At 33.0% G+C, this 72,089-nt stretch overlaps 5 protein-coding genes across 13 annotated transcripts; 4 read left to right on the forward strand and 1 right to left on the reverse strand.

Moving 5' to 3' along the window:
• Positions 1-4,273: 4,273 nt before the first annotated feature.
• LOC110653228 (homeobox-leucine zipper protein ATHB-52) lies at positions 4,274-5,323 on the forward strand. The gene has a single exon (XM_021808798.2). The coding sequence runs from the start codon at positions 4,451-4,453 to the stop codon at positions 5,009-5,011; it is 561 nt and encodes a 186-aa protein (XP_021664490.2). The 5' UTR covers positions 4,274-4,450; the 3' UTR covers positions 5,012-5,323.
• Positions 5,324-12,498: 7,175 nt separating this feature from the next.
• Positions 12,499-21,909, forward strand: LOC110662791 (E3 SUMO-protein ligase MMS21). Its single transcript, XM_021821898.2, has 7 exons — positions 12,499-12,751; positions 13,941-14,012; positions 14,848-14,958; positions 15,066-15,176; positions 16,250-16,389; positions 21,391-21,476; positions 21,551-21,909. The coding sequence occupies exons 1-7, from the start codon at positions 12,656-12,658 to the stop codon at positions 21,697-21,699; spliced, it is 765 nt and encodes a 254-aa protein (XP_021677590.2). The 5' UTR covers positions 12,499-12,655; the 3' UTR covers positions 21,700-21,909.
• A 6,879-nt stretch (positions 21,910-28,788) lies between these two features.
• On the forward strand, positions 28,789-32,520 carry LOC110662790 (uncharacterized exonuclease domain-containing protein At3g15140). Its single transcript, XM_021821897.2, has 6 exons — positions 28,789-29,146; positions 29,655-29,857; positions 30,083-30,163; positions 31,118-31,243; positions 31,904-32,033; positions 32,236-32,520. Exons 1-6 carry the CDS (start codon positions 28,898-28,900, stop codon positions 32,434-32,436), a joined length of 990 nt encoding a protein of 329 aa, XP_021677589.2. The 5' UTR covers positions 28,789-28,897; the 3' UTR covers positions 32,437-32,520.
• Positions 32,521-37,937: 5,417 nt separating this feature from the next.
• On the forward strand, positions 37,938-40,076 carry LOC110662789 (uncharacterized). The gene has a single exon (XM_058146260.1). It carries the CDS (start codon positions 37,938-37,940, stop codon positions 40,074-40,076), a length of 2,139 nt encoding a protein of 712 aa, XP_058002243.1.
• A 1,754-nt stretch (positions 40,077-41,830) lies between these two features.
• LOC110662787 (uncharacterized) lies at positions 41,831-44,838 on the reverse strand. 9 transcript variants are annotated; one of them, XR_002496375.2, is made up of 5 exons: positions 44,378-44,837; positions 43,800-44,018; positions 43,492-43,517; positions 43,055-43,410; positions 41,831-42,318 (listed from the first exon to the last, which is right to left on the reverse strand). XR_002496375.2 is itself a non-coding variant. In XM_021821891.2 (5 exons), exons 1-4 carry the CDS (start codon positions 44,741-44,743, stop codon positions 43,170-43,172), a joined length of 852 nt encoding a protein of 283 aa, XP_021677583.2. In that variant the 5' UTR covers positions 44,744-44,837; the 3' UTR covers positions 41,831-42,318; positions 43,150-43,169. The 9 variants fall into 9 exon arrangements, 7 of the variants coding, with proteins under 7 accessions (XP_021677583.2, XP_021677581.2, XP_021677582.2 ...); XR_002496374.2 differs by having other exon boundaries at positions 41,831-42,347; XM_021821891.2 differs by having other exon boundaries at positions 43,150-43,410.
• Between the last annotated feature and the right edge of the window lie 27,251 nt (positions 44,839-72,089).

Raw genomic sequence — 72,089 nt, forward strand, 5'->3', positions numbered from 1 at the left:
AATTCTTCCATAATTTAACTACCCACAACATCCTCTCAAAGTTTAAGGAAGCAAGAATGGAAAATACACACTTACCACCTTTGAAGCTTGACCAAATCTTAACCAAACCTTTCTTTCTTGCTTTCCCATGGTGTGGAGAATAACTTTAGTGAAGGGAGTATTGAAGGATCATGGCTTGATCATGGGAAATGGAAGCTCAAATGTGGGACGGCAATGGAGTTTGGGAGAGAATTTGAAATTCGGCAATGAAGGATGAAGGAGATGAAGGTGATGAATGGCTGTCGACATTTGTCCACATATGCTTATATGTTCTCACTTAGTGTCCCACTAACTTATATTAAGTATTTAATATTTCAAAGTTTTCATAATTCAAATTACTCCCCCACATTTTTCCTAAATTTTATTACATATTTACTTTCCTTTTTCATGGGGTTCCCAAAGTTTAATACTACTTATTTTTCATGGACATTTAGGTCATAAGTCAACTCTAGGTATCAAATGACCATAATGCCCCTATTCAGGTTGTATTCCCGATATTTCGGTAATACCGAATTTTGTCATTTTCTTGATTTCTCGTTTTTCTTTGTATTGATTAATTAATTTTTCTTTGATATTTCTAATGACATTTATACTTCAATAGATGTTCATTTAAGTCTTAAAAATATTTTCCTGGGTTCTCCGCGGTCCAGGGCTAGTCAACAGTCCACGCCGCAACTTCCCGGTACAGTCACCCATCGCTAAGGTTCTCGACTCGTTTAACTTAGTTACATTTCATAGCTATTATTTTTCCTTTATTTTTCTTGTATTTTCTTTTCTTATATTTTATTATTTTATGTCTCCTCACTAACATTTAAATGTAGTTCTAGGTATTCTAGCTGTCCGGACCGACACTAGTCACCAGAACAGTAGAACGCACTACTGAACATAGGGGTGTTACATAAATAAATTTAAAATTAAGTTTTAAATAAATTTAAAATTAAGTTTTGAATTAAATAAGTTTATGTGTTTCTATACATATTTAATAAAATATTGTTTTTTAATAATAAAAAATTATTTTTCTTAATTTTATATATTACAACTTGTTTAATAGTTTTAATTAAAATAAAATTTAAAAAAATTGAAAAATATGGTCAAAAAAATTATTTAATATTAAAATCATTATTTTTAAATTTTAATTAAAAAATATAAAAATTTATTTTACTCAAATTTTAATTTTAAATTTGTTTGACTTTTATTTAATATATTTTTTTTATATAAAAATACTGACAAATCTTAGCGGCGTTATCAAGTTGACAGCTTATATAAGAATTCATGCACTTGGAATAGAAAAACAAAGATGAAGCCATCAAAGCTTTGAATGAGTCTTGTGGGATGTTTAACGTTTTAATTGCAACTTAAAAACAAAAATAATTAATTAAAATCATCACCTAAACCTCTCTTTATCCAATAAGATAGATTATCATATATATATATTCAAACCCTACTCTTTGCTCCAAATTAAAAGCCAAAAACATCACTATTGAGAGGTGCATCAATAGAGGAACCTCTAACCCCACCAATCACCATATATCATCAATGGCACAAGTGTGGGGAAGAGTGTATCCCTCCAAACAAGCATATTTTCATTTGATTTAACCTAAAATATGAAATAATAATTTTTTTCTCTTATTTATTTACGGTGAATCTAAAATATAAGAGGTACAATGAAATTTATTTATTAAATATATAAGTATTACATAATTGTATAATCTAAATTCATAATAAATTAAGTTTAAATAAGAATTTCTCTTTCGACTTAGCTTTGAAGACACAATTATTTTTTTGTTTCTATATATAGTTTCAGAGGCTTAAATTGTACCCTTTAATTAATTGTAGTCCAAACTCTAAATTCATGCATTTAGGTAACTTGATGGTTGATATGATCCTATCAATATCTCTTTGTCTATTAATATATGCCTTTTAATAAAAGAAAAACAAAAGGTTTAAAAAGATAATACTAGCTAGTCTGATTTGATTGATTTCAACTAGAAAAAGAGTGAAAACAACTTAAAAACAAAGGTTTAGTGAGCATCTTTGAATGGTTGTACTGGAGTAGAAAGCAACACTTTTGCATTTAGCTAATGGTTTCTTCATGCTACATATAAGCTTTCTCATTGTTTTCTTTTTTTCTTTTCTTTTTTTTTTTAATATAATTAGTTGCAATTAAGATTTAAATACAAAATTTTATAAATATGAAAATGATATCAGTATTATTGAGTTAAAGTTTATTGATTACATAAGTAAATCAAAAAAAAAAAAATCAGTAAATTATATAGATAAAGCCTATCATTCTTAACTAACCCTATTTCACCTAATAGTTTTATTAATATCCGTAAAAATCAAGAGACCAACCAAATTATATATGTGTAATTTAAAAACACTGTTTTACTAAATCAAGGTTAGCATATAAATTATTTAATTTTAATATAAACAGTAATTTCTTTTAATTTATAAGAAAAATATTTCATAATATATATATATATATATCGTAATAAATAAAACTTTATGAAATTTAACGTATTATGAATTGAAGTAAAAAAAAAAAAGTTTGCTATGAAAATCCAATCATGTTCCCTGTTTGTAGGTTCCATGACATTAAAAAATGATGTGCAGGGTATGAAAGACAGAGTCCCATCCTTGATGATGTATCATCTTAGGGCCTACACATCCTAATCTTGACCCACATTAATTGCAAGACAAATTAAAAACTATAAATTTTATTTATTGCTATTATATATATATATAATCGGCTTACAATTTTACATTAAAAAAGTCATTAAATTTAAAGAGTTTACGAGGATTAATAATTAACTGGCTAATTGATTAGTTCTAACATTTAGCAATAATTAGTGTAAGCCCGAGTAAGTCCAACTTTCATTCTCTCATTCTCTATGTAGTTGAGGACCACTCTTGCGCTTGATTGTTTGCAACTCTGAGACACGTTTCTGCACTAAGGTTGGAAAGTCGTCCTACAGGGCCAATGATAGTCAATCTATGGCAGCATCTTTGGTCGTGGTAGAGTTCACGTGCCCTGTTTATGGAGATAACTGGGTTCAATGTTATTGGGTGGAAGGCTGGGTGGTGATGGTTATTTTGACCTTTGTGTGGCTGGCGGTAGATTTGGCTTCGATTGTGGTGTAGCTCTTCCAAAGGAGGCGAGTCAGAGGCAGTCAGCAGCATGCTTTCTCTATTTTGATTTTCATCCCTATTACTAGGTTTCCATGTTGGGGAAAGATTTATAATGGTTTGGTTCGGCTGGGTGGATTTAGCTTGATTTGGGTTGGTTTGATTTGGGTTGATTGGACTCTTTTTAAACTTATTTCTTGTATTCCAGTGTGGACCTTAGTTTTCTCTTTGTTTTGCTAAGACCCATTTATATTTCTTACTGTTTTGGACTTTTAATGCAAGAATACATGTTAAAAAATAATCAGCAAATAGCAATTTGATCTCTCGATTGAATGAATGTCGTTATTATGGAACCACCTTCTATTTCATCGAGTTCAATGTGTTTCATCCTTTTGTGAAGCACAAGATTTTGAGAGATATGAAGAGCAATTTGATTATTATAAAAGACTGAGTTGGAATATAAATCTTCACCCAAAATCTTCAAGCAATCTCCAAGCCAGGGGTGAAGCTACCCTTTAGGGAAGGGGAGCAATTGCCTCCCTTATTTTTCCAAAGAAAAAAAAATGTCCTTCAAAAATATTAGATTTGAAAATTTTTCATTTTAAATTTAATATTTATCCTTTTAAATTTAATAAGAAAAAATATAAAAAAAATTATATAATTCGAGTTTTGACATACAAAGAATCGTGATTTAATTTTAATTAATTTAATATATTATATTTTTTCTTATTAATAAATGTAATTCAAACTTTTAATTATTTTATGAATATGTAACTCTAGTCGATAAATATTTAATAAATGAGTTAATATATTTTATATTTTAATTATAATAGACGGAATTTTATCAAGAAAAATAAATAAAAATCCATTAATTGTGATATCAAAAGGAAAAGAAAAAATATTAAACGTGGATGAAAAATCATGAAAATGGATTCTAATGAATTTAACTGAACTATACAAGGCAAATTTTGTATTTTCAAAACAAATTAATTAAAAAGGCCCATAATATGTTGTATCATCATGAGTAGCGTAGGACCATCTTCACGTGAAGACCACACCCATCCGCCAATACTTAAATAGCCGCCTCTCCCTCTCTTGAAATTGCCATGTAATCTTTTCCCTTTTGTGCATTTGGGATCCTCCTCATGTATCAAAGTCTTAAAAGGCTTTTTTGTACTATAAAGGAGCAAATGAACCCACCAATTTCTTAACCAATCTTCCCCTTAATTTTCCACTCAACAATTGCTTTTCTAAGTTCCTCTCTCATTTCTCAACCCCAAAAGGCATGGATTTCTTCCACACCCAAAGGCAAAGCCAACAAAAACGCCAACCAAAGCATAGCGACAAAAGGAGGCTAACAGAAGACCAAGTGAGGCTTCTAGAGAGAACATTCACCACCAACAAGAAGCTTGAGCCTGAGCTCAAGCTCCAACTAGCAAGCCAACTAGGTGTGCCTCCAAGACAAGTTGCCATTTGGTACCAAAACAAGAGAGCAAGATGGAAGACACAGAGCTTGGAGCTTGACTACAATACACTCCAAGTGAAGCTAGAAAACGCATTGGCTGACAAAAGGAGATTAGAGAAGGAAGTGATTCAGCTTAGAGACGAGCTAAGAAAGGCTCAAGAAATGGTGTTTGCTCTCAGCCAAGGGATGGTTCCTTCTCATCCTCATCATCTTCATCCTGCTCTTCCGCTTCCACCTCCTCTTATTGTTTCTTGCAACTCTTCTTGTGATGAAGGAGGTAGCTCTAGCTTGCATGAAGAAGTGAATGGTGAGGTTTTGCAACTTGATGAGCTCTATGCTTGTTTGATTGGCTCTGGTGGTGGTGGATCAGCGTGGGATTAGTGGGTTCTTGGCCAAATTAAAATATTATTCTTTTTTTTCCTAGAAAAACAAGTTCTTGGGGCCATGGTTGTGTACTGCTTGGAATTGAATTAAGAAGTCTCTTGAGATTTTGGCTGGATAATTGAGTAGGTGGTGTATTGATATTGAGTAGAATGAATTAATGTTAATGACCCTTGTGAATTAATGTTAATTTTCACAGGTACTTACTATTTACAACAGATTTTGGAGCCTGGGGGCTCAATTGTAACATCATTTCACTAGTCTACCCCTTACATGTTGAATATGTAATTAGACTGACAGTTAGTAGTTAAATGCTTTTTCTTTTATTGTACGGAAAGTTAAAATTTAAATCTTAATTTTTTTTTATGTCAGAAATTTTTAAATATAATAAAAAAGGAGTAGTTATAATTTAATGCTTTCTTTATCATGTCAGGCGTCAAGATTTAACTATTGAAAACACTTTTTATTTTTTTTAAAGATATATTGAGAAGAATATTTAAGCATGATAATTAAAAAAAAAAATAATTGGAAAATTTTATTTTTATAAAAATATACTATTAATTAATTAATTTATCCCTCATCTTATTTAATTTCTTCTTATATAAATATTTAATTCTCTTTAATTTTTTAAAAATAATAAATAATTTTGAACAAAATATAATAATAATTAATTAAATTACCATTTATCTTATTTAATTATTTTTATATAAATATTTAATTTTATTTATTTTTTAAAAATAATAAATAATTTTAAATAAAAAATTTAAATACGATAAATAAAAATGAATAATGAATGAAGATAATATTTTTTTTATTATTAATTTAAATTTTGTAAACTCTTTTCTCATAAAAAATTCCCATTTATGTTAAGAAAAAAAAGAAAGTTGTAGTCAACCGATTGGTGTAGTGCAATTAATTCAAGCTAAATGAATATAGTTATTTAAGTATGGCACATATAGTTTCAAGTGAAGAAAAGGAAAATTGGAAAGTAAAAGAGAGAAGGAAAATTTAGTATCTATTCACTCATGGAATATTGTAGTAATTTTTAGAAAAATTTTATACGAAAATTAAAAAATAAAGTTTCATATTTATCTGTGCAATAATTAAAAAAAATCAGTTTTTTTGTTTTCTAAATTTTAACTAAGATTGAAAAACAACTTTTCACTATTTTTCTAACTGTTTTCTAAATAATCAAAATTATGCTATAATTTTTTAATATATAAAATTAAATATTTATTTAGAAAAATGTTTATTTATAATGATTAAGAAAATCATATTATTATAAAATAAATGAGTAACACATATTAAAAAATTTAAAAATAAAATAAAAATTTTAAATATGTTATACAATAATTTATTTTTAATTATAAAATATGTGAAAATTTTTTTATTTTTTAAATTAAAAAATCATTTTCAATTATTTGTAGGTGAATACCCTTTTTATGCTCTTTCTTATTTTCCATGAAAAATAAAAATTATGGATTTTCTAGAAAATTAAAAAAAAAAACTATTTTTCATGAGTAAACAGACCCTAAAAGTTCAATATTAATTTTTCTATTTTTTCTCATTTATTTATTCAATATGGACATAATAGTAGAAATGTAATAATCTTCTCTTCTCATTTTTCATTTTTCTTTTTATTTGAACATAGAGAATAAAAAATAATTTTCTTTGCTTTTTTCCTTCCTGTAAAAAAAAATTATAAGAAAAATAATAATTTTCTTTTTCACAAAAATTTTTACCATTTTTTTTATAATTCTATCCATTTTTCTTTCCCTAGCTTTCCTTTCTATAAAATTGGTCCATAAAATCACCATATTCAAAGGCAATTAATAATTTTAACATTTAAACTAATCTTAAATTTAATTAAAAATTACTTTAAATTATTTGTATCTTTCTGAAATATAATTATTAATGCTCAAATAATTTCAATTAATCTTGTATATTTCAATTAAATTTATATATAATATATGTACACTTATTATTTATATTTCAAAATTTTAAAAATCCTATATCAATATTTAAATTCTATTTACTTAAAATACAATATTCAAAATTTATTAATATATATTAATAATTAATTATTTATTTATATAAATATATTTAAATAAAATAGATAAAACTCAAATTTCAACTTCAAACCTTTACAAATATTATTATTTATTATTATACTCAAATTTAATTACATATTATCCTATTAAAATAAAATTAAAAGAAATACTAAAAAAAAAAAATACTTCATTGGTTACTATCCCTATGACTATTGGCTTTGCTTTCCCAACTCATAATTACTTCTTACCCTTCAACGCATTAAGCAAGTGGACTCTCGTGTGTTTCTTTTCTGGTGGAGTTTGAGGAGGATTAATGGAATGAACTTGATTCTATAACTTCACATCAATGTGACCCATCCATCTACTTATACATATGTGGGTGGGGCTTACTTTGACCACATTGAAAATTAACTTTACAATTAATGATAATTTTATATTATCATTTTAATATGAAATATAGGTATGGAAGGAGATAAATTAGTTTCCTTTAAATTTACGCTATATTTCTAACTATTGAATTTTTAACTGATTTAGTAAAAGATAAATTTTTTATAATTTAAAATTATATAAAACACGTTATATATGAATTTTATTTAAAAATTCTATTAGATTTTAATTTGAGTAATTATTAATAAAAAAATAAAAATTAATGATTTTATTAAAATAAATTAAAATATAATAATCAAAATAAAACAATTAACAAAATAAAATAAAATAAAATGTATCCCCTTTTCTCAATTTCAAATTGCAACAAGACTATGAAATAATGTTCAAATCATCCTTTTAATTTTTAGCCTGGATTTAATTAGATCAATTTTAAACTTTTTCTTCTAATTAATTCAAAAATTTTCACTTCAACTTAATAAAAATACCCAAACGAGCTGCCAAACTTGGGCAGCTTGAATTCTGTCTCTATGGTCATTTGGCAATGTTTCCATATTTTATTGCTACTTGCAATGCCTTGATTTTAAGGGAATTGAAAAATCCCTTACATATATATAGGCTCTATTTATTTCACAAAAAATAATTTATATATAAAAAATATGTTTTATAAAATATTTTTTTATTTGTTTTATGAAAAATAATTTATATATAAAAAATATGTTTTATAAAATATTTTTTATGAAAATATTTTTTATTATTTAATTACAATATTAAATTAATAATATATATTTATTTTATATACGTATAAATATATTCACATTTTAATAAAATTATTAAATTTATAAAAATAAAAAATAACTATCTCTTTTAAAAAATAGAAATTATTGTTTTTTAAATAGCTTAATTTTTTTTGAAAAAAAAAAACTTTTTATTGACTAATTTTTTTAAATACTATAAAAACTAAAAAATTTAAAAAATATTTTTCATAAAATAAACATAACCTTAATTATTATTATTATTATTGCATTATTTTTTCTCGCACTTAAATAATTAGATTAGGAAAGCAACACGTGGTCTCTTATCTTCATCACTTAACTATAATACTTTTGCCATCAACTTTCATTTATCGGTTGCTTTTTAGATATTATTAATTTAAGAAATATTAATTATTTTTTAATTTTATCTTTATTTTTATTAAATATAATAAGTATTCTTATAATTTTTTAAAACCCATCTTATCACCTCTTTCTTACGAAATAAAAGACAATTTAATTAAGTAAAGAAATATTTTATTACAATTTTAGTGATTTAATTGATTCCTTAGTTCTCATCCATTCTTATCTATTGTTTAGATTTACAATTAAATCACCTAAATTCTAATAAAATACTCACTAATTTTTTTGAATTCTCTTTTATTTCATTTAATTACTCCCATTTTAATAATTCTCTCTCCATTAATCCACAAAATACTTCTTAAGAGTGATAAATGGGTTTTGTGAAATTATAAAAATAATTATTATGTTAAATAGAGATAAAGGTAAAATTAAAAAAAATTTATTGATATTTATTTTTTTAATAACAAATAATTTTTATAACATCCTAAATTTTTAAATAATTATTTTATATGTAAATATTAATATTTTATTTTATTGAATATTTTAGAAATTTATTTGAAATTTTTTGAATTTTTAAAATCGGATTTGATTTTCTAAAGACAGTAAATTTTATCGATTTTTAAAAATTAATTTAAATACCATATCGCAAAACCAGAAATATATTTGGAATCTAAAAATTTTTCTGAGTTTTCTGAAAAATTTTTAAATTTTTAAAATCGGGTTTGATTTTCTAAAGATAGTAAATTTCATCAATTTTTAAAAATTAATTTAAATACCACATGATAAAATCAAAAATTATTTAAAAATTTTATTAGATTTTAATTTGAGTAATTATTAATAAAAAAATAAAAATTAATGATTTTATTAAAATAAATTAAAATATCATAATCAAAATAAAACAATTAATAAAATTAAATAAAATAAAATTTATTCCCTTTTCTCGATTTCAAATTGCAACAAGACTATGAAATAATGTTCAAATCATCCTTTTAATTTTTAGCCTGGATTTAATTAGATCAATTTTAAACTTTTTTATTCTAGTTAATTCAAAAATTTTCACTTCAACTTAAATAAAAATACCCGAACGACTGCTAAACTTGGGCAGCTTGAATTCTGTCTCTATGGTCATTTAGCAATGATTCCAATAAAACTTGCAATGCCTTGATTTTAAGGGAATTGGAAAATCCCCTAGGCTCCGTTTGTTTCAAGAAAAATAATTTATATATAAAAAATATATTTTATAAAATATTTTTTATGAAATTATTTTTTATTATTTAGTTATAATATTAAATTAATAATATATATTTATTTTATATATATATATATAAATATATTTATATTTTAATAAAATTATTAAAGTTAAAGAAAATAAAAATAACTTTCTTTTTTAAAAAATAAGAATTATTTTTCTTAAAAATGATTTAATTTTCTCTTTGATAAAAAAATATTTTTTATTAATTAAATTTTTTGAGTACTAAAAAAATAAAAAATTTAAAAAATATTTTCTTAAAAATATTTTTCATAAAATAAATAAAACCTTAATTTTCATTATTATTATTGCATTATTTTTCTTCGCACTTAAATAATTAGATTAGGAACGCAACATGTGGTCTCTTATCTTCATGACTTAACTGTAATACTTTTTCCATCCCCTTTCATTTATTGGTTGCTTTTTAGATATTATTAATTTAAGAAATATTAATTATTTTTTTAATTTTATATTTATTTTTATTAAATATAATAAGTATTCTTATAATTTTTTAAAATCCATCTTACCACCTCTTTCTTATGAAATAAAGGACAATTTAATTAAGTAAATGAGTATTTTATTACAATCTTAGTGATTTAATTGATTTCTTAATTTCCATTTACTCTTATCTATTGTTTAGATTTACAATTAAATCACCTAAATTGTAATAAAATACTCACTGATTTTTCTGAATTCTCCTTTATTTCATTTAATTACTCCATTTTAATAATTCTCTCTCCATTAATCCACAAAATACTTCCTATTATTATGTTGAATAGAGATAAAGGTAAAATTAGAAAAAAATTCATTAATATTTTTTAGTTTTTTTTTTAAATAACAAATAATTTTCAATGATGGATAAAAGCTGACTGAGGGAATAGTTGTTTTTCAATATGATAATTATGTGAAAAAATTCTCAATCCAAAGAGTTTTCTCGAATTAATTTTTATATATTAAAATAAAAATTTCAAATAATTTTAAATACATATTTTATATCAATTTAATACATTTAAAATAAATAATTTTAAAATATTCACAATAAAATCAAATTAAGAAAAAAAAAATTCATCTTTAGCGATTGAACTAATTTTATTAAGTAGTTTAAGAGACATTTTAATGCTGTGAATCACATGATTTTACATTTTTTTATATTAAGAACACCGATCAGTAAAATGCACTGAAAAAAAAAAATGTTTATAAGTGTAAAAAATGGTAAAAATTGAACTTAATTCATAAACCGTAATTTGTTATTTGATAAATTTATAATTACAATTATCAAAATATTATCATATGAAAATGAAAATGAGTCTATATTATTAAATTTAATATTATTAAATAATAATCTAACTAAAATGTTTCACGTCTTAATATTTTTAATAAACTCAATATTTATATTTTAATAAATAATTAAATTTTCATTAAATATAAAAAATAAATTTATGTTAATATTCCATTGTTATTCCAACCATAGATAATATTTTAAAATAAAATAAAATATTTTAAAAATACTCTATGGCTATAAATAATACAATCTATCACCACAGAAACGAGTTGATAACAACTAAATATATTTTAAAATAAAATAAAATATTTTAAAAATACTCTATGGCTATAAATAATACAATAATAAAATATAATTAAATTACTATTTACTTCTTGAAATTAACTTATAATTATTTTTCCTCACCATTTTCTTCTTTTTTTTTTTTTTTTTTTTTTCCTTTTGATCTCTTCTTTGAGTGTCCATCAAGGAATATTTTCACTGAAATAACTCATTTCCTTTCTTTTCTATTAGTTTTTATTTTTTTTTCTTTATTATGGAAACGATTTTGAACATATTTTTACAAATTTATTTATCATCACTGATAATTTTGAGTGAATAAATCCTCAAATCTGTGTTTAACGATAGATTTTGAGTGAATAAATTCTCAGATATATCTTTATTGATATATCTTGAATTTTTATGATATTTTCTTAGAGTTATTTTATTTTTTCGTTATTTAGATAATTTTTTTTTTTGGAAAAGGAGATGCAAATTTGTCTTAAACCTAAATTTGAAGGTTATCTGGAAAAAATAATGAAGAGTGGAGTGCATAGTCTATTCATTAGTCAATTTATATGTTCCATTAATATTATTAAATTTTTTAAATTTTTTATATTATTTTTTATATGAGTAGTTAATTTTATTTAAATAAAATATAATATGTTAGTTTTGTACTTTCTCTTTTGTATTCTATTTATAATTAATGAAATATTTCTCAATTTTTATAAAAAAAACTTATAATTATCTGTCAATTTTATAATTTTTAATCCTGTTAATTGTTTATCCTCTTCATCTAAATTTATATAATTTCCTATTAGAATTTTGTCAAAAAGTGATAAAGACTTTATCAATTTTTAAGAAACAAAAAAAATACCTTCTTTTATTGATATAAGTAAAAAACATATATATATATATATATATATATAATTTTAAAAATATTTTTAATTTAAGTCGAAAGATTAATTTAATTAATAAATAAATTTAAGCCCATTTAATATAGAGTTTTAAAATAAAAAAAAAGACTTTAAAAAAAAATAGCAGTTAAGATGGCAAACAGCATTTTAAAATTATTTAATTATTTTAGAATTTTATGATTAAATTATATTAAATTTAATTTTAAATTAAATTTTAATGCTATCGGACGAACGGTAATGAAAAAGGGTGCCCAAGCATTTCTTCCTTTTACTTCACTCCTCAAAACTCCCTCCAAATTCCAAAGTACCCTGCATACAGATGACAGATCCCACCACCGTCCACCACTGAACCGGCCATCGAACCCCGGTTCCACCAAACCCACGGCAAATGGCATCGACCTCAGCTTCGCGTCACGGTGGCGCTGCCGGAAGAATAAAAAACGCAGCCACAACCCTCTCCGCTGAAAGCCAGTCCCTCGTTGCTGTAAGTCGAGAGTCGTGATTTCACTCCACCTTTCTGTTATGATATATCCATTTGTGAAATTACTTGCTTTTAGAAAACAATAGGTTGGTGGAATTCAATTCCGGCCTCCCGAAAGCAAAATTGAATTTTTCGTGCCAAACACTGATTGGTCATAGTAATTCGATTCAGTTCAAAAGTGACTGTGTAATGCTAAATTGTTGAATTTATAGTTAAATGCTGAATTGTTCTTTTATTTGAGTTTTCAGGATTTAAATTCAATGCAAAAATTTTGGGGGCAAATTAATGCTTCTTGAATGCTACACAAAATCTTCAAAACACTACACATTCTGTAATAAATTAGGCAAAGCTCAAATGCAGTATAGTATCCCTAAATTGCGCAAATTTGTTTGGAATGATTACACAGGCGTCCCTTCATTTTTTGCGATAGAATCACGAGTTTTCACTTCTAGAATAACGTAACAGGCAGTAATAGCTTCGTTTTTGCTTCTATTGCCTAGCAAAGAGCAATATAATATGGCATTATTAAGCAGATCCTGCTTATGCACTCATTTTTAAACCTTGAAATAGTATATTTCTTGCTTTTCACTTTTTGGGCAGAAATTAAATAATCGATCGTCCTTAACTAATATTTAAACCTTAATGTTCTGTTAAAAGTATTTAAAGTAATTGATAATTATGTAGCACCTAAATCTCACTTGCTCTAAGACAGTGGGAAGTACTTTTCATTGCTCTAAGGGAGAAACAAAGGGGGAAACAAAGCAAAAAATAAATGGGTCTTCAAACCTATGTTATGGGCTTTGCTAGCACAGGCACAGCCTCGGTAGGATTGTTTTTTCAGATTTTCCCTTCTGGGACCCTGCTTGTCACAATTAGATGATCCTCTTTATTTATTTTTTTTCTTTAATAGCTTTAGGTGATATTTTGGTTTATATATAAAGCAATAAGAACAAGATAATTGCTTCAGAAATGCTATTAAACTATGCCTCTTGATTTCAGGTATGATGCCTTCTGCCTTCTTGGTTGGCATTTAGATGCACCTGTCTTGCCTTCAAGAGCTAAAGTTTATGTCAATATTGTGCTTCTAACTGGCAAGATAGGCGCTTCTAAAATGCCAATCATTTAATGGGAGTTCAGTAATTTATGTTTCATCATGTATCTTACAAAGATCAACTTCGATTCATTGTTTCAGGAAATTCGGAAGGCTTTGCATATGATGACGGAAATCGCAGTTGAGTTCGAGAAAGATAATGAATCTGCAAAGGTGTCCTATAGCTTTTATTTAGAGACGTTTGTACATGGAAGATTTAGTTGTTTATTTTATACAACACCTAATTTGATTAAGAAATTCTAGTTCAGGTTATTTGGTACCTAACACAGTTAAAATTATTACGTTTTGTTTGCTGAGAAAATCTAATTCAATGAAATGAAGTTAAATTTTGAATTGTAATGTTTTTCCCAATTATCAACTCCTAACACAATAGCCTATTCCGCTATTGACAATTGTGATGTCTATTTGGAGAATTACACTCTTTGATCTTATCCTTTTTGTTCCAAACAACTTGAGATTATGATTCCCTGACTTGTTCCTTTCTTGCCTTTAAGTTTCATAACAACTAGGTATATTGAGGTCTTGGAGCATGTGTTTCAGCTAGTTTGTTAGCTATTTATTTTCACTTGTTGTTTGGGTAGTTCAGTCTTTTGCTGGTTGGATCAAGTACTTTGCTTTCCTTGGTAGTTTACCTGTTTAGCTACTTAGCTAGTATTTGTCTGTTGTCTCTTGTTTATGTGCCTAAGATTTGGTTTTATTATGTGCCTAACGTTTGGTTTTGTTTTTCTTCATTGTGTTGTCTCTTGTGCATATACCTACCATAGAGTTTTGTTTCTTGTCATTGGGCCTTGTTTTGTTTGTTCTTTTGTATTCATCCTAAAAATGATGATAAATTAAATGAAATCCAGCATCTTTTTTTTTTTTTGGGGCGGGGGAGGGGGGGGCGCGCGAGGGGCTCTTTTATGTGCAATAACTGACAAATGACAGATTGAAGATTGTGGATTTTTTTTTGGAAATCTTCAAATTATTCAACACTTAATAATTCCAGGTAAAAGACCTTGAAAATGCTGTTGCTGAGTTGGTGGAGGCTTATGAAAATTGTGCAAGTTATGCTGCAGCAGTTGAATCTGTTGGAAATATATACCAGCCTGGAGCAGAGGTGCTTGAATTATTTCTATGATGCTCATTTTATTTGTTATTGAATTTTATATTTCTGCTTTTATTCATGTTATAAGATATACTGTTGGTTTGATGTTTAATTCACAGTTAACTGATTTCAAGAAGTTGCTTGAGGATGAATTTGAGAAGCTTCGGTCTAGTTCATCTTCTTCTTCACAAAATCATCAACTGATACGTAAATTTAGAGGAGTTGTCTGGGTATGTTTTCCAGATATTTTAAGGCAAATTCTGGGATACTGTTTGAGTTGTACCTATTGGTAATATGATTTTCATTTCTTGTTCATTATCACTGCTATCCTTAATATGCTATTACACTGCAATTGTTTTCTATATTACTTAAATGAAAATAAAAAACCTGCCTCTTACAGCTTTACTATCGATACATCCTTTTCCTGTGATATTATTTGATGCCTAATAAGTCCTTTGCAAGTGAAAGTTAAAAATAAACTTGGTAAGTTGTCAAAATGGAGCATTTAGTTGCAAAACGGAGGAGAAAAAGAGGTTGTTGTGAAAATAATCCAGAAGTATCATTAAACTGAACAATTTGAATGTTTTTAGTGTCTTTTCTTGATTCTAATGGTTTCCTTGACATTACGAAAGTAGTTGTTAGGGTAAATTTTATTGGTGAATTATTGATTTTGAAGTTTATGCAATTGTGCTTGTTTCCCCTTAAGAACTCAAAGAGTAATCTAGTTCGGGAAAGGACAGATAATTCTAGCACTTCGTGCGCATAATCCAAAATAGTGCTAACTGGAGTTACTTTCCCATCATTGAGACAAACAAACAAGTCAAGATTCACCTGTTTCACTAGTAATGTGAAATATAGTTCATGATAAGAGTTGTAAAAGAATATTGCTGTCTGAAAGTGGGACTGTTTGAAGTATTCTTGCTATAAGAAGATGATATTGGTGGTTGAATCAGATAGCATGTTTTTGATAAAGACAAAGAAGGTAAATGTTATTAAACTTTTCCAAAGGTATTAAATTATAACTAGGGAATTCCTGATTGATCTTCTCATTGTTTATTGTCATAGGGGATGTATGGGTTTGATTGTTCTATATTTAATTTCCCCGGTTTCTACTGCATAAATATGGTGTTGCTGGCTGCTTGATTTTACATGTTATCATCTTGTTGGCTGCTTGATTACGGAATTGCCTCTCTCTCACACACATCTATACGAACACACTTTGTCAATGTTCTTTGCTTGGTTTATAATTTATTTTTGTTATTATGGGTAATCATTTGTGTTCTATGCTCTACTTCTTCTCTAGAATGTTCACCATTTAGGGCAGCCAATGCCAGGAGAAGAGCAAGAGGACATTGTAATGACAAGTACCCAATCTAGCCTTTTGAATATCATTTGCCCATTAAGTGGAAAGCCTGTTACTGAATTAGCAGAGCCGGTTCGCAGGTACTAAGTTCTTGCTTTGAATTTATGTATTTCTTTTCCGTTAATGGTGATTGTTTTGTTTTGTGGGTAGCTGCTAAACTATTGGTTGGAACTTGTGCCAAAGGACAAGGTTTTGGGTGGTATGAATGTACATGGAAAAGCCACATGCATGCCTATATATGGGCATGCTTTTTTTAATGCAATTGTTGATTGTGATCGGAAAAGTAGTTGGCCACTTACTCAGAATTTTAGGCTATTTTTTAGGGTGCCTATTTGTTATGAATAAGGAATAGACAGTTAGTTGATTAGTCCGCCAGTAAATGGAGAGATTCTATAGTATTAGTCAATTGTAATTACTTTCCAGTCAGTTGTAATTGTAGAGAACAGTTATAGGATTCAATGAAGTATAAATGGGAGCTTACTTATTGATGCTGCCTGTGGTTCTCGGGTTTGTGAATGGACTTCGGATGGCCTGCAAGCAAAGCAAGCAGAGGTGTGAGGTCTGTGGCCTAAATATGTCTAGTCAGATGCTCAAGTCAGCAAGTGCTTAAGAGCAATGAATAATGATTAATAGAAAAATGAGAAACTGGATTGCCTATCATGGTAGGCATTACGAGCCTATTTATAGGGTAAGGTGTGGAACATTCGGGTAATCCTCGAGATTTGGCTTATTTACGTCTAGTTGTACACTTCCGTATATCACGAAAATGCCACATATCATGTCAGCAATATTCTTGGTGGTAATCTCGCTTGTTTCAACTGCTTTTGTCTGATCTCATTATCTCCGAACTCAATTTACCTTTTCGAAGTCGATCCGAACTACATTCTCAAGATGTCATTTCCGACCTCCTTGTGTTCAGTCTTGTCTCTTTCTCCCTTGACAACGTGTCTTTGGACTAATGGGATGATGAGTCCAAACTTCTCATGATCGGATCGGACCTACGGGATCCGATCCTTTAAGGATTGATCCGGATTTTGGGGTGTACTATATCACTTGTAAAGAAGATACTATTTAAGATCATTAATAATCAAAGATCTCTCATCTCTATAATATTCTCTTTCTCTTCTCTTCCAACCTATTTCTCTTACCGACTACTCTTTCTCTTCTCTTTTCTCATCTACTTCTATTTCTTTTCTCATCTAGTCCATTTCTATCTCTCTCTTCCTATTCCTTTGTTTCAGTAAGTGTGCAAGTTTGATATGTAACAAAGTGATATCAGAGCCCTGATCTGAGTTGGATTTGCTTCTAATCCTTTCTGCTGGAGTCGCAACCATAAGCAGATTCATAGGAGTCTTCCAAAATTCCAGAATTACAGATTTTTCTATTTTCTTCTCTCATTCTCTCTTTTTTTTCTCTAATTATTCTTCCTTCTTTCTCTTCAATTTCTTCTTTGAAGATCCTGTTTCTTCTTCTTCTTTCTTTCTTGAAATTCTTGAATCAAATTTCTTTCTTTTTTGGCTACTTTTTGGGTCTTTCTTCTATTTTTCTTCTTTAGTTTTTCACTTCCCACATTTCAGGAAACCCATTTCTTGAAATTCTCCTTTCTTCTATTTCTCTTTCCTTTTCTCTGTTCATTTTTTTTCCTGTTCTTCTTCCTTTTTCTTTAATTTCTCTTTCTCGTATATTCATCCATTCTTGCTATTATATCTTCATAATCTTTTGCTGCAATTACTTTTAAATTCTTCCATTCTCAATTTTCCAATTCTTAGGCTTTATTAGGGTTTCTGTTCTCTATTCTTTTTTGAATTCTTGAAATCTTTATTTCTGCCTTAACTTTTCTTTCCCCGTCCTTATAATTTTTCTTCTCTAAGAAGCAAAATTTTCTGACATCCTTACCCAATCTTCTACAGGATGATTATGGAAGACCAACCTTGGGGACAAAAGTTACTTAATAGGATTATGAAAATTGTCGATAGAGGATTAAAAAGGCGGGATGAATTGCTTTTACAAAAAATGGTGAAATGTTAGAAGTCATTTCAAGAGAGAATGGACAAATTGGTTGAAGCAATTCAAGTGGCAAAGGAGAATGTTGCAGTCCTTGATAATGAGTATCCACTTCTTGAAAAGTCAAGTGAAGAACAAGATGCCCCTGATGAAACTTCCAATAAGAAAGACAAGTGCATTGACATGGAGCAGGGCCAGGATTTTTTTTTCTGAATTGTCCAGCGCAAGAGAGGAATATGAGAAGGAGAGGGATGAAGATGTTGATGATAGGAAACTAGAGTTTGCTATTGGGAATGCAGAATATAGACTTGAAATTCTTGCTGCAGAAATTCTTGGGGATGTTCTTGAAAACCAAAAAGATATAAGAGCTACAAAAAGTGTGGGTGCTTTTAGCAAGTGGCAGAATTTTAGGAGCCAAAATGGTGAGTTTAGCTGTTGTAATCCTACAAGTCTCATGGGAGATATCAAGAAGGGAAAGGAAGAAAGTTCAACCATCAAACAGTATTGTGATCTTGAAGAAACAAGCATGGGAAATTTGGAGACGTAAAAGGAAAAAAAAAATTTCACCTCAACATTTTGATTCTTTCATTTTGGTTATTTTCTGCTGCAATATATGGTTATTTTCTGGATATGGAGGCATATTTTTACAATCAATATAGCAAGGAAATTACTCATATATGGGCATTTGTTCATCTCCCAATTCAAGATTTTTGGTCTTTCCTTTCAATGTTATAGTGGCAGCTTTCCTTATTCATTCTTGAGGAGAATGATTTCAAGAAGTGGGGAATGTAATGAATACTACCAAGGAGAATAAAGGTTCTAATTGTATGGTGAAGAGAATAGAATAAGAAGATGTAGTTGAGATGAGCTGATAAGGATGATAAGGGCAGTAATTGTATGGTGAAGTGAGTAGAACAAGAAGATGTAGTTGAGATGAGCTAATAGCTGAAATACATGATGGAAGTTAACATTTGGTATCCCAAAATTTAGGGGATTAATTGGCCAACAGAAGATGCTATGTGGAATTCTTACATTCTTTCAGTTGATGAGCAGGAAGCACCTGAAATTTATTTCAATTTTCAGCATTTTCTTCATTCTTTAGGACAAGAATGATTTCAAGGAGTGGGGAATGTTATGAGTAAAGAATAGATAGTGGATTAGTCCAGCAGTAAATAGGTTGATTCTATAGTATTAGTCAATTGTAATTACTCTCCAGTCAGTTGTAACTGTAGAGAGCAGTTATAGGATCCAAAGAAGTATAAAGAGGAACTTATTTGTAAAGAATAGACTATCCAAGATCATTAATAATCAAAGGTATCTCTCATCTCTAAAATATTCTCTTTCTTCTCATCCAATCTTTTTCTCTTCTTATCTACTCTTTCTCTTCTCTTTTCTCATTTACTTCTATTTCTTTTCTCAATCAGTCTATTTCTATTTCTTTCGCTCCTTATTCCTGTATTTCAGTAAGTGTGCAGGTCTAATATGTAACACCATTCTCTTAGGTCTATCAACTTTTTCACTACATACCCATTTGAGAAGGTATGAACAAAGGGGAAAAGTACTAATAAGTCTGATTACACTCCAAAAGAATAGCAATTTCAAAATATCTCATTCACGTTCTAAACTTCCAGCAGTGTATTTGTGTATGAGTATCATCTTCGTCCTTTTAAAGATAAATGGTATTTGCCACTAAATTCTTAAAGTTTCCGTGAAATATTTAAATTTGCATTTCTTGAAAATTACACCCATCTTTAAGCAGTTTTTGTTGCCATTGATTCCCCTTTAATTGAACCTTGATTGTAACAACACCAATAAAATAATTCTCATTTTTCTTCTTTATCAAAATCAAACCAGTAAAGCAACCAGTTGGTTTTTGTGTTTGTATGTGTGTGCCTTGGTCTAGTGAGTTAATATCACACTGTTGAAGCATATGGATTTATTTAAATCTTTAGCTGGAACCTTGATAAGCACATATCTGGTTCCATTCAGTTGCAGGAAGGTTTATTTTTTGAGCAGCTGAATGTGTTAATGTCTCACACTTGGAACAAGCGGACAAAAATGATACAACACTGGAAGTTTGGGGATATGAGCATAAAATTTAAAATTCAAGGACTAATTTGGGAGTCTTATTGGAAAAAAAATGTGGCATTTAGTGTTATTAAAGGCAAGAAAAGGAGCTAGGCGAGGTGATTTGTTGTTTAATTTTTTTGTTATATGGGTATTGTGATATGCACTTTGTTAAATGAGTATTGTGAGTTTGTGATATGATTATGTTTAGGCTAATATCATGACAATTTTATTTTAATTCCCTGTAATTGTTTAGGCTAAATGAAAATATGAAGCTCTCTTGGTTTAGGCTAAATTATTTGGATCTTTATATATATATATAATTTGGGCAATTTAGGCTATAGCGTCTCGCTTCAAAAAGGCTCTCGCTTAAGCCATAGGGTATCTTATCGCTTTTCGCCTTAATAACATTGGTGGCATTGCATTTTGGGTGCAAGGAGGGATCCATAAGAAGTGAGAACAGGAAGGTTGATTGGGTTATGTGGGTCATTATTGTCATAAATGGACAAGGCGGTTTGAAATTTCCACAACAGCCATTATGACACGATCAATATTATGAGAAAACCTTTTTCCTTCTTTTTTCCCTAACATAAAATAGAAAAATAATGTGGATCATCTTAGTCAACAAAAATAATGGGCAATAAGGATTTTGGAACTGCAATAATTTATGTTGCTTGTCAGCAAAGTTGGTGCGCATAGTTCTCAAGACTGAAAAGCCAGTGGTTCATGTTGAATTGTATTGGCTATGGCAGTAGCATTTTGGTAATTCCTGTTTGAACATGGGAAGTTTAGGTCTAATTGTTGAATTGTACATTGTCTTATTTTGTCTATCTTGAAATGGGTTTGCCATTCAGAAATCCATGTTGCAGAGTGCTGGAAAATCTGAAACATGGCAGACCCGTTGTATGAGATGTTCGACATAGTTGTTTAAAGCTAAAGATTTCTCAATGTCGTCAAGCTTATTTCTTTTCTTCAAAATTTATCCTTTTTTCTTAATTACATTACTGTAGTGTGCTATGCAAGCATATTTACGAGAAGAAGGCAATCATGCTTTACATAGCATCCGAAAGAGGACAACCAAAATGCCCCATAGCAGGTATTTAGTTTGTGTTTTCTTGAACTTTAATTCCATGTGCTAATCAGTCTTATAGCTACTTTTCTTCCTTGCAGGTTGCCCTAAGATTTTGCAGGCAGAAAAAGTAGTGTGTGATCCGTTGTTAGTTGTTGAAATTGAGGAAATGAGATGTACGAGTAGACAAACTGCTAGGGCTAATGTGGTAGAAGATTTCACAGAGCTTGATGAAGAGGAAGACAACTGATAAAGAGTTATCAGAAATTAATCATAGTTGATCACTACAACCTTGTTTTCTACAATTCAATATCCATTGTATATGTGCTACTTTTTAGGTACGATAGGACAATTGAGACTGAAACAATATTATTGTCCTATATAGTTGAGAATTGTCTCTTCCTATCATATTCTCTAAGGCGTTCAAATTAATAATTATTTGAAACAATTTCACAATTTAGCTAATTTCTTTACATTTTTAATCTAAAATTTATAACTTAGAATTTCTATGTTCCTTTACCCATTGTTTGGATCCTTAATTGTGTGGGGGAAATGGAGAGAGATTGAGCAGGGAAAATGAAGAGAAAATTAAAAAAAAAAAATCTAATTTATTTCATGATGTTTGGATCCATTATTAAAATGGGAGAAAAATGTAATTTTTCTTTTAAATGAAAAAGATGAAAAATAAAGATGAAAAATACCTATTATACCCTTATTTGTTTTCTTACATCTAAGTTAATTACTTAAATATAATTATATAACAATTGGTTTTGCCTTTTAGGTATAATAATATTTTTAGCCAATGAATTACAAAGACAGAGACATAACATTGCCCTAACATTAGTTCATATAATTGAAAAAATCTCACATTTCTAGTGTTTGTTATTCACATGCACTTTTTTCAACATTCCCTAAAGGTTAGTTCATTGCCTAAAGCATTTTCACACATCTTTCCGTTGCAAAGAGAAGAGCAGAAATGGTGAAAGAGAGAAACTTTTTGCAGCAAAGAGGAGCAAACATAATGAAAGATGAGAGTCACTTTTTGCGATAAACACAAGAGAAGAAATGAAAGAGATGGCAGAAACAAATTTTCTTTTGAAATAATCGAAAGATATTGAAGTTATTTCCACATAACAACAACAATTTCCTACATTCCCTTCCAATTTGGAGGGAAATCTCCTGAAGCATATGCGATGGAGTGGAGAAATGTATTTTCTCCTCTTTTTCCTCCTTTTTTCTCTTCAAATTAAATGTATTTTCTCCTCTTTATTCCTCTTTTCTCTCTTTGAATCGATGTCTAAATAAGAAAATTAAAGAAAATCAAATTTCTTTTTTTTTCTTCTCTCCATTTTCCTCAATTCAAATAAAGGGTTAGAGTTTTTTTAAAAAAAGAAGTTAGAGATATCCAAAATGTTTCAGAAAAATCATTTTTAATGAACTTTGTAATTGGATATATTCAAAACATTACATTTAATATAGAACTTTAAGATAATGGATCAACAAGTTCATTCTATTTCTTTTGAATGTGGAAATTGTAATTTTACACAATTTACTACTTATATATCCTCAACAAAAAATTATATTAACGTATTGGACAGAGGTTATTATAAGCAAAGCAAGACATTACTATATTGCTGGAAAATAAAATTACATTAAAAGTGCATTTTATGAATAAAAATTTAATCTTTCAAAAAAGAAATGAATAAAAATTTCTCTAACTCCAAATTCTCTCATTCTCTCTAAAAAAAAGCCTTTAGTTTCTGGTTAGCCCCCCCACGGTTGCGGGCGGCCGAGGGGTAGGTCTGGTCTGACTAATAATCCTTGCCTTTTTCAGGGCATTGATAGGCCTGTTTATGTCAAACTTGTTTTCCAGTTTGGTAGGCAAAGGTCCATTGTTGATAACATCAATAGCTGGATCTAATCATGAAATCAGAGAAATTCATGGAGCAAATCAAGGATCATCATATCAAATCAAGGATATTAAGAAATCTGTAGAAGCAAATCAAGGATCATTATATCAAATCAAGGATATTAAGAAATCTGTAGATTTACCTATATCATTTTTCTATGTATATAAATATATACCTTGTACAGCAAATTATCACACAGAAAAAAGAGAAACCATTTTGTTCATGGTATCAGAGCAGTAAAGATCGTACCTCGACAACATTAGTTTATCATTCAAAATACACCTAACCTTTCTGTACCTGTTATTACTCCACCATGGCTAACACATCCAAGAAAGAAACAGAACATGACCAGTTCACCTTATCAAATTCTGATCACCCAGGCATGTCACTGGTCAACGTCCCTCTCACTGGCGATAATTACCTCGCTTGGAGTCGATCCATGTTGATCGCATTAAGGGCCAAGGATAAACTTGGGTTCATCCATGGCACATGCAAAAAGCCAGCAGATACCTCTCCAGATTCTGAGAAATGGCTCAAGGTCGACAGCATGGTCATCTCTTGGATACTAAGTTCTATGTCAAAAGAAATAGTAGAAGCTTTTCTATATGCATCGTCTGCCAAGGATTTATGGGATGAGCTTGCCCAGAGATTTGGCGAAAGCAACGGTCCCTTGATATATCAAATCAACAGAGAGATATCCTCTCTTAGCCAAGGTAATATGTCTCTCATAAATTACTTCACTAAGCTCAAAAAGCTTTGGGATGAACTAGCTTGTCTCAAGCAATTTCCAGTTTGTGAATGTGGAGCCTCGAAGGAAATTGCAGAAATGGAAAATAATACAAAATTGATTCAGTTCCTTATGGGATTGAACCCATCTTATGACCATGTTCGCAACCAAATTCTACTCATGGACCCATTCCCACCTGTCAACAAAGCCTACTCTATGGCTTTGAGAGTTGAAAAACAGAGAGAGATCAACACTTTTTCCCTTGACAGCATCGAATCTTCCGTAGCCATGTTGGCAAAAGGATTGAGCTCCAAAAGAATCCATGAAGGCAACAAAAATCAAAACAAAAGGAAGGATGGAATCAAGAAAGAGGATAAATACTGTGAGCATTATAAGACAACCGGCCACTTCTCGGAAAGCTGCTTTAAAATCATTGGATACCCAGAATGGTATAAAGGACAAAGAACCACACCATCTGCTAATCTAGCAAATACAACTTCTCAGGGAAGTACAGCAGATGAACCCATTGAACAAGGCAAACATTCTGGAGATTGGAACAACCCAAATCTCAATAACTTGATCCAGCAAGAAATCATGAAAGCATTGAAAGGTAAAATCGATCATGAAGCTGGTTGTGTCGACTTCCCTAACTTCGCTGGTAAGAGTTCTCACACCTCTGCTTTATGTAAAGATGGTAAATGGATTATTGATAGTGGTGCAACGACTCATATGTGTTGTGATCGAAATCTTTTTACCACTCTCACGCCCCAAAAATCACACAATTTTGTTCAACTACCTGATGGCTCCACCAAAAAAATTACCCATATAGGAACCGTGGAGTTACATCCACATTTGAAATTACAAAATGTGATTTATATACCTGAATTCAAACATAACCTCTTGTCCATTCACCAATTATCCAAAGACTCACAAATTCCTGTTCTCTTTACTAATAATCATTGTTAGATGCAGGACCCCTAGACTAGGAAGTTATTGGCAATTGGAAGGATGGACAAGGGACTATATAAGCTTGTCACAAGCTCATTCAACCAAGCTCGACATCCCTCTGTGCTCACTACATTTGAGGAACTATGTCAACTTTCAAATAATTGTAGAGATTCTATCAATGCAATTTCAAGTCATGTCAGTGACTCCTATTTGTGGCATCAAAGGCTCGGGCATGCATCTGAGTCTACATTTTCTCATATTGCCAAAATAAAATTCAATGGAAATCATTTTGCTTGTGATATATGTCCATTGGCTAAGCAACAAAGGTTGCCTTTTCCAAAAAGTACCATCAACAGCTCAGCCATTTTCCAACTATTACATCTCGATCTATGGGGTCCATATAAGATCAAGTCCTTGCAAGGTGCATCCTACTTCCTCACCATCGTGGATGACTATAGCAGGTCAACCTGGACATACTTACTAGCTGATAAATTTCAAGTTCCCTCCACCATCGCAACATTCTTAAAATTCATCAAGAACCACTTTGAAGGCACTGTGAAAATCATACGAACAGATAATGGGACTGAATTTATCAACCACGAATGTGAACAATTGTTTGTTCAAAATGGTATCTTACACCAAAGGACCTGCACATACACCCCTCAACAGAACGAAGTCGTTGAAAGAAAGCATAAACATCTACTTCAAGTTGCGAGGGCCCTTCTATTCCAATCCAATCTACCACAGAAGTTTTGGGGACATACCATCCTCCATGCCACCTACATCATCAACAGACTACCCACTGCAGTCCTCAATTGGAAAAGCCCATATGAAGTTCTCCATTCTCAACCACCAGATTATCAAATACTGAGAACCTTCGGGTGCCTATGTTATGGCACTAACACAAAGCCATCCAAAGCTAAGTTTGAGCTGCGAGCGATCAAAAGCATTTTCCTGGGGCATGCTATGGGCTATAAAGCCTATAAACTCATGGACCTAGAAACTCAAACCATATATATGTCTAGAGACGTCAAGTTTGATGAGCATATATTCCCCTACAAATCAATCCACCAGACACCAACATCAACACCCTCTCCTTACCCAATATCAGAAAATGATATACCTAACACCTCCACTGACCATGAGCTCGATGTTCCCCAACCAGAAAATACCACTGCTTCAGAACCAGCTCCAATCATGAGAAGAAGCTCAAGCACACATATACGTCCTGCTTGGTTGAATGATTATGTGGCAACAGTTGATGTTAATCCATCCTTCCCATTTGACAATAGTTACTCACCTAGTCCGCGGATGACCTGTGTAACCATAATCAACACCCATTTCACTTTTCTAATGTTTGTTTCGATCACAATCACCTTGAGTTTGTTGCAGCAGTATCACTAGCTCATGAACCTATTACATATGAGCAAGCAAAAATAGATCCAAACTGGACTCAGGCCATGCAACAAGAACTTGATGCATTAGAGCTCAATCAAACATGGGACATGGTTCCTCATGCCGCACATAAAAAACCCATCGCATCTAAATGGGTTTTCAGAATCAAATATAATCAAGATGGTAGTGTGGACCGATATAAAGCACGTCTTGTTGCAAAAGGCTTTAACCAGCTAGAAGGCATTGACTATACTGACAGCTTCAACCCTGTAGCCAAGTTGGTCACTGTTCGACTTTTCCTTGCGATAGCCACTGCTTTTGGTTAGCCCATTCATCAAATAGACATTAACAATGCCTATCTCCATGGAACCATTGAAGAGGAGCTGTACATGTTACCCCCACCTGGCTATACAAAGGCTACACCAGGACAAGTGTGCAAGCTTAAGAAGTCCTTATACGGGCTAAAGCAAGCTGGCCGTTAGTGGAATAAGGAATTTACATCCAAACTAATCCAGTTTGGTTTCACTCAATGCTCTCACGACCATTGCCTGTTCATGCGAGGTACTGGAGCTCATTTTCTTGCCTTGATAGTTTACGTAGATGACTTATTAATTGCAGGACCTTGTGAGGATGATATTCTCCACACCAAGGCATCCCTTGATAAAGCTTTTACAATAAAGGACCTAGGTATTGCAAAATTCTTCCTAGGACTTGAAATAGCTCGCTCTATTGCTGGAATGTACCTTTGCCAAAGGAAATATATTCTTGACATTTTGACTGATCTCGGCCTCAATGATGCAAGAATTGCTCAAACACCACTACCGCGAGGCATGAAACTTTCCTCCAAAACGAGTGAGCTACTCCCTGCCCCAGACACATATAGAAGGCTCATCGGGAAGCTACTTTATCTTAATCTCACCCTACCAGACATCTCTTTCTCTGTGCAACAGCTTAGTCAATACATGCAACAACTTCGACAGGTCCACTGGAATGCAGCAATTCATGTTCTTCGATATCTCAAAGGCTGCCCAAGTAAAGGGCTCTTTTTTCCAGCAGGTAATGATCTTAGTACTTTGAAAGCGTTTTGCGACGCTGATTTGGCCTCTTGTACTGAAACTAGGCGTTCCATCACGGGTTTTTGCATTTTCCTTGGTCAATCACTAGTCTCATGGAAGTCTAAAAAGCAACCCACTGTGAGCCGCTCTTCCGCTGAGGCTGAATATAGAAGCATGGCTTCTACGGTTTGCGAACTAAAATGGCTATCATATCTACTTCAAACTTTCCAAATACGTACTTTGCTTCCTGTCAAACTATATTGTGATAACAAAGCAGCACTTCACATCGCATCCAATCCAGTCTTCCATGAAAGAACCAAACATCTCGAAATTGATTGTCATATCGTCAGGAAGCAAATCACAAAAGGCCTCATTCAACCTCAGCATGTTCCAGCCCAACATCAACTGGCTGATATTTTCACCAAAAGCCTCGGCGGTCCTTCCTTTTCTATTCTCGTGTCCAAGCTGGGATTAATTGAGCTACAAGCACATCCAATCTCCAGCTTGAAGGGGGGCTGATAACATCAATAGCTGGATCCAATCATGAAATTAGAGAAATTCATGGAGCAAATCAAGGATCATCATATCAAATCAAGGATATTAAGAAATCTGTAGAAGCAAATCAATGATCATCATATCAAATCAAGGATATTAAGAAATCTGTAGATTTACCTATATCATTTTTCTATGTATATAAATATATACCTTGTACAACAAATTATCACACAGAAAAAAGAGAAACCATTTTGTTCAATTGTCCTTGCTTTCTCGGTGTTTTTGTTGCAAATCTTCTTTGCTTCCTTTGGGTTGAAGGTGTTTGGGCAAGGGAGGTTTTGGTCTCAATGGTGCTAAACCACTCTTGTGTCGTTTGTGTTTTGGCTCCCCCTTACTCATTGAATTGATCTGCTATCCCTTATGGTGGCCAACAGAAAGTTGCTACTTGAAGGAAGGAAAGGATGGTGGCGCTAGCTGATGAGGAAGCTGGATTTTAAGTTATACTCTAGTGGCAATTACATGCTATCACTGTAATTCCATGTAGGATAACATACATTCATGACAAATTAATTATATAACAATTTAATATCTGTGAATCTCATAAAAAATTATTTTTTAATGTGTTAAAAATAATTTTTTTTGAAAAAATCATAATTACTTTTTTATCCAGTTGTTATATTATAATTAATTTATCATTTTATATATTAATCCTACATTGAATTGTTGAATTATAATATAATTTCTCATACTCTAGAGTTGTTTCTCTAGAGTATATATTTTTGATAGAAAAAAAAATTTATATATTTTAATTTTTAAGAATCCAAGGCCAAGGCCCATGAATTGAAAAAAAAATCTCTTCCTTTTGAGGGTCTTGTCTTGAAACAGCAGTTAGCTGTCCGGCGGAGCAGTAGGAAGCTGATGTCTTTCCTTAAGGTTCCTCCGTGGAGGGTGGTTTCCTCCTTCCGCGGAAGCATCATCCCAATCTTCGAAACTCCACCAAAACCGGCATACCAGACATTCCGTCCATTCCTTAATTTCCCTGCAACTTATACCCAGTGTAGTTTCTCTCCTTCAGTTCCTCATTCTTCTACGCCTTCTGCTATTCCTGATGCTAGTTACCGCTGGAGACCCATGTGCTTGTATTATACACAAGGCAAATGCACCAAGGTGATCTCGAAATACCCATTTCTGGCTTATTAAAACTTTCACCAGTGCTTGCATTCAACCTGTTTGATCGATTGTCCCTTTACGTATGTTATATATCTTATATCTTTCTATCCATCTATTTATTTGCACTTGCATGCTAGTTTTATATTTAGAATATAATTTACTTATTCGGCTGCAAGGGAATAGCTTTATACTTGAGCCTTTTGCTTTGACATTGTCATCTTTTTCACAACTGGGTATTAGAAAAGAACATGATTTGTTGCTTAGTTCTTAGTTTTTGTGGATCATTTGTCTTCAAAATGTCTGCAAATATGATGTTTTTATGTTGGAATTATCAACTTGAAATGATTGTCAAATATTCAGTTAGATGCACTAGATGTTGGTTACCAAACATTTTATGTTGATAATGTTTTAAGGGAACTGAAGTTAATTTTGTCCTAATCATTAATCCAGAAAATATGAGCTTTTCTTTAATTGTTATCTTAATAGAAATTACCATGCCATTCAGATGGATGATCCTACCCACCTAGAGAGGTTTAATCATGATTGCTCTAGGGACCTTTCAGTCCATGCTGCTGAAGTTGAACGCATGCGACCCCAAAATTTTGATTTTTTCTTGGTCTTTGATTTGGAGGGGAAAGTTGAGATCCTTGAGTTCCCTGTGCTGATTATAGATGCCAAAACCATGTCTATTGTGGACTTCTTCCACAGGTTAATCACTTGTCTTTTTGGCTTACTTTTTTGGAACGCTTGGCGTCATTTGTAATGGCTTTGTCGCTGTAATAGAAATGGTATTTTATTATAAACTAATTGGGAAAGTATCATTAGTTTTTTCACCATTCATGGTAATCTTTGTGACGATTATTTGTAACTTAGTACCATAATCTTTTGAACATCCTTGTTCTGTATTCTCAAAGTTCCTTACTGCTTTTACAGGTTTGTCAGGCCCTCAGCTATGACCGAACAAAGAATAAATGAATATATTGAAAACAAATATGGCAAGTTTGGAGTTGATCGGTATGCTACTTATGCAATCATCTCATGCTTAATTGTACGTTACATTATTATTGTTAGGCAGAGAATCTTTCCACCTTACATGGAGACTTTATTAGTAAGAAAATCTCTAAGATGATTTTGGAGTTGCTCCTGAGTTTTTACTTGTACTTAATTGTTTTATATGTGATGTTTGACAGCTGTCAACATGATACTTACCAATCCTTTGTCCACGGTACCATGCATCGTGCAAAATTGTCAGTGATGCGGCCAGTAAGGTTGTTCATGGTTCAGTTAGCTGAACCATTAAGCATTTTCTTGAACTGAACCTTGAGACCAGTTAACTGATTGACCCACTTTTTTTTTTAGATTAGTTCATTCCTTTTTTGGTTGTTTTTAATCAATAAATTTTGCTTTGTAGTATTTAATTTAAACTTGAATGTTAAATTTTAAATTAATTGTATAGGATGTTAAATATTTTAATTATAAATTTATAATAATTTATAGTTAAAAAATGAAAAGTTATATAAAAATATAATTTATTAGCAATATTTGTATATAATAATTTGGAAAATATAAGTATTTCGGGTTTTTTTTTCTCCAGGTTCAGTGAGCTTTTGTTTTTCTAAAATTAAAAATGATGTCTGAATCCATAGGTTCAGTTAACTGATTTTTTGATCGGTTTTCGGTTTGATGGTTTTTTGCTCACCCCTAGTAGCCAGTTCTCACGTAATTGATATTTATGACTGTTTAAGATATATCTTGTAACATATCGTCTATATCAGAGAAATCAGTGACATAAAACCTCTCGGATTAACGAGTAACTACTATTTTGCAAGCAATTGTAGATGGAAAATCAATTTGGAATGTGATAATTATTCATTTTCAAGTGTGGTCTTTTGTGTGTGTGTGTGTGTGTGTGTGTGTGTGTGTGTGTGTTACAGGGGAAAATTTGATTTATGTAACATGCATTTGCAGTGTGTGGCATGACACAGCTCTCCCATTTAATGAAGTTATTCAACAATTTGAAGCTTGGTTGACTCATCACCATTTGTGGGAACCAAAGCATGGTGGATCTCTTAATCAAGCAGCATTTGTAACTTGGTGAGTCTGAATTTTTTTTATTTTTCAAAACATAAACAGTTTTCTTTTTACTAATGCTAATACTTCTCTCTAACCACCCTTCTCCATGGTATCCATTTATCCAACGATGGTTCCCTGGACATCTGGGTATCATTTTAATTTTACTTTTCTCATCCAATTAAAAGTAAATTAAACATGCCAAAATTAGGGACTCATTAGAAATGAACCTCTTTTACAATCTAGCTCTCAAAATTAAAACTCAATAAGGTGAAGCAAATCAATCCAATTATGACTTTATCTGGTCAAATATTCGTACTAAAACCTATTTCAGGACACACAGCACATTTGTTAGGAAAGGTTTTGGTAAATGCATTATTCCTGTGGATGTGATTGAGACTATTGTATATTTCAGGGTAGGTAACATAGAATACTTTACATCTACAATGCCAGTGTTTTCACTATTATTTGTTGGGGCAACTTTTGTTTGGTTCCAGTGAAAAACTGGTCATCCATTGCATTGGAACATTAAACTAGACAATCCATCTACATTGAATGTATTGTAAAGCTTCAAAACTACAAAATGGGATTCTGCTTGTAATTACATTATTATTATCAGTTAAGTTGAGGAATAGCACTATTGTGATTCATTTGCTGATATATTTTGTTGTACTCTGCTATCAGTGGAAATTGGGATGTGAAAACGCAGATCCCTCGGCAATGCCAAGTGTCAAAGATTAAGCTTCCCTCATACTTTATGGAGTGGATCAACCTGAAAGATGTTTATCAAAATTTTTATAACCCAATAAAAGAGGCAAGTTCATTGATTTGTTAAATTTTCATGTTTCAAAAAAGACCATCTGGTCTTTTCTCTTAATTTGGCATTGTGGAGATAAAATTAATGCTTCAGCAAAAAAAAAAAAAAAATCAGGGGTTTATTTTTAAATTGGTGCTGTTGACAATTGAGTAAACCAAACCAATAATCTATGTATGTTTTTCTTTGTTGTGGATGACAGGCGAGAGGAATGAGGACGATGATGGAGCAGCTGAAAATACCAATGCTGGGAAGTCATCATCTGGGGATTGATGACGCAAAGAATATAGCCAAAGTTTTACTAAGGATGCTTGCAGATGGTGCAGTGATTCCAATTACTGCTAGGAGATATCCTGATTCCCCTGGAAATGTTCATTTTCTATTTAAGAATCGTATACGTTAGTTCTTTTTAGCTACATAACTATTTTTTTTAAGGTGTTATTTCTGTGTTAAGAATCGCATACGTTAGTTGTTTTTCGCTACATAATTACTGATGAGGTTTGACATAAAGTGGACAGGGCAGGCCGAGCAGTGAAGCAGTCTAACTCCTGTCTAGGTCTGAACCAAATTTCTCGAGCCGGACGGCACCGGGTAGATGGATACCGGGGGCCGTGAACAAGTGAGGTACAATATCACAAGCCGGGCGAAGTCTTAGCCTAAAGGATAACATAAGTCTCTCTTAACCTCACACAAGAACTCTGTCCCTGACCCTTAACTTGTGTCTGACTTATGACTACTGATCCAAGATTAAAATCTTGTAGCAGGGGCATCGAGGACACCTGTTTCTTGACCCAATTTGACCCAAATATAAAAATTAAACTTGCATGCTCTCTCTCTCTCTCTCCCTTTGGTTGGGAAAGCCAGAATGGGGAGATTCCAAGTCGAGAGGGACACGATGATTTGTATGTTTGTGGAGTGTCTTGATGTTTGAGAGTATCGTGAAAAAGAAATTTCTCTCATTTGTTTATTAGGTTAACGAAATATTTTAAAAGAAACTAAATAAAAAATTTAATAAAATTAAATATTAGAAATATATTAATTTAATTTTAAAATATAAAGAAGGCCAAATCACAAGAAATATATTGTAATTCATTCTACAATATAAAACTCCAAGCTCTTTTTTCTCCAATATTAGGAAGGAATACCATTTCTAATATTTGAGATTAAGCGCTAAATTTTTTTTATGATTACCTTTTCTTTAACTATTTAATTTTAATATCTAGTCTGATTTAATTAGTGATTAATAAAATTTTTATATAAATTAAAAAAAATATTAAATAATCTTATTTTTTAAAAAATATTAATAATTAATTAAAATATCTTTATATTTAATTAAACTAAAGAAAATTGATAAAAAATGTAAATGTAAAATTAAAAAAAATAATTAATATTTCTTTAATTTTATGTGGAACAAATTTTTTAGGAAAAAATATTATTTAGTTTATATATTTGATTTTTCTATTTTAAAAAATATACTATTTAATCTCTATATTTTATTTTTATTAAATTATTTAGTCATTCTGTTAAATTTTTTGTTATTTATACTAGTCAAATTATTATTTAATCTTACTATTTTAAGAAAATTAATTAGTTGATTCATATATTTTAAAAAATATTATTATATAGTCTCTCTATTTTAGTTAAACTAATTAATTAGTTTATATATTTTTAAAAATATAATATTTTGAAAAATATAATATTAGATGAAATTAGAAATTTTATTATGTGGATATTAAATTTGAATTTACATTTTTTTTATTTTTAATTACTTAGACATTATTTTTGTATTTTTTTATTTTTAATTATTTAGATATCATTTTTATATTTTTTATTACTTATAAATTTTAAAAAATTTATTAATTTTTTTTTTATAAACAACTTATATTGTTTTTATTAACATTTCATAAAGAAAAAATGATGGAGATAAAGGTTTAGACCTTGAGGAAAAAAAAAATATAAAGAGAGAAATAAAAGAAGATAAGAGATAAATAAAAAAGAGAATTATGATAATTTAAATTAAAAAATAATTATGAGATTAAAAAGTTAATAAGTGAAATTATAAAGATTAATTAATTTATTTTTTAAATATAAAAATTAATTAATTTTATTAAAATAAAAAAAATTAATTAATAATTAATTAAAAGAAAATTTTAATCAAAAAGATTAAATAGGGTAAATATACCTAAATTTTTTTTTTTTTTTTTATAAATACTCGAAATGGCATTTACCTATTCCCCAATCCCCTACTCAACTCTTTGGCCCACACAACCAAAAAGACGCAAAAGCTTGCTTTGATCTCATATTTAAAGCATATTTAAGCAGCTTTTAGTACAAGCTTTTGTCTGTTTGTAGTGTAAATGTTTGGTCAAAGCCTCTTTCCTTACAATTTCCTTTGGACCTTCTTATTATTTTCCGCATCCTTACTTTACCACTCTCAGTCTGCCTTCTTCGGCACGCCGTTAATATTCTCTAAAACCTACTATCCCTGAAAAATTTTCCTTCTCCATTCATTGGTTGCCACGTGGGTGAGATGGCAATGTCTTTTGATGTGCCCAGTGATTTACTGGGTTTTGGGTTAGAATATGGTGATCGCTTATGCAGAGGATAAGAAGTGAGCTGCCTTTGCAGAGTTCACGCGCTCTTTTATTTGCTGTTCTTTATGCTATGCGTGGGTGCAGGTACTTAACGCTTTGGTTCTTCGAATCTAGTATGATTGCTACTCGCTTTTCTATGCGCGTGCATTCTGTCTGAACATTTTCCAAAGAACGCGCAATGGTATACTCCATTTGTTTTTATAATTCAATATCTTTATTTTAAAAAAAAATCATATAGTGATTATAAAATTTATAAAATAAAAAAATACATTTTCTATAATTAAAATTTTCAATTCGAAAATCTGATCAATAATTTAGAAAATGAGAAATCATAAAAAAATAAATTTATAAAATTTTTATAATTCTACTCTTAATTTAAAAAATTAATAATTATAAAAACAAATTTAATTAAGAATATAATTATAAAAATTTAGGTTTCTTTTGCCAAATTGCCCTTTAGAAATTATTAAATGAGTTAACAGCAAAGCGCGTGGATGCGAAGCAGGGTGCAAAACGCAATCCCTTGAGGCTATCACTAGGACTGTGGTCACGTGCACCCTTGGATTCTTCGCTGTTTTTTCACCTCGTCGCTATCAAACCCCATGTGATTTGAGTATGAAAAAGCCCACCATTTCCTCCGAAATTATCAACACTGCCACTCTGTCGTTTAGCTGCAGAAAACGGCTAGTTGGGGTCGGGTGGGGTTCTGTAAAATGGGGTGAAGAAGGTGATTGATACTCGCGACACGTGAATGTTTTGGTTTGTTGATCATGAAATTGTGATCTGTCCACCTTCATCAAGCGGACTATGGAACTTGGTCTTTTGCCTATCAATTATTTCCCCCTTATTCATTCTCATTTTCATTTATCACTTTTTTTATATATTTATTTATTGAGATTGAGACTTATCAATTATGAATAATTTATAAATTTTACTATAATATCTTAAAAAAAATTAATAGTATATTCTAACTTAAATGAAAGAGTTCTCTATCACTAAAATTTTTATTTTTTTAAATAATAATAAATATATAACATTAACATATAAATTAACATCCCCTCCTCACCTAACATATAAATTATGTGAATAAAAAAATATTAAATTTTTATACTTTCAATGTGATAGTAAAATTTTGTAGGCTTAAGAGATTCAACTTTTTCATCTTTTGCTTGTATCCAACATTACCTTTAACCTTTTGCACGAGGGATGGGATCAATGAATTGAATGCAAAACGATTTTCGACATATTCATATACTTCCTCAGATTAAATTTAAATTAATCGAAAGTAGAAAGTAGAAACTGAGATTAATTATTATAGGGAGAATTTATAAAAATAATATGCTTAAAAAATCATCATTCGAAAGAGAGACTTAAAAAAATGTTTGTAATAAAGAAAATATTACTCCCAATAGAATTTTTCGGCACATCAAAACTCATTTCAGAAGATCTACAAGATTTATTTTTAAAAATATCATTATGAATAGAATTTTTTTTTTTATAAATTAAATTATTAATTTTTTAACAGAATATGAGGTTGATATTATTCAAAATACTAATGAAAGTAGTTTCTTCAGAATTAGGTCACATCACTCGTTAGAGAGAGAATGGCTTATAAAAATATCATTGTAAGTGACATTTTTATAAATATATGAAAATATCACTCCCAATATGTTTTTAGTGGCTCTTTCCATCTATAAAAGATCAAAGATCAATCAAGTTTTACTATTTTCTTTTACTATATTTATTTATTTCTTTGATTAGTTCTTTTTCCCTATGTTTTTTTCCCTAATATTATATAGTAATGCTCTTAATAATTTATTATTTTCAAGTTATTTGGCTCTCTATTACTATAAGAACACTATTATCCAGGTTTATATTTTAATACTTTTTCTTAATAAATTTTAATGTCATTATAAAATATTTATAAGTTTAATTTTAATAATTACAAGAGGTCTTCTTATAAAAAAAAATACAAACTTATAAATATTTTACAATAACATTAAAATTTATTAAGAAAAAATATTAAAATATAAACTTAAATATTAGTGAAAAAAATATTAAAATATAAATATAAATATTAGTATTATTCAGTCGATGGAGAGTCAAATGACTCAAAGATACTAAAATTATTAAAAATACCATTACATAATATTAGGAAAAAAGAAAAAATATGAAAAAATAACAAATTGAAAAAATGAATAAATATAATAAAAAAAATAATAAAATTTGACAGATCTTTTATAATGTTATACTAGGTGTATAGAAGTTATAGGGAGTAATATAACGTGATTATGAAAATGTTACTTTCAATGGTATTTTTAAAAATATTAATCTCATATTTTATCAAAAAGCAAGTAATTTAACTTATTAAATCAAATTTTATTTGCAGTGACATTTTTAAGAGTAAAAGAATATTTTCTACATAGCTTTGAACACAAATTTTGACGCATCTAAAAATTTTATTATGAGTGACCGTTTTTGTTATAAATTTTTCTTTGAAACATCTATTTTAATGACATTTTTTATTTAAGCAAATCATTTTTTAAATAGTTTCAGATTCATATTATAATTATAAATTTTGTATATTTTTAATAATTAATATTATTTTAGTTTAATTTTGAGTAAGAATTATTTAAAAAAATAAAATTTTAATCATTAATCAATAAATTAAAATTAAAAAATGAAGATGAAGGCCCCCTTTGAAATCGAAAAAGTCGGTGTAGTTCCGCTTCCGGTTATGTACAACTGTACAACACAATCCCCCATTTTTTAACTTATGTCGCCCAACAGCTGTTTGCTGATACATAGAATTAACCCCAAGGGCAGAATTGTCATACCAAATTATCAACATTAAACCCAAAACACTCTCATTCCATACGGAGTGGTAAGTGGAGATAGATAATCAGCTCTGCATTCTGCTAAAGACAAATACTACTCATCTATCATCAGCTTCCATTCCCTTCCCTATCTCTCTCTCTTTCTCTCTATCTTTCTCTCTCTCTTCTGTTCATCACTGCTCCTGCATGTCTCTACCCTACACACGACACTCGCCTCCATGATTTTCCATCACCTTGCCTTCTAAAAATCTACAATCTTACACTGTTCTCGGTGTCCAAATACACCAGCAACCAAAAAAAGAAGAATAATGGACAATGATAGAACCCCTTCCCACCAACAGCAACAACAATTCCAGCAGTACTAGCAGCACAAGGGAGCTCTGTATTTGCTTCACTTCTCCAGCAGTACTAGCAGCACAAGGGAGCTCTGTATTTGCTTCACTTCTCGCCTCTCTTCTTCTTCTTCTTCTTCCATGAAGATCTCTTCTAAGTCTATCGTTAGTCCTGGTCGTGCCAGGGAACCTTCTCAAATCTCGCTTTCTAACTCTCTTAGTAGAAGATTGAGAACTAATGGTAGCATGAAAGGTGGCCAAGCTTCTCCGATGTTCCATACCAATGGCAAGAAACGTGGCTGTTCCTTTGAAAATCCTGAACCTTCTTCTCCAAAGGTTACCTGCATTGGTCAGGTCAGGGTCAAGACCAAGAAACAGGGCAGGAAACTCAGGACAAGATCTCAGTCTCAGAGAAGAGGTGAGGTAAGTTTTAGAAGAGTAGACCAAACCAATAGCAGCAATGCTAACAATCTTGAACCTAGTACCCATCATGATTTTGCCCACAATGTAAACAATCAGTTTCTCAATCAGCAGCAGCAACAGGAGTGCTTGCCGCACAGGAATCAGAGATGGGTACATTTGCCTTTGACCATATGCGAAGCTTTAAGGGCCTTCGGTGCTGAATTTAATTGCTTTCTACCCTGCCGCTCCTCCTGTGCGGCAAGCGAGAAAGAAAAGGAGGAGAAGGCTGCAGGATCGAGCAATGGAAGCTCTTGTGGGGCCGCGGTAGCGCGGTGGCTGGTGGCGGTGCAAGAGGGAGAAGGAAAGGGAAGAGAGATAGAGTTGGTGGTTGGGGAAGATGAAGAAGAAGACAGGGAAGAGAGGACAGAGAGGAGGAGGAGCTACATGAGGCATGTTTTTGAGGAGATTGATTTCAAGGAAGAGAAACATGGAGAAGGAAATGAGGGTATGCAAGAAGAGGAAGCAAGGTTGAGTATTTGCATCCCACCAAAGAATGCTTTGTTGTTGATGAGGTGCAGATCTGACCCTGTGAGAATGGCGGCGCTTGCTAATAAATTTTGGGAACCACCTGTTCCAAATGATGAGGATGATGAAGACGGTGAAGATGATATAAATGAGGAAGAAGGAAAAGATAATATAGAGGTTGGAGCAGGTAGTGATGAAGAGGGGCAAAGACCAGTACTTGAGCAAGAAATGAAGCATGAAGAGAATTTGATGAATGAGAACCGGGTTTCTTGTGAAACCGTTGAAGAGCATCAAATGCAAGCACATGAAGCAATTCTAGTTGTTTTGGAAGGAAAAGATGGAGAAGATTGCCAAGAAACCAGCATAGATATTGATGATGTGGAGGAAGGGAATTTAGGGAAGCAAGAAGAGCAAACAGAAATTCAAGTGAACCAGCGGCAAGAAATTCTATTGGATGGTCCTGCTCCTTCACAAGAAGAAACTGAAGATCCAGAAAACATTAAGGATAACGACAATGAAGAGGAGTTGCTCCAAGAAAGTGAACATAACAAAGAGCATGGGCTCATCAGAGCAGAAGAAAATGAGCAAGAAAGATATCTCAATGATGGTAGTGTGTCCATACATCAAGAACAAGAATCTGAAGAAGCTGGCCGAGATTTACTAGAAGAAGACCAAGAAGAATCAAAACCAGCGGAGACTGCTCTAGCATTAGCAGAAGAATTTGCAATACAAGAAACACAGGAAAAGAAAGATTCAACCTTCATGCGAGATGAAGAAAGAAGAGAAGGAGAAGAAACAGTGTGCCGTGAAAGATCCGAAACGGTCGACCCGATAACCCAGGAGGGTAAAATGGAATTGGGGTCAAAGGAGAGAGAAAGTCAGCCAATTTTACCAGATTGCTTGCTGTTAATGATGCGTGAGCCCAAGCTGTCAATGGAGGTATCCAAGGAGACCTGGGTCTGCAGTACGGATTTCATCAGATGGCTACCAGAGCAATCAAGGCCCGTCAAGAAAGTAGACGGTGGAGATGAGCCGAAGAAAAGAACCAGCATTGACATTAATCATCCGCCAGTGCACAATAACTTGCAGCAGCCACCTAGGTCTTCATGTTCATATCCGGCTAAGCCGCCGGCTCGAGCGGCTGGCGCAGAGTCTATGTCCACAGCGATTGAGCAGAAACTGGTAGGAACCATGGTTTATGAGCCGTTTGTTCTAACGCGCTGCAAGTCGGAGCCGATGAGGTCAGCGGCTAATCTTGCACCAGCACCAGAGGCTTGTTTTTGGAAGAATCGGAAGCTGGAGCCGCATCTTCCGGCTAGGATTGGGGTTGGCGCGGCTGGGGTTGGGTACTAAGGAATCTTGGCAAGGGAAGGTGGTAAGTTTAATTGGTAAAAGTAAAACAGTAGTTTTGTAGTTTATTTATAGTGCTTTTACAGCTATGGCATCCTTGTAAATCTTTGTTTTTTTAACGTTATTTTTATTATTTTTTTTAATTAGTTGAATATTCATTATTGGGTGAAAATATTACTAACATAGACATGATATTTCTTAGGTGGTTAGTGTGAACATGACCATCATCAAATAGTCAAATTTATGTTGTTTTGTAATGGCTGATGTTACAAATTAATTTTTTTTTTACATAAAAAAAAATTGAAAATAAAATTCTTAAAATCTCGCAAGCTTGCAAAACAAACCAGGTGAATAATTTTTATGGAAGTAAAAAAAAAAAAAAAAAATAATATGAATAGGGCTAGTAAGATTACTGGCAGATTGGGTGACCTGCAGACTGTCGAGATGTTAATGCCCATCAAGTTCCAAAGCAAGTAGAAGCATGGAGGGGTAATCTTTAACAGGGATAAAAGCAGGCTTTCCTGTACAAGAATTTCTTTAAGTGAGTGATGGTGGTATTGGCACACTTTGTTGTTTCTGGTAGGATTAGAAGGACAGGGATGCCCATCAATAATTTAGAGCTAATGCCAAAACATAGAAAGAAAAGTTGGGAGTGCGCCTCTGCTCTGCTCTGCCTGCCTGCCTCAAATTTTTTTTTTAACATAAAAAAAAGTATTGGGTTAGTGCTGTCCTGTCTCGTCTGGGATTTTTATTTTTTTTTCCCTTCTTTTAAATTAAAAAATTCTTCTAATATTAATTTTATTAATTTGTTTATTTTTGTTAAAATTTATTGAATCTCTAAAAATTAATTAAAAAAAAAAACACTCGGATAATAATTTTTCATGCATCTATTAGTATCAAAAAATATGCCCTTAAAATTATAAAAAAAAGCATTGGTGTATGAAAATTGATTTGAATAATTTCAACCGTAAAGATAAAAAAAAAAAAAAGCAATTAAAATGGGAAAATATAAAAAAATCTCAACCTTTCATGTTTTTTATAATTTTATCTCATTTATCTTTTTTAATAATTTCACGAAACTTAACTAATTTTACCTTGCCGTCAATTTTAACTATTAAAGTTAATAGCTCTACTAAATCAGCATGCTTAATCACGTTTTATAACATCTCATCAACCTTAATCACTAAATTAACCACTAATCCTAATAAACTCTAATAATCCCTAAATTTAATAATCCTACTTAACCCAAAATCAATTCCTTCTGTGGCTCGAATATTTCTTTAACGGAATTGCATACCCATCAAAATTCAGAAGCAGAATTTATCAATAACACACTGTACCAGAATTAGCTTCAATTAAACGATATCAAATAAAAAAAAAATCCAAACAACAAATACCCATAAAAAAATTAAAGAAAAAAAAAAACACCCAAATGAAGAATGAGAGATAGAAAGAGAATTCCTAAAAACAAGAATCACCCATATGAATTTTGTCCTTCAATTTGTGAAACCCATTCTTGAAAATACCAAAATCCAAATAGCAAACAACAAGAATCACGCATGTGCAAAGCATGCGCATCCTACCACTGCATCTAATATATTATTAAATAAATACTATAAAATTAATAATAATACTTCATATATCTTATAAATAAGTATTATTTATAATAAAGAGATACTTAAAATTAAAATAATTATAATAATAAATATATTCATATCAACATAAAATAAATATATTCAGATCTCATTACTATCAACAATTTGGAAGGAAAAGTTTGGCATTAGGAAATGTAATTTCTGGTGCTATTATTTGTACATGGATAATTGAATGAGGTTGAATCATGTGGGATCTCTGGCATGAGTTGGATCCAAGTTCCTAAAATCCATCCTCAACATGGAGAAAAATCCTAAGTTTTGAAGTTTGCCAAGGCTTATTCTCCGAACCATCACATGGATAACTACGCAGCAAATCATATGCATATGCTTAATCATTGTAATCTTACTAGCAGTAACTTAGTCCATATGAATGGGGAAATACAAGTTTGGCAGAGTCGTCATTTTGCTGTTTAACCAAATCCACTACATAGGGCATTTGGCTAAAACGTGTACTTGTTGGACAGAGAGAAAAGTATGTTTTGATGTAGTTTTTAGAGCCAGTTGGGTTGCTGATCATGAGTGGCTACCGTCTTAAGCTTGTAGCTTCCTTGGTTATCGGGGTGATTTTAACGCTGACAAATTCGAACCCTCTGCATCAATTTGAATCAGCAGTGGTAACCTGTTCAGGAAGATAGGCAAGGAAATAACTGCAGTTGCATGTGTAATGGTGCATAATGAAATCCACATGGTAAAGATAGTAAATCTTCAGCAGTACAACAAATAATATCAACCACAAGCATGTTAGGATCAATTAAATTGAGTGCATTTTCATCAGATGCAGAAGCAAGTAAAAAAGAACTTGCAGCAGAAACCAAAATGATCAATTTCCAGTTCTTGCATTGAATGCACAAGGTTTCGTAGCTTTTCACAAGAAGCATCTTGCAAGAAATATTACTTACCTAATGATAAACAAGAAACATATTTAAGTTCATAATTGAAAAGCATACATCATGAAAATATAGATGCTGACAATTTTTATGTTGCAATGGCAGGAAAATTTAAATCCAATGACTTGAATTTGAGTTTTTAGTTCAAATTGCATGAATAATGATTTGAACTTGCAAGGGACAGCTTACAAACGAAAGCTCAAAGTAGTAAATTCAGGAAAATGGCAATGACCGAAATTGATGTAATTTATTTTGAAGTTCCTCCAGTAGCTTATATCTGCTGAAAAAGCAGAAGCAGGACATCAACAATATGGTACAAGGTTATCGATAGCAGCTGCTATAAACTATGCATCCTTTATAACCCTAAGTTAATAATTGCATAGAAAGTTGTGCATGGAACAATTAAAAAAAAATTGAAAAATTAATAGCATTACTACACCTGATTATAATTTATTATTGCAAGACCAAAATTGATTACGCCCTTCCCTTGTTCCCCCCTCAAAATACAAATGAGTTAGGAGGACAGAGACCTACTCTCTTGATGCCCCTTTTTACTACTGTGAATTATCTGGATTTTGATCTCTCTGGCTGCTGTTCAATTCAGCACTACCTGCAGGACTCTCAGTTGTTGAATTCAGTGCACCAGACTGCTCATTGCCTTTACTTTCAATTTCTTCACTAGTAGAATCTTCCATGAAAGAGTTGATGGCAAGCTGCGCAGAGTAAAGGAATAAACCAACAGAATTGATGCCAAAAACGAATGTTGCAAGATAGCACAACCCATTTATAATTGTCCTGCGAACAGAAAGGAGATTTCACAGCTTCCTCATATAAATGAAATCATAGAAGTTAGAAGATTGTAGTAGCGTGGGCTACCTGATTGTTATTGTTATTTGACGAACCTGAAAAGCAGGAAAATGAGAAGAAAGTGACAATTATATAATTAAAGTTTCAATGTGTACTCACCAACCATGTTCAAACATTTTCTTTTAACAGGAGAGAATATTCTGTAGTATACAATAAGAATGTAATATAGAAGTCCTAAGTATTGCCATTATACATGATTTGGATAAGACATTAATGGATTGAAATTCTTTAGTTTTTGCATTAGGACAACGAAACTGACCAAAATTGATGAGCAAACAAAAGCCAACAAAGAGCAAAAGGTAAGTAATGGAACCAACAGAGAAATTATCTGACATCGTCTGGCGGCTAAGAGCTATCTCAATGGTAGTAGTGAACTTATAGAGTATAAGTGCAATCACTGCTGCTGATATTCCTCCTAAAAATGCCTGAACTGGTGAAGGAGGCTTCTTAGCATCAATTGAAGCTGATCCCATTGCTTTCAAACTATCTAACGCCTCCTCTTTCATTGTTTTCTTTGCTCCTGATGACCTGAATCTCTAAAAACACATAATACACTTGCTCAAAATTCCTAAAAGAGCTAAAGGATAAAAAGAAAGTGAATAAATGGAACAATACCCCAATTTTGTCAAATGCCCTTTTGAATCATTACAGCAAATACTAATGCAGATGCAGAGTAAACTCAATCGAAAGCGATTATAGCTCACTTAGAATTCAAATTGTATCATAAGAACAAGTAATTAGATATAAAATTTCACGGGATAGCAATGCTTTGCTCTCAATTGTGATAAAAATTTTGCAAACCCATCTGCCAAAAGGCACTTCTTAAAAGCATAGTGATAAGACTAACAGAGATTTGCTGCGACAAACATCAAGGAGAAGTTCTAAAGTGAAATACCAGTTCTTTAGCACGCTTAGCTCGGCGACGAATAGAGCGAAAGAGGAAGACAGCAATGGCTCCAGTGAGGAGGACGCTAGTAGCCACCTGGAGAGGAGAAGGGTCATCTGTAGTAGCAAAAATGGAAGGAGACGATAGTGGGAGCTCTATGGGACCACCCTCTTCTGGTGGAGTAATGGGTGCCGTTGTGGTTGCTGGGTCGGGGAGCTGGGCGAACCATAGGTCGGGTCTGGGACGAGGAAGCGCTGAGAAGGAGAATAGAGAGGTGGGTTTGTAGAAACAGGTGCGAGTAAAGGAAGGGCTGTGGTGGTGGAGAGAAAGGGGGAAGAACTGAGGAGAAAGCGTGTGGTGATGGCAATGCAACATCTGATGGAGGTTTCAGAGAACAATCGAATTGGTTTTTTATTACTTGTTTATCTTCTTCTTCTTCCTTTGAATTTGGAGTTCCATCTATGATGATAAAATATCTTCTTCTCTTTTTTTTTTTTTTTTTTCGTCGGATAATTCATAAAATATCTTCTTGCAAAACAAATTTTTATGCTTAATCCTGACCATATTTTTTTTAAGAGTAAAGATGGGAATTTTTTAACGTTCCTAGGATTTTAAATCTTAAAATTTTCTAACAACTTTCACTTGTGCACTGTGCAGGTATAATTATTATTAATATTTTATTTAATTAAATAAAAATATGATTATATAATTTTTTCTATACATTTACGCTAGATTTATTTAAAATATTTTAAGAATAACTTCTAAAAAATTATGAAAATATATATAAAAAAATAAATACAAAAAATAAATATAAGAGAAATAAATATAAAAAAATAAATAATGAAATACCAATAAAATGTGTATTAATAAATTTTTACAAGTTAAAAATTATCTTAATAATATTTGTGTAAATTATTTTTTTTTCTTCTCTTAATAACTTGATTACTAAAAATACTATTTGATAAATTTGAAAGAAAATCTTAATTTTGACATTATATTTTCTATCTGCATTAACAGGAAACTATAACTTTTAATTTTCTTAATATTTCGTAATTATATACTTTCTTTTACAGATAAAAATGAAAAGTTTTATTAAAAAAAAACCCTTAAAATCTTGTATCAAATTAAACCCATTATAAAGAATTGAGACTATAATTTTTTTTTTAAAAAATTAATAAAAAATTCTAGTCTTTTTAATCGATAAACTTGATATCAGCACAAAATTTTGAGTATTAACAATTTTTTTCTAATTACCTTAATTTTTATATTAAGAGAAAAAAATTGCAAAATTATAAAGAATTTTATATAAAATTATATATCCAAAATCTGTACATCTTTTACAAATTCATTAAATTATATTATTAAAGAAAATAATATATTGATAGAAAAACAATTCTCAAAACACATGGCATGTTAAAATGAGAAAACATCTTTGATCTTTAGGGTAAATTTATTTTTTTTAAATTTCTCAATTAAAATCTTAAATACGTCCTCTACTAAAGATAAATGAATTAGGTTTTTTCCTTTGGGAGATTGCTAAACTTATTAATAATTAATGAAATTTATACTTGTATACTTAATTTTTAAGAATTGAATTAAATTATTATTAAATATAAAAAATATAAAATTTAATCCTTTTACTACATTTTAACCCTTCTTATTTAAGTCAAATAACTTTTGATTTTTTTTTTTAGAAAAAACAATATTTTAGTCTTATTTTTTAATTTTTTTCAAAATTAAAAATTAATTTTATCTGAAAATTAAAGATTAAAATATTATTTAAAGTAAAATCTTAGAATTAAAGTATATAATATTTTAATTGCATAAGTAAAATGTTAAAAAATTAAGACTATGAGTTGTTGAATTTCTCATAATAATAATAATAATAAAACTTAAATATAAGTTTTATTAAGAATCAGGAGTCTTAAAGTAATTTTTATTTATTTTTGCTCAAAAGACCATTGTACCCAAATATTTTTTCAAAATCTCAGGGGTCCATTGCCCCTTTGACTCCTTTAGTAGCTCCGTCTCTGTTAATATTAATTAAATTGTAATTATTATCATAAATTTTTTTATTGCAAGGAATTAAATACATAATATTATAATTATAGAGGATAATAAAAAGGTAGTTTTGATTTATATAATTTATAACTATAATTTTTAATTTTTTTAGTTTATGTCTTATAGATTACTAAGTGATATTGTAAAATTGTCAAGGGAATAGGGACAAAATAAACTGTTAGAAAAAAATCTAATAAAATGTTATTTATCACTTTTTTAGTGAAATTTATAGATATGGAATTAAAAATCTACCGGAATTGTTATTTCTTCATTTCTCTAAGCAATTGCACCAAGCAAGCTGCAACTATACTCTCATGTTGATGGTGAAAAGAGGAGTAGCTCATTTGGGCCAGGCGGCCAGCAAGCACCCGCCAAAAGCCAACAAGTATTAGGAATTGGCATAAGATCAAGAAAATTGATTAGTAGAGGGATTAATTTTTATAATTTAGGATTTAGAGCCACTGCTCTGGCCCAACACTTGAGTTGTGCCTTCATTTCTTGTGCAGAATTTTTGGCAGCCCAAATGGGAACTGGAGGTGTACAACTTTGCATTGGCACATGCCATGAGATAAGGTCTCCTCCTCACTACATCTTGGTCTTGATGATCTAGGTTTTGTTTTCTCTTTTTTTGCAAACCAGGGAGGATGCCAACCACACTTGGGTTCTGGTCTCCTTTGTCAAATGTGAATCCCACGTACTTGGACCCTTGCATTTCTTGAGATTCAAGATTACTTGGGCTTCACTGTATAGTTCTTTGATTAGAGGCTCCATGATTGCTAGTTTCCTTAGAGCTTCCTTTAACTGTATCAATGTTTTTGTAAACAATAAAATTCTAAAAATAATTCAGGTTGTATTTTCTTCTATAGGATTGGAGTTAATATATAGATACTATTACATCATAAAAGAAAAAGAAGTAACATTATTCTCGGAAATTAAATATACACATATACAATAAAACTACTAATTACATTCCTATATAATATCTGTTACCTAATTAAACTCTTATAATTACGAAATCAAAGCAGACTCCTATAATTGAGAAACTAATATGGAAATTACAGCAAGTAGTCAACTATGCCAACACTCCCCCTCAAGTTGGAGCATAGATATCTATCATGCCCAACTTGTCAATCATATCATGAAATACTTTTCCTGGAACAGCTTTGGTGAGTACATAAGCTATCTGATTTTTTGACTTGACAAAAGGAAAGTGTATAATCTTCTGATCAAATTTTTCCTTGATAAAGTGACGATCAACTGTTTAGTGTGATCATGTTGAGCAGGATTCTGAGCAATCTTAATAGCAGTCTTATTATCACTGCAAAGATTCATAGGTGTTGTGTATTCAATTCCCAAATCTTTAAGAACACTTCTGATCCATAATAATTCACATACACCATAAGCCATGCCTCGGTATTCCGCTTCTACACTTGATCGTGCCACAACCTTCTGCTTTTTACTTTTTCAAGTTGCAAGATTGCCTTTTACGAAAGTAAAGTAACCAGATGTGGATCTTCTAGTTGTTTGATTGCCTGCCCAATCAGCGTCTGTGTAGCCTTCAATGTTGGAGACATTATTCTTTGAGAATAATAGACCTTTGCCTGGGGCGCCCTTCAAGTATCTTAAAATTTGGTATACTGCATTCATGTGCTCTTCACTTGGTGCATGCATGAATTGACTTACAACGCTCACTGCATAGGCTATATCCAGTCTCATATGTGACAAATAAATTAATCTCCCAACCAACTGTTGATAGCGCCTTATGTTTGTAGGAACTTGATTTGGAAAAATTCCAAGTTTATGATTCATTTCCATGGGCGTTTTCACTAGTTTGTAAGTAAGCATTCCAGTTTCAATCAAAAGATTGAGCACATGTTTTCATTGTGAAAGAAAAATTCCTTGTTTTGATTTTGAAATTTCAATTCCCAAGAAAATTTTAGTTGCCCAAGATCCTTCATTTCAAATTCAGTAGCCAAATATTCCTGTAACATCTTCATTTCACTAGGATCATCTCTTGTTAAAACCATATCCTCAACATACACAATTAAAGTTGTTGCCTTCCCTGCTTTGTGTTTTATAAACAAAGTATGATCTGAATTACTCTGCTTATAACCAAAACTATTCATTGCAGATGAGAACCCCCCGAACCAAGCTCTAGGTGACTACTTAAGCTTGTACAATGATTTCTTCAATTTGCAAACTGCATATTTGCAAAGAGAATTATGTTTGACTCCTGGTGGTAGCTCCATGTAGACCTCCTCCTCTAAATCTCCATTTAGAAATGCATTCTTAACATCAAATTGTTGCAAAGGCCAATCTCGATTTGCTGCTATAGAAATGAGAATGTGAATTGTGTTAAGCTTTGCTATTGGCGCAAAGGTCCTGGTAGTCCGCACCGTACTTTTGTGTATATCCCTTTGCAACTAATTGTGCTTTATATCTGTTAATGCTTCCATCAGCTTTAAGTTTCACCGTGAACACCCATCTACATCCAATCATCTTCTTTCCCTTGGGTAATGGAACAAGATCCCAAGTAGAGTTCTTTTGCAAGGCCTCTATTTCTTCATTCATTGCCTTTGTCCATCTTGGATCTGCTAATGCATTCTGCATATTTCTAGGAATAGATGCCTCGGATAATTGATTAATAGTAAGTGCATATGATTTAGACAATCTATGGGAAGAGACATAGTTATTAATTGGATATTTAACCTTGGCTTTAGGATCGGGTTCATATTATTTCTTTGGAACACCTTTATTTAGTCTCTGTGAGTATTTTGGATTCATATTTTCAAGAGAAGCATTAGTTTCATGAGACTCATCAGAAAAAGAACTTGAGATTACCTAACGAAAGGCATTCTGGACATTCTGAGTTGATTCTTTAGTTAATGGTATTATTACGGGTAACTCTGTGAGCATCAGTGATTCAGACCTGTCTTCCAAAGGAACTACTTGTGATTCAAGTTCAACTTTTAAAGGAACTGATGCTGGAACTGACACTGATTCAGGTCTAACTTCTAAAAGAACTAACACTGGAACTGACGCTTCATTCTCAATTTCAGGATTACCAAACTGTTCATTCATTTCTTCTAGCTGAGAAAATTCCAGCTCTCCTCCTCTATTACCTTCTTGTAACACATTCTCTTCACTAGAACTCTCCCCCTGAAGAGGATGTATAGCAACTCCCCTTGAATATTATGGTTTAGATTCATGAAAAGAGGCATCCAAGGTCACATGTAATCTCAGAGTTTAAGGATCATAGCACCTATATCCTTTCTGAAATTCAAAATAGCCAATAAAGACACACCTTTTTGCACATGGATCAAGTTTATTTCTTAAAGTTTTGGGAATGTGAACATATACTGTACAACCAAAGACCCTAGGTTCGAGGTTCGGAAGATGAGGAACAGAACACAATGATTGCATCTTTTGTTGAGGAGTTTGAAAATCTATCACTCGTGAGGGTATTCGATTGATCAGGTATGTAGCAGATTTCACAGCTTCTCCCCAATAGAACCGTAGCATATTCATGCCAAAAAGTGAGGCACGAACCACCTCCATTATTTGTCTATTCTTTCTCTCTGCTAAGCCATTTTGTTGTGGGGGTATATGTGCAAGAAGTCTGGTGTCGAATCCCACGTTCAAATAGAAATCATCCTAGCGATGCATCTACAAATTCCATCCCATTGTTAGTATGCCAAACCCGAATCGGCTTCTGATATTGAGTGCCTACTATGCTATGAAATTCCTGACATGCTTTACAAACATCATTCTTTTTGTGTAGTAGAGATACCCACGTCATTCTAGTGCATTCATCAATGAATGTAACAAAATAACGAGCTTTAGATATAGAAGGAATTTTTACAAGACCCCAAACATCAGAGTGTATAACCTCAAAAGGTTTTGAACTTTTATTTGAACTTGGTAAATAATGAACATGATGGCTTTTAGCCATTTCACAAATATCACAATGAAAATTCAAAACACTTAAATCTGTAAAAAGATGTGGTCTTAATTTTTTGAGATAACCAAAAGAAAGATGTCCCAATCTTCGGTGCCATAACCATATAACTGCTCAAGCATTTTCTTCACCACTAGTTTGGTACGTACGATTGAATTTCTATCCTTGATTCTCTGTAAGTTCCAAGTAATAAAGTTTACCCCATTTAACACCATAACTAAGAATCTTCCGAGTCAGAATGTCCTAAAAAACACAAAAAAGGGGCCAAAAAGTTACAGTACAAGCAAGAGTGGAGGTGATTTGACTAACAGATAAAAGATTATATTTAAGAGATGGAACAATAAGGACTGTATCTAGTGTCAGAGTACTAGACAATTTGACAGATCCTTCTCCAGTAATAGGAGAAGTGCTACCGTTAGCTATAGAGATAACTGATTGGTGACATAGACAAAATCATATGATCGGATGCACTTGTATCAATAATCCAAGTACTAGTTTTAGAAATCGCAGAAAACACATTTGTTGTTCCAACAATACTTGGATAAGCAACATTTGCTATGTGTTGCAACTATAATTTATCTTCCACATTTAGCTGGGTATCCTCCACGGATGTCACCGTAGCCTTTCCAATAATTTTTTCCTTGGTTTTTTTGAGAAGTCCCACCATTCGAGATAGCCTATGAGTTCATAACAGCGCTGCTTCGAGTGACCTGGTTCACCACAATGACAACATTTAAGATTGTTAGATTCTCTAGGATTTTTTGATGAACCAGATATTCCTTGTTGAGTTTAGTTTACTAACATAACTGAGCTTTCAGAAATTGGTCGAGAGCTTCCCATTGTCTGCCTTTGTTGATACTCTCACCTTACATATGCATATGTGTTCTCCAGGTCAAGTTTTGGATCTTTTCGCAAGATTTCCCTAGCCTGATCAAATTTAGGATCAAGTCCACTTAAGAAAATATGAACTCGAAGCCTACTCATTACAGAATGCAATTGGACCTCCCATTCAACAGTTTTTTCTTGAAATGTAGTCCTGTGATCAATTTCTTGGAAAATAGCAACAAGTTCATTATAGTACGTTGACAAGGGTCTACCATTTTGTGTGGTAGAAAAAGATTTTGATTCAATTCAAAGAGACGGGCTTCATTTGAGCCATCATAGAAGGTTCTTGATACAACCTCCCATATTTCATTGGCTGTGGAAAGTCGAATAAATCGCTGCATTAGTGATGGACTCATTGAATCGATGAGCCAGCTTTTGACTCCATGATTTTCAGTAATCCACGTTCCAAAATTGGGATCTTCAGGTGGGGGTTTTTTGGTTTCTCTAGTGAGATATCCAGCCTTGTTGCTAGCACCAATACGCATCTCCATAAGTTGAGACCATAATGGATAATTGGTATCATCCAATATGATACTAGTTGGAAACGCAGCATTATCCTGGTGAATGATAATAGGTGGAACTGAGCTATTCTGTGTAACAGGTACAGTGGGAGTGATTTCTGCCATTTCAATTAGTAAACAAAGGAAAGTGCGATGGTGGTTTCAGATATGGGATTCAATTCGTGTTGAGCAACTTTTAGGATCTGTAACACCCCTACATGCATGGTCCTGTGTAAATCACTGTTCCAGTGACCGGTGTTGGTCCAGAAAAGTAAGAGGATTAGAATCATATTTAAGTCATTGAGAAAAACTCTGAATGAAAATAAATAGTGATTACCAGAAGGTCAAGTATAAATAAGAAAAATAGAACATAAACAGTTAAATGAGCCGGGATCATAGTGATGGGTGACCGCACTCGGAAGTAACTGCGAGATCGGTTAAAACTCTAATTTCGTATAGGGCATTGTGACACCGAAGTCCTAGGAAAAATTGGGAAGCAAGGGGAAATGTGAAAATCACAGAAAAAGGTTGAGAACCATATCAAATAATTAGGTCAGAGTTCCGGAAGAAACACTGGACCGGATCAGACCGACGAGGGACGAAATGGTCAATTCATCCCTAGAGGTGACTCACGACCTAACTGTCCTATAAAATCTGAGAAATGAAAAGTTTGAAATATGGAATTAAATTAAAGAAGCATGGAAAAACTAAGGAAAAAGAAATTAAAAAAAAAAAGATTAATGACATCATCAAATGACATAAGATATGACCTCATAAACATTTATCCATCTAATTGATTTTTGACTAAGTCAAATAAGAGATAATTATGCATAAATAGAAATTAAAATAAAACTAAACATTCCCTTCTTCCCAAGGTGTGCCGTCCCTTCTTCTTCCTCTCTCCTTTCTCTCATTTTTCTTTTTTCTTCCTCCATTAAAGCTTGATTTCAAGCTTTTTAAACCCCCAAATTAACCATAAAATTTCTCAAATTTCTTAATAAACCTTTCTATTACAACTAGACAAGAAGATTGAAGAAGGAAAAGAAGGAAGAAAGTGAGAGAATTGAAGAGTTGAATCCAAAGAAAAGGTTAGTGATTGTTTTCCTCAATTTCTCTTCAAATTTATGGTTAAGTAGTTAAAATTAACTTAGGAATTATGGAAAAATTTAAACAAATCAAGTATGTTGGACCATTTAGAAATTTCGGCCACATGAGGAAATTAGGGTTTTGCATGATTTTGATGAGATGAAAATGGTATGTGAGCTTAATTAAGTGTATAGAAGATTATTGTGCACTTTAATTGCACTAATTGAATGAGTTACAAAAATTAGGGTTCTTGACCCTTAGGGTTTTGGGGAAGAAATTTGAGAATTTAGTAAATTAATGTACTTTGACCTAAGTGAGGTTTAAAATGGTCAATTGGGACCAATTGAGATGTGTTGGAGTGATTAGAATTGCAATGAAATTCGGATTGGTGAGAGGTCATTATTGGACAACTTGACTTAGGTCCCTTTCAGGGACCAAAACTATAATTTTGCCACCCTAATTAGTGTGAGGCTAATTGGATATGAAAGTAGACACATAATGCCACAATTTTTGTGTAGAAACCATGCCCAGAAAATGACATTAAGATAGTGAACAATTAGGTCAAATCCGAATAATGTGCACTGCCACTATTCCATACTGACCAAATGAATAGTATTTGTTTATTTGGTAATAACTTGGTGTAGAAAGGTCCAAATGACCTGAATTTTATACCTATGAAAATTTGAGACATAGCACTACAACTTTTATGAAGAATACAAACCCAAATTCTGACCATAACCCATCCGAAAAGTGAGCTGCAGTGGGCACACTAAAACTGTCAGAACCAGAATTGTGCCTATAATTCTGGGTTGTAACCAATCCTTTGTATGTTAGTGTTAAAATTATATGTTTTGTTGCTATTCCTTTATATGGAAATAAATTTTGATGCATTAGTGATTAGTCCTTTAAGATAAGGATTATGATAATAATTGTAATTGAAATTAGTTTTGGAAGAGTTTATCAGCGAAAAGTATTTGCTAGCACACAAAATTTATAAAGCTCATTGGTGAGCCATTTAATGTAAGGCAAGAGGACTTAAAAGTAAATTACAGTAATATAATTGATCTAGATGAGGGCAAAGATGTTACTGCTAGTAATTGTCAATGGATATGATAATCAGAATAAGTTTTGGATATTAGGCAATTCGAAAAGAATAAGATATAAGAAAGTTTGGTCTATTGAGATGTATCATAGTAACTATACAATGTTCTTAATGTTTGTACTGTAAGCTGCAGATTACTGTACTGACTTGAGATTATTGTGTAGAGCTACTTGCTACCCTATAGTGCAATAAGATGAGGATTATTGCAAACGGCATCTGTTTTGGTAGAATTCTGCCGTGACAGAATTTTATTATTGGAAATGAGTTTGGAAATCCTACTTAAGGATTTAAAACTCTAAAGTTGGAATATCGAAAGGTTATAGTTATAAGATAGCTAGAGTCATTGACTCAGTTATCTAACCCGAACTATGATACATCAAGAATTACTATAAGACTAAAGATTCCGATATAGTCATAAATTAAAGATAACATTGATAGGGCAAGGTCATCCGGTCTTGGATATGGGGTTTATAATTATTTTGATATTGCCATGGAATTTTCGCCTAAAGTCTAGTGAAAAACAGTATTATATTAGTGTAACAGCAAGGCACAAAGAAAAATTTTGTTCCTCTAACGGAGATAGGATGCTACGGATGATAATTATAATTTACAAAATGATTGCAAAATGATGTTCTAATTAAAACAAGGATAAGATAAGAATAATTGGCCAGGTATTGCTTAAAAAGAGCACAATTGTATTGTGCAGATCATAATGAATAGATTATGATTGGTACAAGACAAGAGGAAAATGACAGTTCTGTATACTCCCTTCTTAGGGTATTAAAGGATAGGTTATCGTTCAGTACAAGAGGAAGTAATGATTGTAAATCAGTGAAAAATAAGCTATAGAAAATCGATAGATAAAAGAGTTGTGGAAATGAAAAATTGAATAGTTGGTTTAAATGTAACAAAGAAATGTTATGAATATTAGTAAAAGTGTTAACTAGAATGGTCAAAGGACCAAATCAAAGTAATATTATAGTATAACCGATTTATTAGGGATGATAAGAGGTTCTAAATTTTGACTTGACAGTCGAGTTTAGGAAGAAAATAAGACCGAGGGATGAAATAATCAAAGTTAATTTATGGAATGGAAAATGAAGTAAATAGAAAAGTAAGGATGAGGTTGGTAAAGGAATGACATTAGGAAAAATATTTATTATGGCATAAACACATAGAAGCACAAGCTTCGAAGTAAGTTAACTTATGACAGTGTTAAGAGCCCAACCATGGAGCTCAAAATTATGGGATAAGGGTCAACCTTTGTTGTCCCTAATTCAAGTTAAAGTAAGTAGTATGGAGAACTCATAAGGGTGTTAGCACATGGGACGAGATCGGTAAGAAATAAACAAATACCATTGAGTAAAGTGTTATGGACCATCATTCAGACTATGAAGCCACATGGAAAAGTGAGAAAGACATGATAAAACAACCCATAGGGATGATTAAGTACTGACAGTGGACAAAAATTTCGAGATCGAAATTTCTTTTAAGAGGGGGGGGGGGGGGGAATTGTAACACCCCAACATGCATGGTCCTGTGTAAATCACTGGTCCTGTGTCGGTCCAGACAAGTAAGAGGATTAGAATCATATTAAAGTCACTGAGAAAAGCCCTGAATGAAAATAAATAGTGATTACCAGAAGGTCAAGTATAAATAAGAAAAATAGAAAATAAAAAGTTAAATGAGCCGGGGATTACAGCGATAGGTGACCGCACCAGGAAGTGACTGCGAGATCGGTCAAAACCCTAATTTCGTACGGGGCATTGTGACACCTCAGTCCTAGAAAAAATTGCGAAACTAGAGAAAATGTGAAAATCACAGAAAAAGGTTGAGAACCAGATCAAATAATTAGGTCAGGGTTCCGGAAGAAACACTGGATTATGTGCAAACCGGATCAGACTGACGAGGGGTGAAATGGTTAATTTACCCTTAGAGGTGACTCACGACCTAAATATCCTATAAAATCTGAGAAATAAAAAGTTTGAAATATGAAATTAAATTAAAGAAGTATGAAAAAACTAAGGAAAAAGAAATGAAAAAAAATAAGGATTAATGACATCACCAAATGACATAAGATATGACCTCATAAACATTTATCCATTTAATTGATTTTTGACTAAGTCAAATAAGAGATAATTATGCATAAATAGAAATTAAAATAAAAACTAAACATTCTCTTCTTCCCAAGGTGTGCCGTCACTTCTTCTTTCTCTCATTTTTCTTTTTTCTTCCTCCATTAAAGCTTGATTTCAAGCTTTTTAAACTTCAAATTAACCATAAAATTTCCCAAATTTCTTGATAAACCTTGCTATTACAACTAGACAAGAAGATTGAAGAAGGAAAAGAAGGAAGAAAGTGAGAGAATTGAAGAGTTGAATCGAAAGAAAAGGTTAGTGATTGTTTTCCTCAATTTCTCTTCAAATTCATGATTAAGTAGTTAAAATTAACTTAGGAATTATGGAAGAATTTAAACAAATCAAGTATGTTGGACCATTTAGAAATTTCGGCCATATGAGGAAATTAGGGTTTTGCATGATTTTGATGAGATGAAAAAGATATGTGAGCTTAATTAAGTGCATAGAAGATTATTGTGCACTTTAATTGCACTAATTGAATGAGTTACAAAAATTAGGGTTTTTGACCCTTAGGGTTTTGGAGAGAAAATTTGAGAATTTGGTAATTAATGTATTTTTACCTAAGTGATGTTTAAAATAGTCAATTGGGACCAATTGAGATGTGTTGGAGTGATTACAATTGCAATGAAATTCATATTGGTGAGGGGTCATTACTGGACAGCCTGACTTAGGTCCCTTTTAGGGACCAAAACTATAATTCGGCCACCCTAAATGGTGTGAGGCCAATTAGATATGAAAGTAGACACATAATTCTACAATTTTTGTGTAGAAATCATGCCCAGAAAATGACATTAAGATAGTGAACAATTAGGTCAAATCTGGGTAATGTGCATTGCCACTGTACTAGACTGACCAAATGAACAGTATTTGTTCATTTGGCCATAACTTGGTGTAGAAAGGTCTAAATGACCTGAATTTTATACTGATGAAAAGCTAAGACATAGCAATACAACTTTTATGAAGAATACAAACCCCAATTTTGACCATAACCCATCCGAAAAGTGAACTGCAGTCGGCATACTAAAACTGCCAGAATCAAATTTGTGCCCAGAATTCTGGGTTGTAACCAATCCGATCAGCCTTAGAAAAATAGGCATAACTTGAGCTACAAAACTCCAAATGGAGTGATTCAAAAAGGGAATTAACTTTGATGAAGGACACTTAGCCAAATTCTCCCAGTTATCAGATCAATGGAACAGTAAAAAATAGTGAACCAAAATTGAAATTTTGGATTTGCACCTAGAGAAATTAGAAATTAAAATGGTGACCAAGGCCAACAAAATTGACACCCAAAATGTAGTATATGGGTGCAATTAGAATTAATAAACCTATTAAGTATGAAAAAATCAATATTTTGACTTGAATAGTGTCATAAATAGTGTCACTATACACAAAAATATGAAAGACCCGAAATTATAAACTGTAATAGGTAGGATAAGTCTGTAAAGAAATTGTTGAAATTTAAATATTAGAAATGGATACTGAAACACTTTAAATTTATGTGTTTCAGTTAAAAAGGGATCTTCGAAGGAGAAACGAAAGGTGGAGTAAATTAGTCAACAAAGAGGTTTGTGCACAACTAGTTTTTAATTGATTTTATTCTGAATATTTCATATGATTAATTGCCGTTATGTTCTTTATTTATTATGTTTATCCAGCATCGAATTTATTTCAATGATTATTGAAAATTTGTTATAGTATAAATGAGTTTAGTTTTGGGAAAATGGTTCAGTTATGATTTTATTTTAGATATGGATTGAATGAGTTCAGTTTCGGAAATTTGTGATTGAAATGGGATTTATATGGAAAAATATAAATTTATGTTTTGAATTGTGATGGCCATAAAAATTATTGGATATTGGAATTGACTTTGAATTGAATTGTGTTGTGATTTATGCTCATATAAAGGACAAAGAGAATCATGATATTATTTTATATCTCACTATAGATGCTTGACTAGGTTATTATCCGTCTCTGTCATTTATTGAGGAGACAATGGAGTTAACTTTGTTTTGATTACCATGGTACGTGTACAGGCTTAGATTTTCCTCTCATTAGAGGTTAGATATAAGTTTTTCACTGGCCCTTTTAGAAGTTTCATTATTGTGGTGTGTACTGTGCACGATGATTCAACCTTCCCAACCATAGGGAGTTAGAATCCTGATTCAACCTCCTCGACTATAAGGAGTTAGAATTGCCCCGAAGATGGCCCTTACGGATTAGTCTTGCATAGTTAGTGAGATAAATAATGGGTTTTGAATAGTAAGAATTGTGATTTCAAATGAAATTTATGCATAATTGATTTTATTGAAATTAAGATTTGTTTCCATAAATTACTGGAATTACTTTAAATGTTCAGTTATGATTTGATAAATTGAAATTCTTGAGCATAGTCATTTTAACAAATGATTTGTTTTATTGACAACGAATATTTTGATTTTTGAAATTTTGATTGAATTTCAAGATTTTCAAATTCTTTGCTAAAATTTTGGTAAGGTATTGTATATTATGTTTTAAATTATAATTGTGCACCACTGAGTTCACCACTCAACGATAGCTTTGTATGCTGTCACAGGTGAAAGTAAAGATAGAGCAGCCGTGTGAGATTTCCGGTAGCTGCGCCTTGAAGACTCATTGGGATTAGCTTTGGGTATATTAGAGGTATACCCTTATACATTAGATTTTGATATATGCATGTAATTATATGTATGTAAATTGTTTGAACAGTTGTACAAGAACTTTTGTAATATTATATTGGATATGTAATTAAAATATAAATTATTGTAATATTCAAATTTATTTCTGAATTTTATAATCAATGTAAATAATTAAATTTTTGTATTTTGTGAATTATAAACTATTTTCTTTTCTGAATTGAGATGTTCAGTGTTAGTTTGATAATGAGCTGAGTTGATTGTTGCAAATGATTTGAGCTGAGTTGATTGTTGCAAATGATTTATTCATCGTTGGGATTGAATTGTGTGGAGAGATGAAATTGAGTTTATTGGAGTTGTGATTGAGAAAACATATTGGAAGTGTTTTTCTTTTCAGGTTTTGAAGAACTGTTTTCTCAAAATACAGCCAGCACTCTTTCGAAATTTTAAAAAAAAATTGTAACACCAAATTTTAATCGAGGATTTGATCCACGACCAAAATTTCAAATAAAGGTTTTTTTAATAAATATTCAACGTTCCACCATTATAAAAATAATCAGAAATTGTTTTAAAATCCTTTGTAGTGTATTTAATGGGTTACTGGTATGCGAAGTACGGTAATTCATTAGATGTACTACGGGATCATGTTATACCCTACGAAAGAGTAGAGTGTGACAGGATCAAATTGCTCTGATACCATGTAAACAATAGAATTCTGAAAATAATTCAGGTTATATTTTCTTCTCTAGGATTGGAGTCAATATATAGATACTATTATCTCATAAAAGAAAAGAAAGTAACACTATTCTCGGAAACTAAATATACACTTATACAACAAAACTATTAATTACATTCCTATACAATATCTGTTACTTAATTAAACTCCTATAATTACGAAATCAAATCAGAATCCTATAATTGTGAAACTAATATGGAAATTACAGCAAGTAGTCAACTATGCTAACAGTTTTCCAGCTTCCAGTTTCTTGGTGGTCTGTACCTTGGCATTCTTGAACATTGTATCGTGCCTTGCATACGTTCTATTTGCATTAATTACTTGAAGAAGAAACTGCACATGGGATTAATTTTCAAATATTCTAATTATTGCTCTAATCATGCCTCTTATATGATAAGTACTCTATTATTGAGTTGTTGATCCATTCTTATTAAAATAGAATTGAAGTCAACCGATAATGAACATCTGAAATTCATTTATAGATTTAGCAACAACGAAGGAAATTAAGAATGTCAATTTGCAATACAAAGCTACAAATTACAACATTCAAAAACTAGGCCTATCAATCATCTTTATGAAAACTGCAAATTTTTGTAGGCACCTTCGGAGTATGACGAGGAGGCATTGCTTGTCAAATCAATCTGCTCATTATAATATCACTGCAATCTTCTTCTTCCTCTTCTTCCCTCCCTATACAAGGCGGTAGAGATGGTGAAAGTAACTTGTGCTTTGATGGTTTCCATGTGATCACTTTTCCCCTCCTATTCTCTTGAATACCTTCTATACAAGCATATAATGAGTTGTTATGCCAAAGTTTGATCTGACAATTGCCTGCAGGTGAGTTTTACATGTTCAATTTTCTCTTCTCTCCTTCCTAAACAAGGTGGCAAGGAAGGTGCACGAATCAAATTATCGATAACTTTCTTTGATGAAGGTTTGTCTATGGAAGGATTATTCTCCACTAAAATTGCTTGATCAAAGTTTGGAGAAGGATCAGAGTAGCACCTCAGCATTAATGAAGATATTCTTGGATTTCTGGTGAGCAATTTCCCGAAGAACCAACCCTCCTCCCAAAGCTGATGAACATCATCCACCTTTTCATCCCACTAGATGAGGGCTCAAAAGGGTCATCATCAAAACAATCCATTGCTATTTGTGCACAACTTCTCAATCTACAACAAGTGGAAAAGAAAAAGACTCACACAGACAGAAACACATGGGATAGTTGGTTCTTGTGATTTGTTTTCCTTTATATTCTGGTATTTACTGGAAGATGCTGTAACATATGAGGATTTACTAGAAACTACTCCATAGCATATGGGGGATTGACTTGGGAGGCTGATGTGGGGCAGGACACCCATGTGCACATAGCTCATAATGTATAGCAATTAGCAATCTCTTATTTTTAATTTGAGAATATAACTTGTCATAAACTACTCAGGGGTAGTGAACTTGTGTTGAGGATTATGATTTTTTCAAATTCACAACTACTAAAGTAGTGTCTCATATTATGAAGTATAGGTTCAGCAATTAAGCATTTAACTCTTGATATATCTCATTTCGAGTTTAAATTTCACCAACTATTGCTAGAGTTACTCATGAATGAATGACGCAAAAATCTGATTGTAAATTCTCAAAGATTGTAGACTCTTCCTAGCCCTGTGTCTTGAAATGGAAATACTCTTTGTACCCCTAAACTTTTTTTTTACTAAAAGATAGGAATAGGGACTTGTGAGAATGTGTCTGAACCAGTAGTATAGCACTTAAATTGTAACAACTAACAAATTGAAGATATGGGCCAATGGGTAATTGGTAGGACAGGACAGATCGCAGATGTCATTCCAGCACACAACCCATACATGTGATTGTCTTTTTGTTTATGAACCAACAGAAAAAGGTTTTGTGCATTGTTTTTCTTTCCACCTGTTATGTGACAGCTAAGGCTTGTACATGCTGGTGCTAGGTATTAACATTATTGGCAAAAAAAAAAAAAAAAGCCAAAATAGATTTTTTTTCCCTACGTGTTGGATATTAGGGAGCACAGTTTATTTATTATTTATTTACTTTTGCAGACAAGAAAAATTTTCCATTTTACTGGAACATCAATATTCAATACTCTCTTGTTCTTATTTCAAGTGTTAATCAAAAGAATTTTTCTCCCATTTATTTGCCATTTTAAAAAATTAAAAAAATATTAATTTTTTTCTAAATTTATCTTTATTTAATATTATTTCAATGTATTTATCTCTTTCTTATTACTTTTATGCATTATAAATGTAATATAAGGATACTTTAATCAATTATTAGTTTTTTTTTTTATACAGATCGGATTATCTAATAATTTCTTTAATCTTTATGAAAAACTTTAAAACATTTGAAACTAGATACTCACCCGCACGTTGTACTGATATATTTTACTTATTAAAATTATTAATAAAATAAATAATAAAAATATAGTATTTAAATTTAGAAAAAAATATTAAAAATGTAAAAAAAAATCTTAAATTTTAAGAAATACCTTGTAAATATATATTTGTATAAACTCCTGTTTACCATCTCCATATTATTTTTACTATAACTTTTATGATCAAATGATAGAGATTTATAATGATTTTAAATTTATATTGGCTTTTTTCTATTAAAATTTAGTAAAATTATTTTTTCAATAATAATTTTACATGGCATTCATTTATGAATATATACTTATGACTATGACTTTTTATATTGCTATCTTCATTAATTATTTTTTATTTTACTTATTTTTAGCTTTTATCCTCCTATAATTATGTTAAGAATTAAGAAATCAGAAAGTCACATTAATATGTGATTAATGATAATAATATGACCATAAATTTCGTAAGACAGATAAATTTTATTTAATACATATTAATTATTAATAATTAATGATAAAATATAGTTAAAAAAGAATAGAAATAAGATGCATTAAAATTATATATATATATATATATATATATATATATATATATATATATATATATATATATAAATTTTTACATTAAATATTAATAAATTAAAAGTCACATATTAATTAGTGGTATTAATAAGACTAATAAATTTTATTTAATATAAACATAGTAATAATTATCATTAATGATAAAAATGTACATTTTTACAGTTATAAATAATAAATATAAATGTATATTAATTTTGTTTTAATTTTTATGTTAAATATTTAGAAATTAAAAAGACATATATTAATTAGAGATAATAATAATTGTTTTTTTTTTCAATTTGACATTATATATATATATATATATATATATATATATATATATATATATATATATAGAGAGAGAGAGAGAGAGAGAGAGAGAGAGAGAGGATCCAATTACACGTGTAAAACTTTTAGTTTTACACATTTTTTCAACCATTGATCTGAATCAGATTTAATGGTTTATATGAAGGATTAATTTATACATTAATGTATTTTCTCTCTCCTATTTACAACATCATTAATTACACCTGTAACACCCCAAAAAAATTTTAAATTTATGAGCATTTTTGGTATTTTAATTTTATTTAAATTTTAGGAATTTTTTTGAGATTTTTCGGATTTTAAAAATCGGGTTCGATTTTTCGAAAATATAAACTTTGATGATTTTTAAAAATTAATTTAAAGACCACGTGGCAAAACTAAAAATATATTTGGAGTCTACGTATTTTTCTGAGTTTTCTGGAATTTTTACGGAATTTTTGGATCTCGTTTTCGGTCTCGAGGCAGAGTAAAAATTCAAAATTTTGTATTCTGAATCGAACCGGCCGAATCGAACCGGACCGGATCGGACCGGTCGAATCGGACCGGTCTTCTTCTCTTTTTCTTCTCCCTCCCGCGCGCGTCGACCTTCTCCTCTTCTCTCTCTCTTTTCTCTCTCCTCCCTCCTCCCCTTGCCGCGCCGCCGCCTCCCCTGCGTCCCCACCTCGCCGGCGCCCCACCTCGGCCCTCCCCCACGGCCGGCTGCTGCCTAGAACGCAGGAAAACGGCCTTAGAACGGACGTGCAGCGCGCGCGCGACTGTTGGACTTCCCGGCCAAAATCCGGCCGATCCGGCCACCAATTGGACCGGGTCTTGTGTCTAAAATCATCTACTCGGCGAGAGCTTTCCATAGACACCAAGAACGCCGAAATCCATCGAGCGGTTTGTCCGATTTTTGCTCGGGAAGATTTTAGCCCATTTCGACTTTTGGGCTAGATTTCTCGAAAACCGTGAATCCCACGAGAAAACCGAGGGTACCAGCACGCTCCACTCGTCGAGAGCTTCGCGGCGACATAAATTTTAAAATTTTCCGACACCGTTTTCCGGTGGGTCCCACGGAACTTCGCAGTGTTTTTTCGAGCATTTAATGAGCTTAGAAAATTTTGAAAAATTTATGTACTAACCCCCGTGTTATGGGCTTCGTGTAGGTATCCTCAATTCGCGGAAATTCGACAGTTGACCGGGTCTGCGAAATTCCGGCCAGACAGACCCGTTATCGGAAAAAGTCTCCGAATTGGACCGAGGTTTTGGCTAGCCTCCCATTGTCAGACGTCCCGAGCGCGTTCCCGAAGTCGGAATCGGCAAAGGTAAACCCGAACCTTGCTTTTTCATAATTTTCTAGTGCTTAAATAGGATTAAAAATCTATAAAATATTCGTGGTAGCTTAGAAAATTATGATTCTTTTTGCAATAGCTTAGTAATATTGCTAAGGACCGCGGGGCAAAGTTTTAGAATTTTTAGAGCTTATTTGGGCAGTTTTTGCAAAAATGGTCAATTATAAGGACTAAATTGAAATATTACATACTGTGATGGATGATTGATTTGATGGGCCCGGGAGAATTTGTGTGATATGATTGAGCTGTGGGTATATGGATTGTAAATATAGAAGTGTGTTTTGAGCCATTTTGCAGGTTGGGTAGGTCCTAGGTATAGGGGAGACTCTGCCGGATTTTGGCACGACTTATGACGTGTTGGTCTTTTTCTTTGTTTGTATTGAGTCAAATTTATTAAATGATTGTAATAAAATTGTCAAGTGAGCCGGGACAGCCTTCTTCCTCCGCCCAGCCGCCACAGTGATTGTCGTCAAGTCTGTGAGTAAAATATTAATTTTAATTGTAATTTCGATATTATTATATGTTCAGCATGCCCATGCATCACTTATATGCATATATTTATGTAGTTAAACTCTAGGCACGATTTATGATGCATTGATAACTGTTAAAGTGCCATGATGTTGTTGTGGTAATTTGGAGCAGTGTGCGTGCGTAGGCGTGCGTGTGATGTGGTGTGGACTATGGACAGGACGGGTAGTCACGGCTTGAGTTCTTGGCAGGGAACCCGATCCTTGAGGGTAGTCACGGCAGTTCTTCATTTGGGACCCTCGATTTGGTTTATTAAGCAAAAGTCGGCTTGAGTTCTTCAGGCACCAGGTTGGATTTAAGAGAGCTGTATAGGGGATCAGCTCCCATATGTTATGATTGATGCTACAGGGTGCGTGAGTGCTCCAAATTACCTTTTTGATGTTATAATGTGAAAATGTTGTTGATGTTGCATTTCACTCTACAGGGTGCATTAGTTTTAGATAGTTATAGAGATTATGGTTAAAATTGATATTTTACTCTCTGAGTCGAACGCTCACTCCTGTTCAATATTTTTTTTCAGGCTACAGGAGGATTTTATTTTGTTTAACCTGCTTTTCTCCTTCGCAGGTTGTTTATCGATATTTGTGTAATTTTATTTACTCCTAGAATTTTCGCATGTGTTAGAAGTATTTATTTGATTATGGTCTGTAATATTATTATCATCTTGGACCTGTAAACGTATAATGATATGCATGTTTGATGGATTGGATGAGGGAGCTGAGCTCCCATTTAATATTATTAGTATATGAGTATGTTGAGTGTGAGCTGAGCTCCCCAATTGATTATTTTTTATGTTTACATGTCGTGTGAGTCGAAAACTCCCGTTGGAAAGTCCATTTTATGGCGGACTCTGTCCGTTTGTTTTCTTGATATTGGGCCCAAATGGGCCTTAGAGTTGGGTTAATGAGCAGTCGGGCTTACTACGGGCACAGGGGCTTTAAGGTGGCCTGTGTCCTAGTCTTTGGTCCGGCCCATAGGTTGGGTCGTGACAAATGTGGTATCAGAGCCTGGTTCCAGATTCTTAGGGAAAAATTGTCTAAGTGTTGGGAAGAGTCTACTAGGAGTCACATGCAGAAAAATATGGTCCATATTCGTCTTGCATTGTCGTCTTTGCTTCTAGTTTCTGCTTCATATATTGTGTGTAAATATGAGTCTATAGAGCTGTGCAATGTGCAGTTTTGAATTTTGTGGGCTAATCTTTGCTGAATTTCGGGAAAATGCGTAGAAGCGGGAGAGCGCCATCGCACTGAGCGGATGTACCTGACGAGGTGTCAACACAAGATGAGGCGCCTGCCCCTAGGAGGCGGGGTAGGAGGCCTAGAGCTGCTCAAGTAGAGGAGCAGCCACCCCCAGTACAGGATCAGTCCTTTATGGCACAGGGTCCCATGGACCCAATGGCAGCTACTCTAGGGGTTCTGAGAGAATCATCGATATGATGGCGCGATATATGGTCCGCCCTCCACAGCAGATCCACCGCACCAAAGAGGAATCTTACAAGCAGATCATAAATTTCAAGAAGTTGGTGCACAGTACTTATGATGTGTCGGACGATGCATATCGGTTTTGGATTCCTATGACGGCGAGAGCAGTCTGATTGGTGATAGAAGCTTGCTAGAGTGTATGCAGCATGTCATGGGGCCTATGCCTAGACAATGGATGAATGACTACGTGTTACCCCGGATGGAGGGTTTGACATGGGCTCAGTTTGTGGAACTTTTTATTAATCGGTTTGTGCCAGAAAGCTTCAGGGATCAAAAGCAGTGGGCCTTTGAGGCCTTAAGACAGAATGGCAGGTCTGTAGATGAGTATGCTACAGAATTTCTAGAACTGAGTAGGTATGCCCCTGCAGCAGTAGCTACAGAAACTATGAAGGTGAAGAGATTCTTAAAGGGGCTTGACAGGAGGTATGCGAACCTGGCCAGAGTAATTACAGAGGAAAAAGCAGGTACAAGAAGAGTGGTTTTAGACACAAACCTCGAGGATTGGACACTGATACGGATCAGCGGTGGTCACGATTCGAGTGCATAGTTCCAGTGCAGTTCAGATCCTCCTTGGCACCTTGTGCACAGTGTGGAAGAGGACATTCAGGACCTTGTTTGATGGGATGAGGAGTATGCTTCAGTTGTGGCCAACCAGTCACTTTGCTAGAGAATGCCCGTTTTGATGAGCCACGGATGGGGTCACGGGGTTACATTGCAAATGTTCCTCGCCGATTGTATCGGTACTTCCAACATGGCGGCCGATCGATTCGATGTGGCCGAGGACAAGGGGGACGTGGATTTGGAGGCATATCAGGAGGTAGAAGTCAGTATCATTGTTCTGCCACTCAGGGTAGGGGTCAAGCTCGGGTTTTCACCCTGACCCACCAGGATGCTCAAGCTTCAAATGCAGTTGTGGCAGGTATTCTTCTGGTCTGTTCTTATGAGGCTCGTGTTTTGATAGATCTGGTTGCTACGCACTCATTTGTCTCCCCTGTGTTTGCCATGAGGTTGGGTAGAAACCCTACAACTTTAGAGTGCCCTTTGTCAGTAGCTACCCCACTTAGCGATAATATAGATGTAGATATGATTTTTCCGGGTAGCCCAGTAGTAGTGGATGGAAAGATCCTCCCAGCAGACTTGGTTCCTTTACCAGTAATGGATTTCGATGTAATCTTGGGGATGGATTGGTTGGCAACTCATTATGCCACTTTAGACTGCAGGAATGAAAAGGTGTATTTCCACATACCTGGTGTGGAAGAGTTTAGCTTTGATGGTGACAGGAGTGTGGCTCCATATAATTTGGTGTCAGCAATTATTGCTAGAAAAATGTTGAGGCGTGGATGCCAAGGGTATTTGGCATTGGTGAGAGATACATCTGTAGAAGGTGTCAGCATGGAAAATGTTCCTGTTGTCAGAGAATTTATGGATGTCTTCCCAGAGGAGCTTCCAGGGTTGCCACCAGGAAGGGAAATATAGTTTTGCATTGATGTTGTGCCGGGTACAAACCCCATATCGATGCCACCTTACAGGATGGCACCAGCAGAATTGAAAGAGCTGAAGGAGCAACTACAGGAGCTTTTGGACAAGGGTTTTATACATCCGAGCACTTCACCTTGGGGCGCTCCTGTTCTATTTGTGAGAAAGAAGGATGGGTCATTGAGGTTGTGTATCGACTACAGACAGCTGAACAAGGTGATTGTGAAGAACAAGTATCCACTTCCTCGGATCGATGATCTGTTTGATCAGCTCCAAGGGGCTAGATTCTTTTCCAAAATAGACCTGCGATCAGGCTACCATCAATTGAGAATCAAGAATGAGGACGTGTCCAAAACGGCTTTCAGGGCAAGATATGGTCATTATGAGTTCTTGGTGATGTCTTTTGGACTCACTAATGCACCAGCAGCCTTCATGGACTTGATGAACAGGGTGTTCAAGCCATTTTTGGACCGTTTTGTCATCGTATTCATAGATGACATTCTGGTATACTCTCGGACCGAGGAAGAACACGTGTGGCACTTGAGGATGGTGTTGCAGACGTTGAGGGAGCACCAGCTATATGCCAAAGTTTCAAAATGTGAATTTTGGCTAGAAAGCATCTCATTCTTAGGACACGTGGTTTCTAGGGACGGCATTCAAGTAGATCCTAAGAAAATTGAAGCTGTAACTGATTGGCTTAGGCCTACAACAGTCACTGAGGTGCGAAGTTTTCTGGGTTTAGCTGGCTACTATAGGCGTTTTGTACAAGATTTCTCCAGGATAGTGGCTCCCCTAACTAAGTTGACCAGGAAGAATGTTCCATTCATTTGGTCAAATGACTGTGAGGTGAGTTTCCAGAAGCTTAAGGAGTGTCTAACCACTGCCCCTGTGTTGACACTACCTGTGAGTGGTGAAGGATACACCGTGTATTGTGACGCCTCCAGAGTTGGCCTAGGGTGTGTCTTGATGCAGAATGGAAAGGTAGTGGCTTATGCTTCAAGGCAGCTAAAGAGGCATGAGCAGAACTACCCCACCCATGATTTGGAAATGGCGGCTGTAGTCTTTGCACTTAAAATCTGGAGACACTACCTGTATGGTGAAGTGTGCGAGATATACACCGACCACAAGAGTTTGAAGTACATCTTCCAACAGAGGGATTTAAACTTGAGACAGAGGAGATGGATGGAGCTTCTGAAAGACTACGATTGCACCATCCAGTACCACCCTGGGAAAGCCAATGTAGTAGCAGATGCTTTGAGCAGAAAATCTTACAGCGATTTGGCGCACATTTGTGAGAGAAGAAACCGTTGATTCAGGAAATACATGAGTTGATGGATCAAGATTTAATCCTAGATCTTTCAGATAAGGGGGTATTGCTGGCTCATTTTTCAGTGAGGCCAGACTTGAGAGACAGAGTTAGAGTTTCCCAGCACAGAGACCAACAACTGATGAAGATTATAGAAAGAGTACAGCAAGGTGAAGGTGGTGAGTTTGGATTTGCCAATGATGGCGCCCTAGTGCAAGGTTCGAGGATATGTGTGCCCGATGTAGACAATCTCAGAAATGAAATCATGCAAGAGGCACACTATACACTGTACAGTGTCCACCCAGGTTCCACCAAGATGTACCATGATGTGAAAGATAGCTATTGGTGGAATGGCATGAAGAGAGACATAGCAGACTTTGTGTCCAAGTGCTTGACTTGTCGGAAGGTGAAGTTTGAACACCAGGTATCGGGAAGCTGCAAGAGCTCCCTATCCCGAGAATGGAAGTGGGAAATGATCACTATGGATTTTGTGGTGGGTTGCCTCGTACCACGCGAGGATGTGATTCGATATGGGTAATTGTAGATCGCTTGACCAAATCAGCTCACTTCTTACCTGAAGACTACATATTACGTAGCACAGTATGCGGCTCTACATTCGAGAAATAGTCGATTGCATGGAGTTAAACTTCCATAATATCGACAGAGGGCCCCGATTCACTTCTCGGTTTTGGAGAAAGTTACAGAGGCACTTGGCACACTGATTGAACTTCGATGCGGCTTTCCACCTCGACAGACGGACGATCGAAAGGACAATCCAAACAACTGGAAGACATGCTTCGCATGAGTGTCTTGGATTTTGGAGGTCAATGGGATGACGGCTAGCTTTGGTGGAGTTTGCCTACAACAACGATTACCACTCCGGCATAGGGATGGCACCCTATGAGGCACTATATGGAAGAAAGTGTAGGTCTCCTCTGTGTTGGACAGAAATGGGAAGCGAAGGTGCATGATGTAGACCTAGTGCAAGACACTTGAGGTAGTTCCTTTAATCGAGAGCAGTAGCTTGACTTTGATGGCGTAAGAGTTATGCGGACCCAGACGGAGGATGTGGAGTTTCTTTGTGGCGACTATGTATTCTGAAGGTTTCTCCAATGAAGGAGTCATGAGATTTGGAAAGAAGGGCAAGTTGGCGCCTCGGTATATCGGACCTTTTGAGGTTCTTGATAGAGTTGGAGCGATTGCCTACGGTTGGAGCTACCACCCAACCTCTCTCGTTCATCCGTGTTTCACATCTCCATGCTCAGAAATACATTCCCGATCCTTCTCATGTCTCGCACGGATGTGATAGAGCTAAAAGAGAACTTAACATTTGAGGAGCAGCCTGTAGCCATAGTGGACTACCAAGTGAGACAGCTGAGATCAAAACAGATCCCTATGGTTAAGGTTTTGTGGAGGAGTCAGTCAATGGAAGAGTGCACAGGAGTCGAGCGGGACATGCGTAGCAAGTATCCTTATCTGTTCAATGTATAATCATGTGCTTTATTCTGCCTTGTGTAAAATTCGAGGACGAATTTTCTGTAAGGGGGGAAGAATGTAACACCCCAAAAAAATTTTAAATTTATGAGCATTTTTGGTATTTTAATTTTATTTAAATTTTAGGAATTTTTTTGAGATTTTTCGGATTTTAAAAATCGGGTTCGATTTTTCGAAAATATAAACTTTGATGATTTTTAAAAATTAATTTAAAGACCACGTGGCAAAACTAAAAATATATTTGGAGTCTACGTATTTTTTTGAGTTTTCTGGAATTTTTTCGAAATTTTTGGACCTCGTTTTCGGTCCCGAGGCAGAGTAAAAATTCAAAATTTTGTATTCTGAATCGAACCGGCCGAATCGAACCGGACCGGATCGGACCGGTCGAATCGGACCGGTCTTCTTCTCTTTTTCTTCTCCCTCCCGCGCGCGTCGACCTTCTCCTCTTCTCTCTCTCTTTTCTCTCTCCTCCCTCCTCCCCTTGCCGCGCCGCCGCCTCCCCTGCGTCCCCACCTCGCCGGCGCCCCACCTCGGCCCTCCCCCACGGCCGGCCGCCGCCTGGAACGCCGGAAAACGGCCTTAGAATGGACGCCTTGTGCGATGGACTTCCCGGCCAAAATCCGGCCGATCCGGCCACCAATTGGACCGGGTCTTGTGTCTAAAATCATCTACTCGGCGAGAGCTTTCCATAGACACTAAGAACGCCGAAATCCATCAAGCGGTTTGTCCGATTTTTGCTCGGGAAGATTTTAGCCCATTTCGACTTTTGGGCTAGATTTCTCGAAAATCGTGAATCCCACGAGAAAACCGAGGGTACCAGCACGCTCCACTCGTCGAGAGCTTCGCGGCGACATAAATTTCAAAATTTTCCGACACCGTTTTTCGGTGGGTCCCACGAAACTTCGCTAAGGACCGTTTTCCGAGCATTTAATGAGCTTAGAAAATTTTGAAAAATTTATGTACTAACCCCCGTGTTATGGGCTTCGTGTAGGTATCCTCAATTCGCGGAAATTCGACAGTTGACCGGGTCTGCGAAATTCCGGCCAGACAGACCCGTTATCGGAAAAGTCTCCGAATTGGACCGAGGTTTTGGCTATCCTCCCATTGTCAGACGTCCCGAGCGCGTTCCCGAAGTCAGAATCGGCAAAGGTAAACCCGAACCTTGCTTTTTCATAATTTTCTAGTGCTTAAATAGGATTAAAAATCTATAAAATATTCGTGGTAGCTTAGAAAATTATGATTCTTTTTGCAATAGCTTAGTAATATTGCTAAGGACTGCGAGGCAAAGTTTTAGAATTTTTAGAGCTTATTTGGGCAGTTTTTGCAAAAATGGTCAATTATAAGGACTAAATTGAAATATTACATACTGTGATGGATGATTGATTTGATGGGCCCAGGAGGGGCTGTGTGATATGATTGAGCTGTGGGTATATGGATTGTAAATATAGAAGTGTGTTTTGAGCCATTTTAAAGGTTGGGTAGGTCCTAGGTATAGGGGAGACTCTGCCGGATTTTCGGCACGACTTAGGACGTATTGGTCTTTTTCTTTGTTTGTATTGAGTCAAATTTATTAAATGATTATAATAAAATTGTCAGGTGAGCCGGGACAGCCTTCTTCCTCCGCCCAGCCGCCACAGTGATTGTCGTCAAGTCTGTGAGTAAAATATTAATTTTAATTGTAATTTCGATATTATTATATGTTCAGCAT

This window comes from Hevea brasiliensis, chromosome 4 (assembly GCF_030052815.1).
Source record: "Hevea brasiliensis isolate MT/VB/25A 57/8 chromosome 4, ASM3005281v1, whole genome shotgun sequence".
NCBI lineage: Eukaryota > Viridiplantae > Streptophyta > Magnoliopsida > Malpighiales > Euphorbiaceae > Hevea > Hevea brasiliensis.

Bases quoted from the DNA above. Each gene is read 5' to 3' on its own strand.
- LOC110653228 (XM_021808798.2), top strand. From the start codon at position 4,451: ATGGATTTCTTCCACACCCAAAGGCAAAGCCAACAAAAACGCCAACCA.
- LOC110662791 (XM_021821898.2), top strand. From the start codon at position 12,656: ATGGCATCGACCTCAGCTTCGCGTCACGGTGGCGCTGCCGGAAGAATA. The intron at 12,752-13,940 runs GTAAGTCGAGAG...TCATTGTTTCAG, and splicing joins AAAGCCAGTCCCTCGTTGCT to GAAATTCGGAAGGCTTTGCA. The intron at 15,177-16,249 runs GTATGTTTTCCA...CTTCTTCTCTAG, and splicing joins AATTTAGAGGAGTTGTCTGG to AATGTTCACCATTTAGGGCA.
- LOC110662789 (XM_058146260.1), top strand. From the start codon at position 37,938: ATGAAGATCTCTTCTAAGTCTATCGTTAGTCCTGGTCGTGCCAGGGAA.
- LOC110662790 (XM_021821897.2), top strand. From the start codon at position 28,898: ATGTCTTTCCTTAAGGTTCCTCCGTGGAGGGTGGTTTCCTCCTTCCGC. The intron at 29,147-29,654 runs GTGATCTCGAAA...CATGCCATTCAG, and splicing joins CACAAGGCAAATGCACCAAG to ATGGATGATCCTACCCACCT. The intron at 32,034-32,235 runs GCAAGTTCATTG...TGTGGATGACAG, and splicing joins TTTATAACCCAATAAAAGAG to GCGAGAGGAATGAGGACGAT.
- LOC110662787 (XM_021821891.2), bottom strand. From the start codon at position 44,743: ATGTTGCATTGCCATCACCACACGCTTTCTCCTCAGTTCTTCCCCCTT. The intron at 44,019-44,377 runs GTATTTCACTTT...ATGTGTTTTTAG, and splicing joins CTAAGCGTGCTAAAGAACTG to AGATTCAGGTCATCAGGAGC. The intron at 43,411-43,491 runs GTAGCCCACGCT...TTCTGTTCGCAG, and splicing joins CAAATAACAATAACAATCAG to GACAATTATAAATGGGTTGT.